This window comes from Protopterus annectens, chromosome 13.part0 (genome assembly GCF_019279795.1).
Source record: "Protopterus annectens isolate FY-2018-M chromosome 13.part0, PAN1.0, whole genome shotgun sequence".
Lineage (NCBI taxonomy): Eukaryota > Metazoa > Chordata > Ceratodontiformes > Protopteridae > Protopterus > Protopterus annectens.
Genome location: NC_056747.1, coordinates 1,258,487,934 through 1,258,560,022, shown reverse-complemented (window position 1 = coordinate 1,258,560,022; position 72,089 = coordinate 1,258,487,934).

Genomic DNA, 72,089 nt, shown 5'->3' with positions numbered 1-72,089 from the left:
GCAGGATAACCCGATTGTAATGACTGCAACAGTGAAACACGATGAACATCTCCAATACAGACGAAATTGGAGCGGTGTACAATATTTTTGGCATGTGCCCAGATTGAAAACCTCTTCCATTTGCTTTAATAAATCTTCCTGGTCGAAGGCTTATGAGAGGGAAATAGAATTATGAACCACCTCCGGCGAAAACTGGTGAAGCCTAACTAATGACAGAAGTGGAGTAGCCAGGCTGTCAACCGAAGGGTCCGAAGAGAGGGATGGAGCTGCCCTGACATGTGAATCAGTAAGTCTGGTTGTGGGTCCAGAATCCAAGGAGCGTCCATGAGATAGGGATGGAGAAAGGGGAACCAAATTTGAATAGGCCAGTGTGGGGCAATCAATCATTTTGCTTCCCAAGGATTGTGCTTTCTGAATAACCTTTGACAGCAAGGGAACGGGAGGGAAGGCATATAGTAGACCGGAGGGCCAATCGTGGACTAGAGCGTCCCTGGGTGACTCTCCCTGAGGGGGGGGTAAGGGTGAAGTAGCTGCTGCATTTGGCATTGAGTGGGCTGGCAAAAAGGTCGCAGCAAGGCAGACCCTACCTGCGGAAGATCTGCTCTGCAACTTGACAGTTCAGGGACCACTCGTGAGGCATCAGAATAGCTCTGCTTAACCTGTCTGCGATCACATTGGACTTCCCGGAATGTGCGTTGCTACCAGAAAACGTTGGGAAGACACTGCCCACTGCCAGACTCGCATGGCCATATGCAAAGGGGATATGACTTCGTTCCTCACTGTTTGTTCAGATACCACACCACTGACATATTGTCTGAGTGGATTGCAATAGTCCAGAGAGGAAGAAAACTCCGAAGTGCTTGCAATGCTAGTAGCACTGCTCTCATCTCCAGGACATTAATATGCAGATGCATCTCGTGCTCTTGCCACGTGCCTTGGACTGTCCTGTCTAGATAATGCCCCCCCCCACCTCATCTGGGAGGCATCCGTCGTCACAGTGGCAACCGGGGGCGAAGGAACGAAGGGCTTTCCCGCATTGAGGATGTCGGTGTGAAGCCACCAACTGAGATCCTGTTTGCACCCGTCTGTGAGTAGAATAGGGTAAGAAAGTGGAAGATGTTGAAGAGACCACTGGGCGAAGAGTAGCCACTGAAGGAGCCGCATATGTAACCTTGCCAGAGGGACTAACAATCGTAGCAGCCATTGTCCCTAACAACTGGAGGGCCCATCTTGCCTTCACTCTTCTCAGAGGGAGCAAGGCGTAAATCTGTTGTTATAGGACTCAGATTCTTTCCTGTGGTAGAAATGCCCACACAAGGATGGTGTCTAATTCGGCGCCTATAAAAGTGACATGCTGCGAGGGGAACAAGGCAGATTTTTCCCAGTTCAAGGTGATGCCCAACTGTTGACATAGGTTGATAGTAGTGTCTTTGGTCTGAAGTAGCAGATGCCTGGTGGTGGCAGTAAGGAGCCAGTCGTCCAGGTATGGAAACACTTGGAATCCCTAATGTCTCAAGTGAGCAGTCACCACTGTCATGCATTTGGTAAACACCCTGGGGGCTGTGGTGAGACCAAAGGGCAGGGCTCGAAACTGAAAGTGACCGGCTCCCAGCTGGAAGTGTAGGTGACTACTTCTGGATGCCCTGTCCATCTTTATGTGGTAGTAAGCATCCTTGAGGTCGATGAAGCACATCCACACTTCCTTTCCCAAGGATGGGAGAATAGACTGCAGCATGACCATTTGGAACTTGAACTTTTGCACATGGGTGTTCAATCGGCTGAGATCCAAAATGGGTCTCAGGTCCCCTGTCCTTTTTGGCACCAAAAAGAATCTGGAGTAAGTCCCTAATCCGATCTGGTCTGAGGGGACATGTTGGATGGCTCCCTTTTCTAGCAGCTTTGAAACTTCTGAAGCTGCGTAATGCCTTTGACTGGGTGGAACATCCAGGATTTTCTTGATTGGAGGGAGATTTGATGAGAAGGCAATGACATATCCTCCGGAAATTATTCGTAGAACCCATTGGTCCTGGGTGATATCTTGCCAGGCCTCCGGGTATAATGAGATTCGACCCCCGACTGGCTCCGGAAACGCACAGTCGGGCCTCCCATCAGGAGCGGTGGTAGGGAGAACCACGAAAGGAATCACGGTCTCCAGAGTTGCGAGGGCCTCCTCTGCCCCTAGGGCGGCGTCTTCCTGAATAACCACCCCCTCCCCTGCCTCTGGAGGGGGGCTCACCTTGTGCACCGGGAAAAAACCTCTGATTTCTTGAACCACATTTTTTCACCCCTCTGGGCCTTGGGATAAGGCCTAGAGGTAAGGGAAAAACGGACTCCTACAGCAGACAGAGTTTTCCCATCTTGCTCGCACCTAGTGAGTGTGTCTTTCACCTTGGTTCCGAAAAAAAGGAACCATCAAACTGGGCGTCGGTGAATGAAGACTTGAAGGCCTCCGCGAAATGACAATGGCGCATCCAGGCCTGCCTCCTAAGAGCAACTCCTGAACTTGCTGCCCTACTTGCTCCCTCAGCTGCGTAGGAAATCAGCCTCATGGAAGAGTTTGCAGTAGAATTGAGGGTAGACATCTGAGCGCTGACGACCTGGGCCACTGCCTCAGAAACGTTACCCGTTAGAGTATCTCCAAGCTCCTTTGGGAGATCTCTCTGGAGCCATGTAAAGTGTAATAAGTAATTCAGTGACTGCAAGGTAAAGGTTGCTGAAGAAAACATACGCTTCCCATACTGGTCCAGAGTCCTAGACTCCTTGTTAGGGGGGATGGACGGTGGAAGAAGTCTCAGCTAATTCCTTCTGGGTGGCAGCTGCCACCACCATGGCATCCACAGGGACTCCCTTGGATAGAAATTCCTTATCAGGAGGGGTAGACAAAAATTTATTGGGTCTCCTGGGGACTGGTTCCACAGAGTCAGGGTTTTCCCACACCCTTCGAGAAACCAAATCCAGAAAGGAGGAGATACCCAGGAGGCGGAGGGCTGAGCACCAAAGGCCTTCTCTTCGGAGGGGGCTTTGGCTGGCCAGTCAATTCCTTGCTTCAAAATCTCTAGGATGCCAGAGAAAGAAACATCCTCAGAGGATGACTTAGGGGACCCCTTTGATTCCTCGAGGTCGGTGTCTGACGAGAGAGACTCATCCTTGGGAATCTATGTGCTTCCTCTTGCACGTTTTCTTTCTGGGTGGCTCCTCAGGCAAAAACCCTTGAGGGGCCCTCAGAAATATGGGGACCACTCATGGGGGTACCCTGAGGCCTTGGGGCTCCGCTGTCCAGAGATAGATGGCGATCAGAGACCTGCACCGATGTTGGGGACAGTGACCAACCCATATGATGCCACTGACTACCTGGCCAGCGCACTCCGCATGGGCTCAAAGGCTGGTCCTCCCGGATCTGAAGAATGACCAGCCTCCGAAGCAGAGACAGGAGTCAGACTTCCCCACGCCGAAGCACTAGGAGGGAGACTAGGAGCAGAGAGGTGTCCCGAAGCCTTTCCCTTGGGTCAGACCAATGAATCCTGAGTCCTTAACCCCGTGGACAGCGCCAACGGGGTCGGAAGGGCTGTCGGAACCGATAAGCCAGGAGGGGCTGTCGGAACCGATAAGCCAGGAGGGGCTGTCGGAACCGATAAGCCAGGAGGGGCTGTCGGAACCGATAAGCCAGGAGGGGCTGTCGGAACCGACCTAGGGACATCACGCGGAGCCGAGCCCTCTGGCTCCGAAGGCTGAGATGTGCTCGGAGGAGGAAGTATCGATGTAGGTTGAGGGACCGGCTCTGGAGCCGACTGGGTCGGAGCCGAAAACAATTTAGCCAGTACCGGTGACTGAAGAAGTCTCTGCACCACTCTATCGACGTCCACATCCAATAACGTCCTGGAGGATTTGGAGGATAGGGAAGGAGGTCGAGACCTCCTCTCCGAAGGAGACCTACGAGGAGGAAGTAGTGGCATAATGCAAGGCAACCGGCTCCGAACAGGCTCCAAGAAAACTGGAGCCAAAGCAGGTTCCATAACCACTGACACTTCCTGTGGCCCCAAGGACAATGGAGCCAAAGATGTCGAAGATTTTGCTATTTTCTTCGGCGGCTCCAAGGATACTGATGGAGCCGGGGATCGCTTTTTTGCCTTGGAAGATTTTACCTTAGAGCTGGAAGCACTCTCCAGACACTCCATGAAGGAAGGTTTCAGAAGTCCCTTCAAAATCAATTTGTTCTTCCTTTCCTGAAGAACACACGGGCGAAAGGCATGACAAAAACTACACGATTCCTGGAGATGAATCGCTACCAGGCAGTACACACAGTGTGTCCATCAGTGATGGACATCTTATAACTGCACTTGGAGCACTTCTTGAAGCCCGAGGGCTTATGCTCCTTAGTATCTTTGGACATAGTTACCACAAATAGCAAGTAACTAACTCAAAATTAGACCAACGGTCAAACAGCCACAAGTGCGGGAACAAGCCAAACAACAAACAGAACACCACAAAGACCTCCAACTCAAACGATCCTTAGACAAAAGTACAAAGGGGGGAGGACTAATTCCTCTAATTTAAACTGTTTTAGTCCAAGGGAAGGAGATAGCACACAAGGAAAGCAAGGGGACAGACTAGGTCCTCTAACTGAAACGGGCCTAGCCTGTTGGAAACAGCTAGTGGGATACCACAGAATAAGCTATGAGAAAAAAAAAAAAAAACTTTTCCACAATACAGTCAAGAACACACACAATAGCTACTAAAATAGCTTTTCTTTGCAAAAAACTTCTCTGATATAAGAAAAGGGTACTTAGCCACAGCCAAGAGTGATACCACGTCCGAACTACACGAGCGGCAAACGAGATCTGGGGATAGAGAGCAGTGCAGCATGGGATACCATCTTAGCCCAGCCAACAGAAAGACTTCGAGCTAAAAAGTATGGCCGAGCGACATTCGGCTCAGAACCTACGGGTAAGAATGTAGGCAAGATTGGACTACATAACATTCAGTGTTTCCAGGTCCTGAGAATGCTGACACCAGAGACTTAAGTACCATTGAAGTTTCCTCATATGCAGTCTTGCATATGAAATTAGTAGAATGCATGAGGCCATGAACCCTAGGGCTTGCAGTATTTTTCTTGCAGATAGCGGTGTTTTGGTGGCCATTAGTTTGAAGTAATTTGACAAATAAACCTGTTTTTCTGTAGTGAGGAATGCCATCTGGGAAGTTGTGTTCAAGCTTGCACCCAGGAATACAATATTTTGGCTGGGCACCAGCTGTGACTTCTTTTCATTGATGGTGTACCCCAGAGAAGTTAGAAGTCTCTTTACAAATGCCAGGAGCTGAAGTAGAAATTCCTGTCTGCCTGAATCAGGCAATCGTCCACGTATGGGTAAATTTGAATATTTCTCTGCCTGCAGTATGCAATGGCTGGAGCCAGGCACTTTGTGAATACCCTAGGCGCAATAGATAATCCACAGGGAAGTGCAGAGAACTGATACATAGAGCCTGCCCTGAAATGTACACATTTCCTGCAAGATTCCCTTATGGGGATGTGCAGATAAGCTTCTTTTAAGTCTATGGTGGCTAGCCAGGTGTCTTTGGCTAGCACAGGAAGAAGCTGTTGCAGAGTTAGCATTTTGAATTTTGGGATCACCAGGAAGGTTTTGAGAATTGACAGATCTAGGATAGGGCACCAAGAGCACTCTCTTCTGGGCACAAGGAAGAGTCTGGAGTAGAAATCCTGTCCCCTTTGCTCTATATGCACAGGTTGAATAGTCCCTAAAAGAGAAAGTACTTGCTTTTGAGCCTCTGCCCACTGGTTTGGCGGAAGGTCTGGCAACCCGCTTGGGGTTGGCAGTAAGTGGGAGTAGAAACTGTATTCCTGGGATACAATGTTTAGGACCCATCGGTCCTGGTTTCCAGACATCCAATTTTTTGCATGCAGGGTGAGTTTTCCTCCTAGGGGTGCAAGTATTTGGGCTTTGCTAGGAAGGAAGATAGACAAGTCATTTGTGAACTTTTTCCATAAGGGGGTGGGCTTACCACAACCTGTTTTAGAGGAGGGAGCACCCCATTGTTTAGATCTCTGCATACCAAGACTGTAGTCTTGGTGGTCTGTTGCCTCTGGGTTTGGACTGAATGCCGGGGGGGACTGGAAAGGACCAGTTTTTAGAAGGCCAATGCCCACTGAATCTAGGTGGCTGCACCTGTAAGAAATCTAACAGTTTGCATAGATTTAGTATTTTCCTCTATCTTTTTAAGAACTACTTCTGTTTTTGTGCCAAACAACCTTTCCTGGTTTAATGGAGCATCTAGTAATTTTGCTTTGACATGATCTGGCATGATTTGCTCCTTCAGCCAAGCATGCCTTCTCAGTACAGACCCAGTGACAGCAGCCCTGCAAGATGTGTCTAAGGCATCAAAACCACACTGCAAAGTATGTTTATTAACTTGATTTTCAGAATGCATTAACTGTTGTAAATCTTTATTTTCTGTACAATCTGGGAGTAACACTTTTGTTTAATTAGTTCCATAATATGCTGCTGGTACTTCAACATGTGAAACTGGCAGTTCAAAGCCCTGATGGCAAGAGCTGCAGAGGTATATACTTTCTTACCCCATCTGTGTAAAGCTCTAGAAACACTGTCCAAAGGGGTAGGGTTTTTGGCTGTAGTAGCCTTAATGCCTTTAGGTCCTTGGGAAATGGTCTCTGGATCCACAGTGAGATTCTTAAAGAGAAATTTGAGTGTGTCAGGTACTCTGTAGTACCTATCAGGCTTTATAGGAGCTGGTGGTAAAGTTTCAGGAGTAAAAATGGATTCCATGAAGACATCATCTACAATGTCCAGGACCGGGGGTATAGCTAGAGGCCTGTGCTGAGGCAAGTCTAAAAATTCTCAGTCTCTCCTTTTGGACTGAGGGTAGTCCTGGCATTCCCAGTGGAAATGCTCTTAGAAGTATGCAAGGTTTGACCAAAAGAAAAGTCCTCTGGAGAGGAGGCAGAGGGAATGGAATCCTCTGCATTTGAATCCTCATAGGTAGATAAGGGTATGGGTCCTGGTAACTGGAGGGATCAGTGTCATCGGATTCGTGGTCTGTAGAATCAGAAGGAAAATCAATTTTGTCTTTTAGGAGTAGTGCAAACTCTGGGCCTGAGAAACTCGGTAGTTTTAGTCAAAAACAAAGCTGTCTATTTAAAGCGCACATCGGAAGGTTGGAATACACCCTCAGAAGCCGGTGCCTGCACAGCAGCTCTGGACCCATCCAAGGTACAGACATCCACAGGTTCCATAGTTGAAGAAAAGTACAGTTTTGTACCTACCATAAATGTAGATGTCCGATAGGTATGCATCTGCAGTCCTAACATATGGGTTGTCCTGCCTCAGGCGGCCCTTCGGTCGGCCGGATTCCAAAGTCTGGGTCTGGCCTCGGCTGATGTCGCACTTTACCCGACGTCATAGCTGCTGTGGTATAAAGGCATCAGCCGACACCATTTTCCTCAGTGTTTCTTGCCCCAGATGCCAGGTGCCCTCTAGGAAGGCTAAATTTGGATAAATGCAAATAATTCCAAACAGTAGAGAGCAAAAAAAAAAAAAAAAAAAAATATATATATATATATATATATATATATATATATATATATATATATATACAAAACAAATACACCATAATAATTTCCCCAGCTAGCTAAAAGAGGGTAGGTACCCTAGGAATACCACAGAGGGAAGGAGGGTGGGTAATCCTGACTGCAGATGCATACCTATCGGACATCTACATTTATGGTAGGTACAAAACTGTACTATGTCCTTCAAGGATGCATCTGCAGTCCTAACATATGGGTAGAATACCATAGCCAAACTGGGGGAGGAGGCACTAGGATAAAGATGGTGTAGTCAAGATCCCTTGCAACACAGCAGTTGCAAAACCTGCTCGGGATCTGGAGTATAAAGGAAGGTTATAATGCTTGGCAAATGTATGCACGGAGCTCCAAGTAGCAGCTTCTAAAATGTCTTTGGTAGCCACTCCTCGTAGGAAAGCTGTAGTGGTGGCTGTAGCTCTTGTGGAATGAGGTCTTATATTTTCAGGAGTTGTCTTTCCATGAAAAGAGTAGCAAAGTCGTATGCAATTTCCTATCCATTTTGAGATTGTCTGTTTTGAAATTGCTTTTCCTTGCATTCCTGTTGCATATGCTACCAGAAGCTGGTCAGTTTTTCTGTTGGTCTTAGTTTTGTCCAGGTAGTAGCGTAATTGTCTGTGCACATCCAAGGTATGTAGCAGTCTTTCCCCCCTGTTCTGTGGGTTGGGGAAGAATGTAGGTAAATGAATCGCTTGGTTCAATGATACTCTGGAGACCACTTTTGGCATAAAGGTAGGGTTGGTTATCAGAGACACTCTATCCTGATGGAAGATAAGAAAGGGCTGCACTGCCATTAATGCCTGTAATGCAGATACACTTCTTGTTGAAGTGATTGCTAGCAGGAAAGCGGTTTTCCAAGACAAGAACTGTAAATCTGCTGTTGCTGCTGGTTCAAAAGGGGGAAGTGTTAACTTTTCCAGCACAAAGTTGAGATCCCATGTAGGTAAAGGTGGTTTCCTTGGAGGCTTTACGTTTTTGATTCCTCTCAAGAACTGTCTGAGTAGAGGATGAGAGAAGACAGGAGGATCCATGTTGTATTCTGCTGAAATTGCTGATGCATGAATCTTAATGGAGGAGTAGGACAGGCCATTGTGGAACAGTTCTGCTAAGTATTCCAGGATGTGTGCTATGTTTGCCAATGAGACATTTTCTCCCTTTGCTGCACTCCAAATGAGGTATCTTTTCCATTTGGCTGAATAAGTTTTCCTTGTGGAGGGTCTGCGAGCCTCCAGGATAATGTCCTTAACCCTCTGAGATAAATCTGGGCTATTTTGTCTTATGCAATATTCCAAGCAGCTAGCTGCAGTGTTTTCAAGTTTGGATGTAGGATCTTGTAGTTGTTCTGTGTTAGAAGCAAGGGACATAGAGGTAGAGGCCATGCGTGTGTCCAAGACATGCTTCTCAGTAGCGGGTACCAATGTTGCCTCGGCCAGTCTGGAGCTATCAGGATTACCCTTGGTTGATCCTCTTTGATCTTCAGTAGGACTTTGTACATCAAAGGAAGAGGTGGGAATGCATGTGCTGTCAGGTTTTTTCAGCTGAAGGAAAGGGAGTCCACCCTCCAAGCAAATGGGTGGTATGCTCTTGTGCAGAATTTCTTCAATTGGTGGTTGTGTGGGGAGGCAAACAGGTCTATCTGTGGTAGTCCCCATTTCTTTGTTATGGTTTTGAAGATATCTGGATGCAGCATCCATTCGTGAGCATCCGTGGTAGTTCTGCTTAAGGTGTCTGCTAGTGAATTTTCTTTTCCTGGTACAAATCTGGCCTGAAGTTGAATGTTGAGATTCAGGGCCACATTCCACAGGTCCATTGCCATCCGGCATAGAGGATATGAGTGTGTACCTCCCTGTTTGTTGATGTACCACATGACTGTGGTATTGTCCGTCCTTATCAGCAATTGACCTTGTTGAAGGAATGGTCGGAATGCCTGGATTGCATGTTTCACTGCAGGCATCTCGTTTAGATTTATGTGTAGATTCAGCTGGCCTTGGGTCCATAGGCCTTGTATGCACTTGTCCACCATGTGTGCCCCCCAGCCTAGGTCTGAGGCATCCGTGGTGATGGTCTGGATTGGATGAGGTTTGTGGAAAGGCAGTCCTCTGTTCAACTGACAGGCCTGAGCCCACCACTGGAATTCTTGCTTCAGGCATGGAATTATTGGAATCTGGGCTTCTAGACTGTGCTTGTGTTGAGACTATACATTCCTTAGGTACCATTGCAACTTTCTCATATGCAGCCTGGCATGCGGAATCAATATTATGCAGGATGCCATGTAACCCAGGGCTTGCAGGACTTTCCTTGCAGTAAGCTGAGTTTGTGTTGTTAATGTCATGAAATATATTGGTAGTTGCTTTTGTTTTTCTTCTGTGAGAAAAGCCATCTGAGTTGATGTGTCCAGTTCTGCACCCAAGAATGTTATCCTTTGGGATGGTACATTTCGTGAATACTCTGGGCGCAGTAGATAAGCCAAAGGGCAATGCTGAGAATTGATAATGCTCTGATCCTGCAAGAAATCTGAGGTGTCTTCTGCAATCTGGTCGTATAGGGACGTGTAGGTATGCCTCCTTGAGATCTAGAGTCACCAGCCAAGACTCCTTGCCCAGCATGGGACGAAGTTGCTGGAGGGTCAGCATTTTGAATTTTGGAACAATGAGGTATGTGTTCAGAGCGGACAAGTCGAGAATAGGTCTCCATTGATTTTCTTTTCTTGGTACAAGGAAAAGCCTGGAGTAAAATCCTTGGCCTTGTTCCATAGGCGGTACCTTTTCTATAGCTCTCATCCTTAGTAAGTTGTTGATTTGTCTTAAGAGCGTCCGTTTTTTGGCTTGGTGGTAGGTTTGGCATTCCTCTCTTTTTTGGTAGTGTGTGGAAGTGAAACCTGTAGCCTTTGTCTATTGTTTGCAAAGTCCATTTGTCTCCTGTAATGTAATGCCAGTTGTGGTAGAATAAAGCTAGTTTTCCGCCCAAGGGTGCTTCCAGTTGTTCCCTGGTAGGCGGAATCAGAACCAAGTCATTGTGTCTGTCCAGTGGAAGTGGTTGTAGTTGAATCTGTGGCAGTACTTCTCTGGTTGGTAGGTTGCCACTGACGTCCCCTGTAGGCACCCCTGGATTGACCTCTGCCTCTTGGGCGTCTATTTCTGCCTCTCTGTGCTCTGGAGGTGTCTGGAAAGGACCAATTCTTCAAAGGCCAATTTCTGCTAAACCTCGGAGGTTGGACCTGTAAGAATTCCTTGACTGTTTGGACAGATTTTGCTTTTTCCTCCACCTTCTTTAGAACCTCCTGAGCAGGGGAGCCAAACAAACTTTGTTTCTCCATAGGAGCATCTAGGAGTTTTGACTTAACATGGTCTGGTAAGGATTGTTCTTTTAACCAGGCATGCCTTCGAATCACTGTTCCAGTCATAGCCAATCTAAAGGAAGCCTCCAGTGCATCATAGCCACATTTTAAGAAATGGTTACTGACCTGCTGAGAGTTATGTACCAAATCCTGAAGGGACTTGCGGTCTATAGGTTCAGGGGAGGACAGTTTTTTATTTAGCTGGTCTAACAAATTCCTGGTACTGAATCATGTGAAACTGGCAGTTTAAGGCCCTGGCTGAAAGAGTAGCAGAAGTATAAACCTTTTTACCCCATCTCTCTAATGCTCTAGATTCCCTTTCAGAGGGGAGAGGATTTTTGGCAGAGGCAGCTGCCACAGCCTTAGGGCCCTGTGAAATGGTTTCAGGATCTGCCACAGGAGCCTTATACAAATGGTAGTGTGTGTCCGGGACCCTGTAATATCTGTCAGGCTTGGCAGGGGCCGGAGGAAGAGAATCAGGAGCAGTACAGGCATCATTATATGCATCATCAACAACTGTTAGTACTGGAGGAATGGCTAAAGGCCTATGCTGTGGTAAGTGTAAGAAAGTCCTTAGCCTTTTCCTTGAATCTGAAAAATCCTGGCCCTGCCATTGAAAGAGTTCCCTCATAGCATGTAAGGTTTCCCCAAAAGAAAATTCTTCAGGAGGAGAGGCAGAAGGAATGGAGTCTTCTGCATCAGAATCCTCATAAGGAGAATATGGGCCTTCCTGAGGGTCTGAGATATCTAAGTCATCCGAGGAATTGTCCGTGGAAACAGGTTCCGGGGGTTCAGTCCTAGGCCTCTTCTCTGGAGGGGGTTGAGGGGCCCTGTCTGGGTGAGGTTGGGATCCCTTGATCAAGGAAATGAGATCCTCAGCCAGGCTGAGCATTTGAGAACTAGAGGTAGGCCTGTGTGAGGGAATTTTAGCAGGTAAGGCCTTAGAAGATTTAGCTGGTTTAGCAATGGCAAAAGCCTTGATAGACATAGATGCAGGGGGTCTAGCAGCCCCACGTGCAGGGGTAGATATGTCTAAAGGAACAGTATCTGACAAATCCTGGGTGCTTGCTTCTGTAGGAGCAATTTCTGTAGCCGATTCAACCATGCTCTGTGAAGCCTCGGCTACCGGAGGCCTGCTTTCGGCCGAAGGAAGAACCGGGGACTCGGTTTCAGCTGAAACCGAGACACTCGCGGTTGGCCTAACCGTGGTTTCAGCCAAAACCGCGGACCGCGAGTGTCGGTCCTTTTCCTTGCGTTTTTTAGCTAATTGTGCTGTCGGAGTCTCCGACGGCATTTTGTAAGCAAAAGCAGGACCAAAAAACTCCTCTGCAAACTCCGACCGACGTCTAAGCATCTGTTGGTTGAAAGCAGCACAGGCTAAACAAGCTGATACGTCGTGGTCCGGGCCTAAACAAGGAAGGCAGTGAGAGTGGAAATCCTTATGAGGTATTTGTTTCCCACAAGTTAAACAATTTACTTTGTCTGACATCGGCTGAGGCAAAAAAGAGTCCCCAACGGGGTACTTAGCTTTTTAGAAGTCTTCGGTAGTAGAAATCTCTGGATCTGACCGACACTTGCGAACAGCTTCTGCTTCGGGCACCGCGCGGCAAGAAAGACTGAGGAAAATGGCATCGGCTGATGCCTTTATACCACAGCAGCTATGACGTCGGGTGAAGCGCGACATCAGCCGAGGCCAGATCCAGACTTTGGAATCCGGCCGACCGAAGGGCTGCCTGAGGCAGGACAACCCATATGTTAGGACTGCAGATGCATCCTTGAAGGACATCATCTCACGGCATACTGGACTCCGAAAGGGTCTCAGCAGTGGCCTGCAAATCTGTAGATGCAGGTATCAAGGGCTGCAAAGGCGCCTCACTGAGCACTGGCAGACTGACAAATAGCTTAACGGAAGCATCGTCGGCAGTTTTGGACCTATGCAATCTGTCTTTATCCTTTCATTTTTCTTTGGAAGATCGGTAGTTGGATGGCTTATCGAAGCCATATCGGAATACAGAGAACAAGAGCGAAAGAATTTAGCAACAAAGATAGCCCGATGACAAATAGTTTGGGTAAGGCACAAAACCTACAGTAAGGAACGTCTTGGTCTGGGCCTAAACAGATGACGCAGTAAGAATGAAAATCTCTGACAGGTATTTGCTTTTCACAGGAAAGACAAAACATTTTCTGACATCGGTTAGAGCAAGACAAAAAGGATCCCAAATGGGGTACTTAAATTTAGAAGACTTCAGGCTTGAAACTCAAAAAATGAAAATTTCAGGAAACGGCCAACCAGAACTTGCGAACTGCTTCTGCTTTGGGCTCTCACGCAGCAAGAAAAGCTGATGTAATGGTATCAGCTGCATGTTTTATACCCATGACGACCTGACGTCATGGAAGAGGCGACAGCATCCGATGCAGAAATCTCAAGACTCTGGTATTTGGGCCGACTGAGGGCTACCTGCAGGCAGATAACCCAAGTGTGATGACTGCAACAGTGAAACACGAAGAACATCCATAATTGTCTGTGTACATATAAGGTATGTAGAATGTACTCTCCTTTGCTAGAATAACTGTAAAAGAACACAGGCAGCTAAATACATTGGCTCAGATTAGATTCAGAAGCAACCTTGGGCAAGAAAGTGGGATTCGTCCTGAGAGAAACTTTGTCCTTGTGAAAAATCATGGAAGGAGTAATAGTAAGAGCTTGCAGTCCTGAAACCCTCAGAGCTGAGGTAATGGCAACCATGAAGGCCGTCTTTAAGACAGGAATTTGAAATCGCAGGAACCAGCAGGCTCAAAAAGACTCCTAGTCAGAGACTGCAAAACCAACGCAAGGTCCCAAGGATGCTTTACAAAGCCTAGTTGAAAAAGTAGACTCACTGTTCTCATGAAAGTTAAAAATTGCCACCAACTGAAGCTTGACGGTACAGAAACCTGCTATTTGGAAAAGGGAGGACAAAAACAAAAGTATGTCAAACAGAAGCAGAAAAGGGATCTAGATTCCTGCTCTTGGCCCAGATAGAGAACCTTTTTCACTTTATACTATAAACCTTTCTAGTGGAAGGTTTCTGGGAGGCTAGAACACGCTTAATGGGAAACACTAGCCTGGACTGCTTCAGAATCACTGGAATTGGAGAAACCATGTGGTCAAATGATCCAAAGGTTTGTGATAGGAAGCTCCTATGGATAGAAATTAGATCGTGGCAGGGATCCAGTACCCAGGGTGGATACTTCAGATGAAACCTGATAAAGGGAAACCACAGTTGATGAAGGCAATGAGGATAAAGAATTTCCTCAGGTGATGCATTTTCTGCAGAACCTTGGAAATTAGAGGAACGGAGGACAGGCACACAAAAAACCTGGAGGCTAATCATGGACTAGAGTATCCCTTGGTGACTCCCCGGAGGGGGGATCAGAGCGAAGTACCTACTGCATTTGTGGTTGGCTGGGGAGGCAAAGAGTAACAAGAAGGCTGACCCAGACAGTCAAAAATCTGCTTCACCTTTGAGGGACCACTCCTCAGGACTCAAGATCTGAGCCTGTCAGCCAACATGATGGAGTCTCTGGGAATACACATTGCAAGAAGGAAGCGCCCGGAAGACATCTCCCATTCCCACACACTGATGGTCTTTCTGCACAATGGGTAAGATAGTGTTCCCCGGCTTGCTGACATACTAGACCACAGCCATGTTGTCTGTCTGAACTGCAATCATCCGAGGGAGGCAGTCCTGAAAGGCTCACGATGATAGAACTTCTCTCATCTCTAGGACGTTTATGTGCACCTTGGTCTCTACAGGGGACCACACGTCTTGGAGGGTCTTCCACTAAAAATGCCCCACCCTTACCAAGAAGCATAAGTGGTCACTGTGGCTTTGGGCGGAGGAAGAGAAAAGGACCCGCCTAGAGTGAGATCCTGAGACTGAAGCCACAAATTGTGACGTCTGCACACAGGCGTCAGCTTTATGGTCATGGACAGGGGATGAAACAGTATCATTGAACTAAGGTCCACTACAACACTCGCATGTGGTACATTACCAGGGTAATGAGATGAATGGCCAAGGCCATGGATCTGAGGGCTTCAAGAACCAAGTGAACATGTGGAAATTCAGTTTTGAAAATCTCAGGAGTTGGCCGACCGGCACTTGCGAACTGCTTTTGCTTTGGGCACCACGTGGCAAGAAAGACTGAAGAAAATGGCGTCAATTGCAACTTTTATGCCCCTGGCACACTGACATCAGGGAAGAGGCAACAGCAACAGACGCCGGACCAAGACTTTGGAACTCGGGCTGACTACGGGTTGCTTGCCAACAGGATAACCCAAGTGTAATGACTGCAACAGTGAAACACGATGAACATCCAAGTGAACATGGGGATGGCAACAGGTCTAAGACCGGAGAGACCTGTTCCCAGATCAAACTGAAACTTGCGCAGAGGTAATGCTGCAATCTCTGAAACTGACTGTAACACAACTAAGAATTCCAACTGTCCTGAGGGGACCAGAATGGATTTTGAAAGGCTGACAGTGATCCCCAACTGATGGAAGAGGGAAAGAACATAATGGTTCGCTTGTAACTGTCTATGCCTTGAAGGTGCCATGAGAAGTCAACTGTCATGGTATGGAAAGACCTGAAGCATCTGCAGCCATAGGTGAGCTGCTAACACTGCCATACATTTGGTAAACACCTGGGGGGGGGGCTGTGGTGAGACCAAAAGGTAGGGCTCTGAACTGGTAAAGATTGCCCCCTAGCTGAAAGTGAAAATGTCATCTTGAAAGCCTGTATCTTGATGTGATAAGTAAGCATCCTGGCACAGGGCTGACTCTAATCAGAGGGTGGAGTAACAGAACAAGCCAGGGACCCTGATGGAATTGAGAAAAGGTGGATACTCTGCTTCGTCAGGATCTGACTACAGGCACCCAGATCCCAAGATTGGAAAGCCAACGGGGTTGGAAAAGGTTTGGAAAAGGAGAATGAGGAACAGGGAAGGGGGAAGCCCCTCTAGCCAGATGGCAGGAGAAGCCAGGACCCCCAACTCTATTTGGGCCTTGAGAAAGCTCATCATCCTTTTCCATGTCTGAGGGTAAGAAACTCCTCAAAGACATTGAGGAGAAAGAGGAGTGAGTAGACTTAAGAGGGAGATCTCACGACTTGCTGCGATATTCCAGGGTTTGGGCTCCAAGGCCTCAGAGCTGAATGGACTGCCTGTCTTGGAAGTAGACTGAGCAGCAACCTCCTCCAAAACTTTAATCTGATCAGACAATCCTGTCGGACCCAAAGGCTGAAACTACAGCGATTGGATTTGACAAACTGATCAGAGGGCATCTGATCCAGACAAGCACTGAATCCGGGAGGCGGCTCCGTGGCGCTCTGATCTGACAGCTGTGGTTTCTTAGAAAGGGTCAACTGTAAGAAAGGGGTCTTCCTCTTTGGATCTGTAGAGGAAGCCTTCATGGAGGAAACAAAGGGTCTCCCCCGAGCCAGACCTTTCAAAAGGAGCTTGTTGCAGCACTCTGCCAATGCCCTGGGGTTAAATGCGGCACAAATGTTTCACTCAACCTCCAGGTGCAAAGCGCCCAAACAATACAAGCACTCCTCGTGAGAGTTGGAATTTGGCACCTTCCAACTGCACGAGAAGCATTTCTTAAAGCCTGAGGGCTTATCAGCCATAACTAAACTAAAAAAAAACTAAGCACAGAAAACACAAACCTTAACAGCCAAACACGAACAGCTAAAGAAAAAAAAGGTGCCAAAAACTTACTAACCCTAATCAAACTAAAAAGGCTAAACCAAGGGCAGTACTAACAAAGGGAATACCACTCTATAAAAAAGTCACTACACACAAACACAAAACTACAAAGAATATAAGCAGAAATCGCTTATCTGCAGAGCCAAAAATCGCATCTGCACAGAAACATGGCAAATGAGATCAGGGGGTTAGAGGGCAACAGGACTTCATGGGAGAGGGAGAAGCTACAGCCTTGGATCCATCTGTAGTATGTTGCCAACTCTGATCCTAGACAGTACAATTGTGTACACTTACCATAAATGTAGATGTTAGAGTGTATTCACTGTTGCAGTCATCACACTTGGGTTATCTGCCTGCAGGTAGCCATCAGTCCGCCCGAATACCAGAGTCTTGGGATTTCTGCATCAGATGCTGTCGCCTCTTCCATGATGTCAGGAGTATAAAATATACAGCAGGCACCATTACATCAGTTTTTCTTGCCTCAAATGTCGGAAGCTATTAAATCCAGTAAAAAGTAAATACCACTGCCATAGAATATGACAATAAAGAAGATAGGTAGAAAGGATAGAGAAAGTTAGGGGGTGGAGGGAGGGAAAAGTACAGTTTTGTACCTACCATAAATGTAGATGTTAGAGTGTCTTCACTGCTGCAGTCATTATACTTGGGTTATCCTGCCGTCAGGCGGTCCCGCAGTCAGCCAGAGTTCCAAAGTCTTGGTCTGGCGTCGGTTGCTGTCGCTTCTTCCCTGACGTCAGTGCGCCAGGGGTATACAAGCTGCAGCAGACGCCATTTTCTTCAGTTTTTCTTGTCCCAGATGTCAAGTGCCCCCAAATAGGTAGGCAATACATATTGCTAATAAAACATACATAAAAAGTAAAACCAAAATCTTCAGTTACCAGCAAATACACCACATAGGTAGTATAGGGTAGAAAAGTGTAGATAAGTCCCAGCTAAGAAAGAGGGGATGGAGGGAGGGTAACCTGGACTGCAGCAGTGAAGACACTCGAACATCTACATTTATGGTAGGTACAAAACTGTACATCGTGTTTCACTGCTGCAGTCATTACACTTGGGTTGAATCCCAAAGCTGAGGTTGGGTGGCTGGTTCTATAGAGGATTTGGGGTGGCTATGAGGCCCTGCAGTGGCAAAGCCAGCTCTGATTTTAGAATAAAGAGGCAAGTGATAATGTTTGGTAAAGGTGTGCACTGAACTCCAAGTTGCAGCTTCCAAGATATCTTTGGTAGGTACTCCTCTAAGGTAGGCAGTTGAAGTGGCTGTTGCCCTGGTGGAATGTGGCCTAATGTTGCTAGGTACAGTTTTCCCATGCTATGTGTAGCAGAAATGTATATACAGTGTCCTGTCTGCTTTGAAATAGCCTTTCCCTGTGATCCTACAGCATATGCTACAAACAACTGCTCAGTTTTCCTGAAAGCTTTGGTTTTGTCCAAGTAGAAACGTAACTGCCTGTGTATGTCCAGTGAATGCAGAAGTCTCTCCCCTTTATTCTGGGGATTTGGATAAAAAAATGGCAAGTGAATAGTTTGGTTAAGAGCCACACTGGATACCTTTGGCATAAATGAAGGGTTTGTTCTTAAAGAAACCCTGTCTTGGTGAAAAATTATGAAAGGCTCCACACTGCCATTAGTGCCTGTAACTCTGGGACTCTTCGTGCTGAGGTTATTGCCAGAAGCAGAGCAGTTTTCCATGACACATTTTAGTTCTGCTGAACTGGCTGGCTCAAAAGGAGGTAGAGTAAGCTTTTCCAAGACAAAATTGAGGTCCCAGGTTGGTGTTAGTGCTCTTCGGGGCGGTCTTATGTTTTTAGCCCCTATGAGGTACTGTTTTAGCAATGGATGAGAGAAAATAGGAGGATCTGTGTTGTAATGAGCCGAGATGGCAGAGGCGTGGATCTTAATGGATGAAAAGGATAGGCCTTTGTCCAGCATCTCAGTTAAGTATTGTAATATCTGAGGAATATTTGAGCCTGGTTCCAGGCACAGAATCTCTTCCACTTTTCTGAGTAGGATTTCCTGGTGCTAGGCCTCCTGGCCTCCAAAATGACATCCATAACAGCTTTAGAGGGAGGTGTTGTCTGCTTGACTAAGGAATCTGCCATGCAGCCAGGTTTAAGGTTTTGAGCTGGCTGTGCAGGATCTGATTGTTTTGTTGCGTGAGAAGATGAGGAATTTGAGGTAAAATCCATGGTGGGCCTTGAGCTAAGTTCTTTAAGATTGGGTACCAGTGCTGGCGTGGCCAGTCTGGGGCAAACAGGATCATTTGTGGCTTTTCTTGCCTGGCTTTTAGGAGTACCTTTGAAAGGAGAGGCAGTGGTGGGAAGGCATAAACTTTTAGGCTTTTCCAGCTGAAAGAGAGAGCATCCACTTTCCATGCTTGTGTGTGGTAAGTCCTTGTGCAGAATTTCTGTAGTTGGCAATTCATTGGGGAGGCAAAAAGATCTATGTCTGGCACCCCCATTCTTTTGTCATCATGCTGAATACTTGTGGATTTAATTTCCACTCGTGAGGATCCATGATGTTTCTGCTTAAGTCATCTGCCAGAGTATTTTTCTTTCCTGGCAGGAACTGTGCTTGCAGATGAACGTGATAGGTTAGAGCTGTGTCCTACAAGGTCATAGCTTGTCTGCCCAGGGGATAAGAATGAGTGCCCCCTTGCTTATGTACCACATAACTGTGGTGTTGTCTGTCTCTATTAATATTTGTCCTGGATGCAGAAGGTCCTTTAAAGTTGTTAGGGCATTTTGTACAGCTAGCATCTCTTTTTGATTGATGTGAAGATGCATTTGGTCTGCGGCCCACTTGCCCTGAATACATTTTCCTGCCATGTGTGCTCCCCAGGCATAATCCGAAGCATCTGTTGTTAGTGTCTGCCTGGCTGTGGGTAGAGTGAATGACTGTCCCTTGTGGTGGCATGCCTGTGCCCACCATCGAAACTCCTGTTGTAGGCAGGGAATAAGTGGTATTGCTGTTTCCAAACTGTGACAGTGTTGAGTCCAAACACTTTTTAGGTACTATTGTAATTTTCTCATATGCAGTCTGGCATATGGTATTAGAAGTATGCAGGACGCCATGAACCCCAAAGCCTGCAGAATTTTTCTTGCAGGGAGTTGGGTTTTTGTTGCCATCAATTGAAAGTACTGAGTCAGTTGTCCTTGCTTGTCTGGCGTGAGATAAGCCATCTGGGCCGTTGTATTTAAGCTGGCACCCAGGAATATTATCTCTTGTGAGGGCACTAATTTTGACTTATTTTCGTTTACTGTGTACCCTAGGCAAATTAGCAATCTTTTTACAAACATCAGATGTTTTAGAAGGATGTCCTTGCTCTCTGCTTGAATAAGGCAGTTGTCCAAGTAGGGATATATTTGAATTCCTTTTTGTCTGCAAAATGCAATTACTGGCGCCAAGCATTTTGTGAAGACCCTGGGCGCAGTAGATAAGCCAAAGGGCAGTGCAGAGAATTGGTAATGCATTGAGCCAGCTATGAATCTGAGGTATCTTCTGCAATTTTTGTCTGATAGGGACCTGCAGGTATGCCTCTGAGGTCCAAGGTAACAAGCCAAGCCTTCTTGCCCAGCATGGGAAGAAGCTGCTGTAGTGTCAACATTTTGAATTTCGGAATATCCAGGTAAGTATTTAGAGTAGAAAGGTCCAGTATAGGTCTCCAGGCTTTGTCCTTTCTGGGGACCAGGAAAAGTCTTGAGTAAAATCCTTGTCCTTGTTGTGGCACATTTTGATTAGCTCTCATGTCCATGAGGGCTGTAATTTGTTTTTGTGCCTCTGCCCATTGATTTTGTGGCAGGTCTGGCATTCCTTTTGGCTTTGGTAGAGTGTGAAAGTGGAACCTGTAACCTTGAGACACAATATTCAGAACCCATTCGTCTTGGGTGATATGCCAATTTTGTGAAAAAAGTGCTAGTTCCCCCCTAAGGGAGCTGCCAAAAGGTAAGTGCTTGGCATTTGAAGGGGAAGTCATTGGAACTGTTTCCTATAAGGTTGTGACTTGTATTCCCCTCCTTTTGGGGTTGAAGCACCCCACTGTCGTGGTCTGTAAGAGCCTTGGGGCTGAGATCTGCCTCTTGGGCGTCTGTATCTGCCTCTTTGTGGTCTGACACTGGAAAGGACCAATTTTTTGAAGGCCAATTTCTGCTAAATCGAGCCAGCTGTACCTGTAAGAAATCCTTCACTGTTTGCATAGATTTTTGCCTTATCCTCCATTTTCTTTAATACCTCTTCTGCCTTACCACCAAATAAAATATCCTGCTGTAAAGGAGCATCCAATAATTTTGCCTTAACAAGCATGCCTTCGAATCACAGATCCTGTAACTGCTGCTCTACAAGCCTCTAATGAATCAAAACCACATTGCAGAGTATGTTTTCCACTTGTTCAGCTGCATGCAATAAATCCTGCATTTCCTTGTAGTCAGGATGTTCTGAGCTTGTAAGCATTTTCTGTTTTAACAGAGACATTAAATATTGTTGGTATTTAAGCATGTGAAACTGACAATTTAAAGCCCTTACTGCTAAAGTTGCAGAAGTGTAAACTTTCTTCCCCCATCTGTCTAATGCTCTAGAATCCCTGTCAGAGGGAACTGGATTTTTACGTGGAAGCCTTTTACCCCTTTGGGACCCTGGGAAATAGTTTCTCAGGGACTCTGTAGTACCTGTCTGGCTTGACTGGAGCAGGGGGCAAAGAATCAAACTGGATTCAGAGAACACATCATCCACAATATCTAACACTGGCGGAATAGCAAGGGGCCTGTACTGAGGCAATAAAAGAAAGTCTCTGAGCCTTTTCTTGGATTCTGAATAATCCTGGCCGTCCCAGTGGAAATGTTCCCTCATGGTATGTAAAGTTTCCCCAAAAGAATAATCCTCAGGAGGAGAGGCTGAAGGGATTGATTCTTCAGCATCAGAGTCCTCATAGGGGGATAAAGGGTATCCCTGGTCTGAAGAGGAATCAGAAGAAATGGAAACCTTGTCAGAGGAATCACATTCTGTATTCTGCCTAGGCCTTTTATCATGAGGGGGATGGGAACCCCTGATCAGAGTAATTAGGTCTTTGGCCATTTTGAGCATCTGTTTTTTAGGCATGGAGGCCTGTCCAGGTGAATGCTGTACTTGCTTCTGTCTTTAATGGAGTTTTAGACTTGGTTGTTGTTTTGATGGTAAGCTGTGAAGGTCTGAAAACGCCCTCAGAAGCCGATGCCTGCTCAGCGGCTCCAGACCCATCTGAGGGGTTTAGTTTCCGTAGGCCCAAAACCTTGAGTTTCCAGAGGCCTAGACATCTCCATGTGGGAGCCAGAGGCGGCCTGTGGCTCTGAGGTAGCGGGTGTTAGGGGCTGCAAAAGCACCTCACTGAGAACCGGCGACTGGCCTAGAAGAGGCTTCGTCAGTTTTGGACCTCGGATGCCTGTTCTCATCCTTGTCTTTGCGTTTTTTGTGTATTCCGGTCATCGGTTGTTCCCACGGCATGGTATAATTAAACCTTCGGCCAAAGTAATGGCGAGCAAAGTCAAACAGACATTTAATAGTGCGCTTGTTAAATGTAGCACAAAACCAACAACTAGTGATATTGTGGTCTGTGCCTAGGCATGGAACACAGTAGGAATGAACATCCTTCTGAGGTATTTGCTTCCCACAAGAAATACAATTATTAACTTTTACTGACATCGGTCTGAGGCAAGAAAAAGTTTCCCCAATGGGGTACTTAGCTTTATTGAAGACTTCGGTTCTGAAATTCGAATTCAAAATCTCAGGAGTCGGCCGACTGGCACTTGCAAACTGCTTTTGCTTCGGGCACCGTGCGGCAAGAAAGACTGAAGAAAATGGCATCAGCTGCATCTTATATACCCCTGGCGCACTGACGTCAGGGAAGAAGTGACAGCAACCAACGCCGGACCATTTGGAACTCTGGCCGACTGCGGGACCGCCTGAGGGCAGGATAACCAAGTGTAATGACTGCAGCAGTGAAACACAATGAACATCCAGGATTGCAACAGTGAATACACGAACATCTACATTTATGGTAAGTGTACACAACTGTACTATGTTCTTCGTGTTCCACTGTTGCACTCATTACACTTGGGTTGATTCCCAAAGCTGAGGAAGGGAGGTGGCAGTCAAGAAGTGTTAGACTGTCTAGCAGGCCTTGTAAGACTGCTGTAGCAAACCCAGCTCTGGATTTAGAAAAAAAATAGGTAGGTGGCAATGCCTGGTGAAGGTGTGTACAGAACTCCAGGTTGCAGCTTCCAGGATGTCCCTGGTAGGGACTCCCCTGAAAAATGCTGTAGAGATTGAGGCAGCCCTATTGGAATGTGTTCTGATCCCCTGTGGGGTAGGTTTTCCATGGTGCTTGTAGCAGAAGTGGATGTAGTGTGCTATCCATTTGGAAATGGTTTGCTTTGAAATGGCCTTGCCATCTGCCCCTGTAGTAAAACTGACTAGCAGATGGTCAGATTATCTGAAGGGTTTAGTCCCTTCCAGGTAGAACCTGAGCTATCTGTGCACGTCCAAGAAGTGCAGGATCCTTTCCCCTTTATTCTGAGGATTATGGGAAAAAGGTTGGCAAATGGATGGATTGGTTTAAAGCCACACTGGATACAACCTTAAGCATAAATGATGGGTTAGTCCTGAGGGAAACCCTGTCAGCATGAAAAATAATGAAGGGTTCCACAGCCATTAGTGCCTGTAACTCAAGACAATCTTCTTGCTGAAGTGATGGCTAGAAGTAAGGTTGTTTTCCAAGAGAGGAATTTTAACTTTGCTGAAGCAGTACGTTCAAAAGGGGGAAGCATGAGCTTCACCAGTACAAAGTTAAGGTCCCAGGCCAGGGTGGGAGCTCTCCTAGGGGGCCTTAAATTGCTAGCTCCTCTCAGTAACTGTTTGATGAGAGGGTGAGAAAAAGAGAGGTGGCTCAGTATTATGAGCTGGGATGGCAGCGGCATGAATCTTAATGGATGAGAAGGATAGGCCTCTGTTGAGCAGGAATGCTAGGTGATCAAGGATTAGAGGTAAGGTGGGCATAGCTGTGTCCTTTCCTTGAGACCAACTCCAACAACAATATCTTTTCCACTTTTCAGCATAGGATTTTCTAGTGCTAGGCCTTCTGGCTTCAAGGATGGCATCCAGCACCTGTTTGCTGGTGGTGTATTCAGGGGATAAGCAAGGTGTAGGGTTTGCAGCTGTGGATGCAAAATCTGTCCCTCCTGCTGAGACAGCAAAGAAGGGGTCTGATGTAGGTGCCAGGGTGGCACTGCTGTCAGACTGCATAGGAGTGAGTAACAGTGCTGGTGTGGTGAGTCTGGGGCAATAAGGATTGTCCTTGTCATGTCTGATCTTGGTAGTACTTGAGAGGAGGGGCAGTGGAGGAAAGGCATAAATTGAGAGGTTTTCCCATGTAAATGATATGGCATCCACCTTCCAGGCTCTGCTGTGAGGATTCCTGGTGCAAAATCTGCTCAGTTGGTGGTTTGGGGGGAGGCAGAGGTCCACCTCTGGTGTCCCCCACCTCTGGATTACAAGTCTGAATGAGTTGGGTTCCAGTTTCCACTTGTCTGGGTCCAGTAGATTTCTGCTAAAATCGTCTGCCAGTGAATTTTGTTTGCCTGGCAGGAATTGAGCTTGCAGGTGCACTTGGTTGCTCAAGGCTGTGTTCCACAGGGCCATGGCTAACCTGCAGAGTGGGTAGGAATGAGTTCTCCCCTGCTTGTTTATGTACCACATAAAGTGCAGTTGTGTACACTTGCCATACATGCGAGTGTATTCACTGTTGCAGTCATCACATTTGGGTTATCTATCTGCAGGTAGCCCCTAGTCAGCCTGAATACCAGAGTCTTGGTATTTGTGCTTCGGATGCTGTCAGGTCATCAAGGGTATAAAACATGCAGCCGACACCATTACATCAGTTTTTCTTGCTTCAGATGTCAGGAGCCCTCACAATAGGAAGCAATTACATGGTGTGGAATACCACCAGTAGAAAGTAAATACCAATGTTATAAGATATGGCCAAACAAAGAAGAATAGGTAGAAGTATAGAGATGTCAGGGAGCTGGAGGGATGGTAAACCAGGACTATAACAGTGAAAACACTCGAACATCTACATTTATGTTAAGTGTACACAACTGTACTATGTTCTTCATGTTTCACTGTTGCAGTCATCACATTTGGGTTGATTCCCAAAGCTGAGGATGGGTGGAGGCAGTCAAGAAGCATTAGGGCTGGTAGGCAGGCCCTGTAAGACTGCTGTGGCAAACCCAGCTTTGGATTTAGAAAAGACAGTGGTAATGCTTGGTGAAAGTATGTACCGAGCTCCAGGTTGCAGCTTCCAGGATGTCCCTGGTTGGGACTCCCCTGAGAAATGCTGTAGAGGTTGATGTAGCCCTAGTGGAATGTATTCTGATCCCCTGTGGGGTAAGGTTTCCCATGGTGTTTGTAGCAGAAATGAAAGCAGTGTGCTATCCCATTTAGAAATGGTTTGCTTTGAAATGGCCTTGCCCTCTTGCCCCTGTAGCAAAGCTGACTAGCAGCTGGTCAGATTTTCTTAAAGGTTTAGTCCTGTCCAGATAGAACCTAAGCTGGCTGTGCACGTCCAGGGAGTGCAGGATCCTTTCTCCTTTATTCTGAGGATTAGGGAAAAAGGTTGGCAAATGAATGGATTGGTTTAAAGCCACACTAGATACCACCTTGGGCATAAATGATGGGTTAGTCCTGAGGGACACCCTGTCCGCATGGAAGTTAGGGTTCCACGGCCATAAGGGCCTGCAATTCAGACACTCTTCTTGCTGAAGTGATGGCTAGACGTAAAGCTGTATTCCAGGAGAGGAATTTCACCTCTGCTGAAGCAACAGGTTCAAAGGGTGAAGAGTGAGTTTTTCCAATACAAAGTTAAGGTCCCAGGCTGGAGTGGGAGCTCTCCTGGAGGGGGGGGGGGTCTTAAATTTTTGGCTCCTCTTAGGAACTGTTTTGATGAGAGAAGAGGGGTGGCTCAGTATTTTGAGCTGAGATGGTAGAGGCATGAATCTTAACTGAAGATAAGGATAGGCCTTTGTGGAGCATTTATGTTAAGTAATCTAGGATATGAGGTAAGCTGGGCACAGTTGTGCCCATTCCTTGAAAATGTCTCCAACAACAGTATATTTTCCACTTTTCTGAATATAATTTCTAGTACTAGGCCTCCTTGCCTCAAGGATGACATCCAGCACCTTTTTACTGAGGGTTGCTGGTGAGGAGTTCAGGGATGAACCAGGCTGCTAGGTTCAGGATTTGTAGCAGAGGATGCAAAATCTGGCCCTCCTGCTGGGACAGCTGGAAAGGGATCTGAGGCAGGTACCATGGTGGCAGTACTGTCAGACTGCGCAAGAGCAGGTACCAGTGCTGGCGTGGCCAGTCTGGTGCAATCAGGATTGTCCTTGTCTTGTCCTGTTGGATCTTTAGTAGAACCTTTGAGAGGAGGGGGAAAGGCATAGATTGAGAGGTTTTCCCATGTAAAGGACAGAGCATCCACTTTACATGCTTGGCTGTGGGGAGTTCTGGTGCAATATTTGCTCAATTGATAGTTCTGAGGGGAAGCAAAGAGGTCCACCTCTGGTGCCCCCCACCTGTGGAGCAAAAGCTTGAATGATTTGGCTACCAGTTACCACTCGTGTGGGTCCATTAGATTACTCAAGTCTGCCAGTGAATTTAGTCTGCCTGAAAGTAATTGAGCTTGCAGGTGCACTCGATTGCTCAAGGCTGTGTCCCACAGAGCCATGGCTAACCTGCAGAGTGGGTAGGATGGGTTTCCACCTGCTTATGTACCACATAACCGTGGTGTTGTCTGTGTATCAGTAGTTGACCTGGAAGAATAAGGCATTTGAAGGCTGTCAGAGCATTCTGTACAGCTAACATTTCTTTTTGATTGACATGCAGGTGCATTTGTTTTGGCCTCCATTTGCCTTGAATACCTTGTCCTGTCATGTGAGCCCCCCATACATAGTCTGATGAGTCTGTTGTTAGGGTTTGGGTGGCAGGGGTTTGAGTGAAAGGGAGTCCTTTGTTGTGGTAGCAGGCCTCTGCCCACCAAAGGAACTCTGCCCTTAGGCAAGGAATGATAGGAATCATTGTTTCCAGGTCCTGAAAATGTTGACACCAGAGACTTTTTAAGTACCGTTGAAGTTTCCTCATATGCAGTCTTGCATATGGAATTAGTAAAATGCAAGAGGCCATGAACCCTATAGATTGAAGTAGTTTGTCAAATACATTTTTTTTGGGAGTGAGGAATGCCATCTGGGAAGTTGTGTTCAAGCTTGCTCTCAGAAGTACAATTTGTTGGCTGGGTACCTGATGTGATTTCTTCTCGTTGATGGTGTACCCCAGTGAAGTTAGTTTATTTACAAATGTCAGGTGCTGGAGTAGCAATTCCTGACTGTCCGCCTGAATCAGGCAATTGCCCAAGTATGGGTAAATCTGAAATTTTCTCTGCCTGCAATATGAAATGGCTGGAGCTTGGCATTTTGTGAGCACCCTGGGCACATTAGATAAGCCAAAGGGAAGTGCAGAGAATTGATACTGCATAGAGCCTGTTCTGAAATGTAGATATTTCCTGCAAGATTCCCTTATGGGGATGTGCAGATAAGCTTCTTTTAAGTCTAGGGTGGCTAGCCAGGAGTCCTTGGCTAGCACAGGAAGCAGCTGTTGGAGAGTAAGCATTTTGAATCTTGGAGCCACCAGGAAGGTGCTGAGAATAGATAAATCCAGGATAGGGCGCCAAGAGTTTTCTTTTCTGGGTACCAATAACATTCTGGAGTAAAAACCTTACCCTCTTTGCTCTGCTGGGACAGGTTGAATAGCCTTGATACTGAGAAGAGAAAGTACTTGTTTTTGGGCCTCTGCCCACTGGTTTGGGGGGAGGTCTGGCCATCCTCTTGGGGTTGGTAATGAGTGGAAGTAGAATCTTATCCCTGGGATACAATGTTCAAAACCCATCTGACCTGGGTGATGTATTTCCAGTTTTTTGCATGGACAGCAAGTTTTCCTCCTAAGGGTGCAAGTACTTGGGCAAGGCTTGGCAGAGTTAAGGATAAGTCATTGCAAGATTTTACCATAGGATGGTGGCTTAATACTCCGTTTTAGAGGTGGGAGCACGCCATTGCTTAGATCTGTGCATACCCTGAGACTGTAATCTTGGTGGTCTGCTGCCCCTGGGTTTGTACTGGAAAGGACCAGTTTTTTGAAGGCCAATGTCTACTGAATCTAGATGGCTGAACCTGTAGGAAAGCTAACAGTTTGCATAGATTTAGCTTTTTCCTCCATCTTTTTGAGGACGACTTCTGCTTTATTGCCAAACAGGCGTTCTTGGTTTAAGAGTGCATCTAGTAATTTTGCTTTGACATGGTCTGGCAAGATTTGTTCCTTAAGCCAAGCATGCCTTCTAAGAACGGACCCAGTGACAACAGCCCTGAAAGATGCTTCTTAGGTATCAAAACCACATTGCAAAGTATGTTTTCCAACTTGGTTAGCAGAATGCATTAACTCTTGTAAATCTTTAAGCTCCGCACAATCAGGAATCATAGGTAGGTACTAGGCTATCGGCCCTGGGGCCTATACAAGCCCAGCCAAAAAGGTACCCTGGGCTTTTGCCACCCAAGAAAATTATTTTCCTGTGCCACTGTTGAACAGAGTCACAGACGTGATCCCCGGGGTGAATTTCCTATTTCCCATCCAATCATCAAGATTTTTCTTGAAGACTGCTAATGAGGAGCTTTGTTTGATATAGACAGGTAGTTTATTCCAGAGTATGGGAAGTCTCTGGGACAGGAATCTATCCCTCTGGCATGTTCTGTTTAATGTGGTGACAAGGTTTAGGTCCCTAGAGCATGTAAGCTCGGAGGGACTGGGATTTCTTTAAGTGGAGCATGTCCAACAGCTCTGGGTTCGACATAGCTTTGTATGTTAGGCAGAGATCACCTCTGAGTAGGCGATATGCGACTGAGCAAAGCTGGAGTTTTTTTAGACTGTCTGCGTACGGCATCTGTTTGAGGCCAGTAATCTTCTTTGTGAGGTATTTCTGCGGCCTTTCCAGTTGTTGCAGATGTCTTGAGAGGTACATACCAAAAGGGACACTGTACTCTACAATGGGTCTGATGAGTAGAGGGGAACAATGACCTCTTTTTCTGGATGAGAAACCTTTTTTGATGGTGTGCCATGTAGAAGGATTTCCTAACTACTGTGGCGATGTGATTATCAAAGGAGATACTACTGTCCACCTGTGTCCCAAGGTCTCTTATCACACTTTCAGTGTTAAGTATACTACCGCCTATGTTGTAGTTCATGGGTACAGAGTTTTTACCAAAGGGGATGAAATGCACTTTTTGGCATGGAGCTTGAGGTCATGGCTTTGACACCAGGCATCTGTCTCAGTGAGGCCCTTTTGTAGGATGTCCACATCGTTAGGAGTTTCGATTATGGCTCCTAGTTTGCAGTCATCTGTGAACTTCATTAGCCAAAGACCTTCTGTGTTAGCCTGTACTTCAGAGAAGTCGATACTAAACAGGAAAGGACCCAGGACTGAACCCTGTGGTACTCCACTTGTCACTGGTCTGAAGTCAGATTTGGAGTCTGCTACTTTCACAGTGTGGGTTTTGTCAGTGAGCCAGTTGGCAACCCATCTTGTGACATAGGGAATTATACCTAGTTTAGTGAGTTTATCTATAATTCCAGAGTGGGGGATGGTGTCAAAAGCCTTGGCAAGATCTAGATAGGCTGTGTGAATCAACATAATTTTCTGTTTAATTAGCTCCATATGTTGCTGATACTTTAACATATGAAACTGGCAATTTAAGGCCCTGATGGCAAGAGTAGCAGAGGTGTATACCTTCTTACCCCATCTGTCTAAAGCCCTAAAGTCCCTGTCTGAAGGGGTAGGGTTTTTGGCTGTTGCAACCTTAATGCCTTTAGGTCCCTGGGAAATGGTCTCTGGATCCGCAGTAGGATTCTTAAAAAGAATTTTGTGGGAATCAGGTATTCTGTAGTACCGGTCAGGTTTCCTGGGAGCTGGAGGCAAAGTATCAGGGGTAAGGCTAGATATCAAGAAGACCTCTACAATTTCCAGAACAGGAGGTATAGCTAGAGGCCTGTGCTGAGTCAAGTTTAAAAATTCTCTGAGTCTCTTTTTGGACTGTGGGTAATCCTGCCACTCCCAGCAGAAATGCTCTCCAAGGGTATGCAGGGTTTCAAAGGAAACACCTTCTGGTGGGGAAGCAGAGGAAATGGAATCCTCCGCATCAGAATCTTCATAGGTAGATAAGGGTATGCCCTGGTAATCAGAAGGATCACAGTCAACAGACTCATGATCTGAAGAATCAGAAGGAAAATCAGTTCTTGGTCTTTTTGAGGGGGAAGGCTGGCTTCCCCTAATTAAAGTAATGAGCTTCAGCCATTCTAAGTATTTGTTTCTGAGGCATGTGGGCCTGAAAATTCGCTTTGGTTGTCGGTTTCCTAGGCATATTGTGAACTCTGGGCCGGAGACATTCGGTATTTTTGGTTTTAAACAAAGTAGTCTGTTTAATATGAAAATCGGAAGGCTTGAATACACCCTCAGAAGCCGGTGACTGCACAGCGGCTCCGGACCCATCCAAGGTAAAGACATCTGCAGGTTCCATAACCCTCTCGCTGCATACCGGACTCCGAATGGGTCTCAGTAGAGGCCTGCGAATCTGTAGAAACGGGTATCAGGGGCTGTGAAGGCACCTCACTGAGTACCGGCCTATCCGGTCTGTCTCTATCCTTACGTTTTTTCGAAGGATCGGTAGTTGGATGGCTTAATGAAGCAATTTCGGAATACAGAGAACGAGAGCGAAAGAATTTAGTGACAAAGACAGCCCGACAGTGAATAGTTTGTGTGTTTAACAAGGCACAAAACAGACAGCGAGGAATGTCGTGGGCTACGTCTAAACAGATGACGCAATAAGAATGAAAATCTCTGAGGTATTTGATTTCTACAGGCAAGACGGTTAACTTTTTCTGACATCTGTTAGAGCAAGAAAAAAGGATCCCCAATGGGGTACTTATCTTTTAAGACTTCAGGTCTGAAACTTGAAAAAAAAAAAGTTATGTACTCACCATAATGTTCCATCTGAGTAGTTGTACTACATTTGTCTTCAACATATGGGAATATGGATCCCAGCTGGCAAAGATTACTAGCATCAGCTCTGAGCTCCAGACTCCTCCCCTCACCCATAATACACCTCCACTGCCTTCCATCTCCAGATAGAGTATGCAGAACTTATATACTTAGAACCCGACCTAAACATACTTGTGACCTATACTACAGCCCGTAGGCTGAAAATGCGCCAAGGTCCAGGGGAAGGAGGGAGGGACAGTTGAAGACAAATGAAATACAACTACTCAGATGGAACATTATGTTGAGTACATAACTTCTTTATCTGAAGTAGTTTACTTCATTTGGTCTTCAACCTGTGGGACAGAGTCCCCAGCTACTAAACTTCTGGGAGGCCCTCAAGGAAGGATATTCCAGAGCACCAGGGAGTCAAAGGATGCTCTCCTTCTAGATGTCAAATCCAATTTGTAATGGAAAATAAATGTATGAGATGAGGACCAAGTAGCTGCAGAGCAAACGTCATCCAAAGACAGCCAAGACCAGAAAGCTGCAGACGTAGCCATGGAGCTAGTTGAATGAACTTTAACCTGACCTGCAGGAGACATGCCTTTGTCCTTATAGACCTGCAGGATGCAAGAAGAAATCCATCTAGCTACACTGACCTTGGAACTAGGTTTGCCCAAAGAGAGTCTAAAGAACGAAACAATTAATCAGATTTACGAAAATGTTTTGTCCTGTGTAAATAGAATCGTAACTGGCTATGAACAACCGTGTAGTTTGTATTCCATCCTGTTGGTAAAATTGGAAAAGAACACGGGCAAATTTGAAGTCTGATACTGACTGGTGACACCACCTTAGGAAGAAAAGATGGGTTGGTTAGAAGGGAAACTATCATGTATGGAAATTTTATGAACAAGGCCTGCAATTCCGAAACCCCTCTAGCAAAGGTAATAGCCACCAGAAAAACTGTTTTCCATGACAGAAATTTTAGATCTGCAGTTGCAGCAGGCTCAAAAGGCAGAGTGACCAGAGCTTGGAGAACCATAGTAAGGTCCCAAAGGGAGACAGGATCTTTGACCGGGGGGCGTAGCAAAAAAGTGCCTTTAATAAAGGCTTTACACAGTCTAGAAGATGGCAAGGATGCAGAATTCTCACCCGCATGAAAATGAGAAATGGCAGCCAACTGAACTTTGACAGTAGAAGAACTAGCTCCATGCTGCAAAATATCAGCTAGAAAATCAAAAACGGTGGAAATAGGAGCCGTAAAAGGATCCAAACCTCTCTGAATCAGGCAATTGTCCAAATATGGGAAAATCTGAATATTTATCTGTCTGCAAAATGCAAAGGCTGGAGCTAGGCACTTTGTGAATACCCTGGGTGCAGTAGATAAGCCAAAGGGAAGTGCAGAGAACAGATAGTGCATGGAGCCTGCCCTGAAGTGTTGGTGATTTCTGCAAGACTCCCTTATTGGGATGTACAAATAGCTTCATTTAAGTCTAGGGTTGTCAGGCAGGCATCCTTGGCTAGCATAGGAAGCTGCTGCTGAAGAGTTAGCATTTTCAATTTTGGAACCACCAGAAAGGTGTTGAGGATAGACAAGACCAGGATAGGACGCCAGGAGTTTTCTTTTCTGGGAACCAGGAACAGTCTTGAATAGAAACCTTGTCCCCTTTGTTCTGCTGGGACACGTTGAATAGCCTTGATGCTGAGGAGAGAAAAAGTACAGTTTTGTACACTTACCATAAATGTAGATGTTCGGTTGTATTCACTGTTGCAGTCATTACATTTGGGTTATCTGCTTGCAGATAGCCCTCAGTCGGCCTGATTATCAAAGTCTTGGGTCCTGCATCAGTTGCGGTCTCATCTTCCATGACGTCAGGGGTATAAAGCATGCAGCCGATGCCATTACATCAGTTTTTCTTGCCCCAGATGTCAGGAGCCCGCCTAATGGGAAGCAATTATATAAAAGGTTACACCTCCAACAAAAAAGCAAATACACCATAAAGCTCAAAGTATATTAAAGAAGAGCGGTATAGTCAATAGAAGTCAGGGGGCTGAAGGGAGGGTAACCAGGACTGCAGCAGTGAATACACTAACATCTACATTTATGGTAAGTGTACACAACTGTACTATGTTCGTGTTTCACTGTTGCAGTCAATACATTTGGGTAGATTCCCAAAGCTAAGGAAGGGGAGGAGGCAATTAGATAGTATTAGGACCAGCTATTAGGCCCTACAAGACTGCAGTGGATTTAGAAAAAATTGGCAAGTGGTAATGCTTGGTGAAGGTATGTACAGCACTCCAGGTAGCAGCTTCTAGGATGTCCCTGGTAGGAACACCTCTGAGAAAGGCTGTAGAAGTAGATGCAGCCCTGGTGGAATAGGGTTGTATCCCCTTGTGGGGCAGGTTTTCCATGGTGCTTACAGCAGAAGTGAATGCAATGGCCTATCCACTTAGAAATTGTTTGCTTTGAAATGGTCTTCCCCTCTGCCACTACAGCAAATGCAACCAGCAGCTGTTCGGATTTCCTGAGAGGCTTTGTCCTGTCCAAGTAAAAATCTAAGTTGTTTGTGCATGTCCAAGGAGTGCAGTATTTGTTCCCCTTTGTTCTGTGGATTAGAAAAGGTTGGCAAGTGAATGGACTGATTAAGGGCCACACTGGATGCCACCTTGGGCATAAAGGAAGGATTGGTCCTGAGGGACACCCTGTTCACATGAAAGATGAAAGGCTCCACTGCCATGAGGGCCTGTAGTTCACCCTTCTTGCTGAAGTGATGGCTAGAAGGAAGGCTGTTTCCCAAGAAAGGAATTTCAACTCTGCAGGTGCAGCTGGCTCAAAGGGAGGTAGAGTGAGCTTTTCCAATACAAAGTTAAGGTCCCCAGGCTGGAGTATGGGCTCTCCTGGGTGGTCTTAAGTTTTTGGCCCCTCTGAGGAATTGCTTCAGTAGAGGATGAGAGAAGAGGGGTGGCTCCGTATTATAATGTGCTGAAATGGCTGAGGCATGAATTTTAATGGAAGAGAAGGAAAGGCCCGTGTGAAGCATGTCAGTTAAGTATCGAATAATATGCGGTAAATTGGGCACTGTTGTGCCCATCCCCTAGGTTTGGCTGCAGGAACAGAATCTTTTCCACTTTTCAGCATAGGATTTTCTAGTACTAGGCCTCCTTGCCTCCAGAATGACATCTGTCACTTGCTTACTGAGGGATGGTAATGGACAGCTCAGGCAATTAGCCAGGCTGCAAGGTTCAGGGTTTGAAGCTGGGGGTGCAGAATCTGGCCCTCCTGCTGGGACAGCAGGGGAAGGGGTCTGAGGCAGGTGCCATGATTCTAGCAGTGACACCCTGCGCAGGAGGGGGTACCAGTGTTGGCGTGGCCAGTCTGGTGCAATGAGTATTGTCCTTGATTTGTCTGGTTTGATCTTTAGTAGAACTTTGGAGAGGAGAGGCAGAGGGGGAAAAGCATAAACTGATGCCCTGTCCTTCACCTGGAAAAACTTGAGGGGAGGCAAACAGGTCCATCTCTGGGCTCCCCCATTTGATCTTTGGTTCCAGTTTCCACTCATGTGGGTCCATGAGATTTCTGCTTAGGTCGTCTGCCAGTGTATTTAGCTTGCCTGGAAGAAAGCGAGCTTGTAGGTGCACTTGGTAGCTCAAGACTGTGCTCCACAGAGCCATGGCTAGTCTGGAGAGAAGGTATGAGTGGTTCCCCCCTGCTTGTTTATGTACCACATAACAGTGGTTCCTGTCAGTCTTTACCAATAACTGTCCTGGAAGAATGTGGTCCTTGAAGGCTGTCAGAGAATAATGCACAACTAACATTTTTTTGATTGATACGCAGGTGCATTTGACTCTGGTTCCATTTGCCCTGAATGCACTGCCCTGCCAAGCGAGCCCCCATGCATAGTCTGATGTGTCTGTTAGGGTTTGGGTGGCAGGGGGTAGAGTGAATGGCAGTCCCTTGTTGGGGTGGCAGGCCTCTGTCCAACAAAGGAACTCTGTCTTTATACAAGGAATGATAGGAATCATTGATTCTAGGTCCTGAGAATGTTGACACCATAGACTTTTTTAGATACCATTGTAGTTTCCTCATATGCAGTCTTGCATATGGAATTAGTAGAATGCAAGAGGTCATGAACCCCAGGGCTTGCAGTATTTTCCTTGCAGATAGTAGCTGGGTCTTTGAGCCAGTAGTTTGAAGTAGGCTGTCAAACCAACTTTCTTCTGGCGTGAGGTAGGCCATCTGGGAAGTTGTATTCAAGCTTGCTCGCAGGAATACAATTTTTTTGGCAGGGTACTAGGTGTGATTTATTTTCGTTTATGGTGTACCCCAGTGAAGTTAGCAGTTTCTTTACAAACACCAGATGATTTAATTTGTCCTGGCTTTCTGCCTGAATTAGACAATCGTCCAGGTATGGGTATATTTGAATATTTCTTTGCCTGCATAATGCAATGACTGGAGCTAGGCACTTTGTGAATACTCTGGACGGAGTAGAAAAGCCAAAAGGCAGTGCAGAGAACAGATAGTCCAAGTAGCCTGCTCTGAAGCATAGGTATTTTCTGCAAGATTCCCTTATTGGGATGTGCAGGTAAGCTTCCTTTAAATCCAATGTTGCCAGACATTTTTGCCTAGCATGGGAAGCAGCTGATAAAGAGTTAGCATTCTGAATTTTGGGATTACCAAAAAGGTGTTTAGGATAGACAGGTCAAGGATAGGACGCCAAGAATCGTCTTTTCTGGGTACCAGGAAAAGTGTTGAGTAAAAACCTTGCTTTTATTCCTCTTCTGGGACAGGCTGAATAGCCCTGATATGTAGGAGAGAGAGAACCTGCTTTTGAGCCTCTGCCCACTGATTTGGGGGTAGGGTCAGGCCAAACCTTTGGGATTGGTAAGGAGTGGAAGTGGAATCTGTATCCTTGAGAAACTATATTAAAAACCCATTTGTCTTGGGTAATGAGTTCCCAGTTTTTTGCATGCAGTGCAATCTTTCCCCCTAAAGGAATAGTCAGTTGAGCACTGCTTGGAAGGATTAAGGTTAAGTCATTGTGACAGTTTATCATGGGGAGGGGGGTGTCTTACTACTTCCAGCTTTGGAAGTGGGATCCCCCCACTGCTTAGGCCTGTGAGTACTTTGAAACTGAAGCCTGGGTGGTCTGCCAGTCCTTGGTTTGGACTGGAGGCCTGGAAGAGACAGGAAAGGACCAATTCTTAGGACAGTGCCTACTAAATCTGGGAGGCTGTACTTGCAGGAAATCTAACAGTTTGCATAGATTTAGCTTTTTTCCTCCATCTATTTAAGTACTTCTGCTTTGTTACCAAACGTGGTCTTGGTTTAAGGGAGCATCCAGTAATTTAGCTTTAACATGACCTGGCAAAGTTTGCTCCTTAAGCCAAGCATGCCTTCTAAGTACAGACCCAGTGACAGCAACCCTGCAAGATGTCTCTAATGAATCAAAACCACATTGCAAAGTATGTTTACCAACTTGTTCAGTAGAATGCATTAAATCCTGTAATTCTTTATTTTCAGTACAGTCAGGAATCAACATCATTTTCTGTTTAAGTAATCCAATAATATGCTGTTGATACTTTAACATATGAAACTGGAAGTTTAAGGCCCTAATGGCCAAAGTAGCATAAGTGTATACCTTCTTACCCATCTGTCCCGGGCCCTGGAATCTCTATCACAGGGGGTAGGGTTTTTGACAGTAGCCGTAATGCCTTTGGGTCCCTGTGAAATGGTCTGTGGATCTGCTGTAGGATTCTTAAAGAGGAACTTGTGAGAGTCAGGTACTCTAATACCCGTCAGGTTTGCTGGGAGCTGGAGGTAAATTGTCTGGGGCCAGGCTAGATTCAAAGAAGACATCATCTACAATGTCCAGTACTGGAGGGATAGCTAAAGGCTTGTGTTCAGGTAGGAGTACAAATTCCCTAAGCCTCTTTTTGGAGTTGAATAATCCTGGCTTTCCCAGCAGAAATGCTCCCTAAGAGTATGCAAAAGTTCACCAAAAGAGAAGTGTTCTGGAGGGGAAGCAGAGGGAATGGAGTCCTCTGCATCAGAATCCTCATATGTAGATAAGGGCAAATCCTGGTCATCAGAAGAAACAGAAAATTCAGAATTCTGATCAGAAGAATCAGAAGGAAAATCAGTTCTAGGTCTCTTAGAGGGAGAAGGGTGGCTTCCCCTGATTAGAGTAATAACGTCTTCAGCAACTCTTATTTGTTTTTTAGGCATAGGTGCCTGACCATGCGGTCTGAGTCAGTTTTCTAGGCATGGATCGAGTTTTAGGCCTTGAAGAAGATGGCATCAGATTAATATGCAAGTCAGTAGGCCTGAATATACCCTCAGAAGCAGGTGCCTGCACAGCGGCTCTGGACCCATCCAAGGTAGAGACATCTACAGGTTCCATAGTCGAAGCATCTCGTGGCATACCGGACTCCAAATGGGTATCAGTAGAGGCCTGCGAATCTGAAGTAGCAGGTACCAGGGGCTGCAAAAGCACCTCAGAGTATCAGCGAACTGGCGACTAGCTTAACGGAAGTGTCATCAGCAGCTTTGGACCTATGCGGTCTGTCTCTGTCTTTATCATTACATTTTTAAGAAATGTTGGTAGTCTGGTGACTTACCAAAGCTGTTTCTGGATAACTGTACAGAGTACCAAAATAGCTAGATGCAAAAATGAACCGATGACTAATACAGGATTAAATAAGGCACAAAACCGACAGCGAGGGACATCGTGGTCTGGGCCTAAGCAAGGAATGCAGTACGAAAGAAAATCTTTGAGGTATTTGCTTTCCACAAGAAATTCAATTGTTAACTTTTACTGACATCGGTTTAGAACAAGAAAAAGGAACCCCAACGGGGTACTTAGCTTTGTTGAAGACTTTGGATCTGAAACTCAAACGAAAATTTCAGGAGTCAGCCAACCAGCACTTGTGAACTGCTGCTGCTTCAGGCACCTCATGGCAAGAATGATGTAATGGCGTCGGCTGCATGCTTTAAAATCCTGATTACCTGCCATCATGGAAGATGAGACAGCAACTAACGCACGACCCAAGACTTTGATAATCAGGCCGACTGAGGGCTACCTGCAAGCAGATAACCCAAATGTAATGACTGCAACAGTGAAACACTTGTTTTTGAGCCTCTACCCACTGGGTTAGGGGGAGGTCTGGCTATCCACTTGGGGATGGGAGAGTGTGGAAGTGGAATCTGAATCATAGGGAAATTATGTTTAAAACCCATTTGTCTTGGATAATGAATTACCAGTTTTGTGCATGCAGGGCAAGCTTTCCTCCTAAAGGTGGAAACAGTTGAGCAAGGCTTGGAAGAGTTAAGGATAAGTCATTTTGCAATTTTTCCATAGGGGGGTGGCTTACTACTCCCTGCTTTGGAAGTGGGAGCCCACCACTGCTTAGATCTGTGCATAGCCCGAGACTGAAGTCTTGGTGGTCTGCTGCTCCTGGGTTTGGACCAAGAAGGCCTGGAAGGGACTGGAAAGGACCAGTTCTTTGAAGGCCAGTGCCTACTGAATCTAGGTGGCCTAAGACAACGCCAAGAGCTCTCTTTTCTGGGCACCAGGAAAGTACAGTTGTGTACACTTACCATAAACGTAGATGTTTGAGTATATTCACTGTTGCAGTCATTACATTTGGGTAATCTGCTGACAGGTTACCCTCAGTCGGCCTGAAATCCAAAGTATTGGGTCCTGCGTCGGTTTCTGTCTCCTCTTCCACGACGTCAGGTCGTCAGGGGTATAAAAGATGCAGCTGACACCATTTTCTTTAGTTTTTCTTGTCCCAGATGTCAGGTGCCCCCCAAAAGGTAGCAAATATATATATATATATATATATATATATATACACACACACACACACACACACACATATACATACATGCATCAATATAAACTTTATCTTCATCTACAAGCAAATACAACACACAGGTTGTAGAAGGTAGAGAAGGAAGAATGACAGGGGGATGGCAGGAGGGTAACCTGGACTGCAACAGTGAATACACTCTAACATCTAAATTTATGGTAAGTGTACACAACTGTAATATGTTCTTCGTGTTTCACTGTTGCAGTCATTACATTTGGGTAGAATCCCAAAGCTATGGTTGGGGGGCTGGAGCTAAACAGCATTAGGAGCGACTACAAGGCCCTGCAGAAGTGCAGTTGCAAAGCCTGCCCTGGATTTAGAGTAGAGTGGTAAGTGATGGTGCTTTGTAAAAGTGTGCACTGAACTCCAGGTTGCAGCCTCTAAAATGTCTTTGGTTGGTACTCCTCTGAGGAAGGCTGCTGCTCTGGTTGAATGTGGCCCAATGCCCTTAGACACTGATTTGCCATGTTGTGAATAGCAGAGACGAATGCAGTGGCCTATCCACTTTGAAATAGTCTGCTTTGAGATAGCCTTTCCTTGTGATCCTGCAGCTATATGCCGCTAGTAATTGCTCAGTCTTTCTGAAAGCTTTGGTTCTGTCCAAGTAGAAGCACAGCTGTCTGTGTATGTCCAAAGAATGCAGACGTCTCACCCTTATTCTGTGAGTTTGGGTAAAAGGTAGGCAAATGAATAGTTTGGTTAAGGGCCACACTGGACACTACCCTTAGGCATAAATGTCGGGTGTGTCCTCAGAGAAACCCTATCTGGATGGAAAATGAAAAGGTTCCACAGCCATGAGTGCCTGTAGCTCTGAGACTCATCTTGCAGAGGTTATTGCTAGGAGCAGAGCTGTTTTCCATGATAAAAATTTTATATCAGCTGTAGAGGGTGACTCAAAAGGAGGCAGGGTGAGTTTTTCCAAAACATAATTGACGTCCCATGCAGGTATTGGTGATCTCCCTGGAGGCCTTAAGTTTTTGGCTCCTCTGGGGTACTGCCTTAATAAAGGATGAGAAAAAATGGGTGTCTCTGTATTGTAATGAGCTGAAATGGCAGAGGCATGAATCTTAATTGATGAAAAGGATAGGCCTTTGTCCAGCATCTCGGTTAAATATAGCAAAATCTGAGGAATATTTGGTAGTTGTGTCAATCCCTTGTGCATGGTTCCAAGCACAGAATCTTTTCCATTTTTCAGCATAAGATTTTCTGGTACTAGGCCTTCCGGCCTCCAAAATAACATCCATCACCGCTTTAAAGAGAGGTACGTTTTGAATGACTACATTATCCGTCATGCTGCCAGATTTAAGGTTTTGAGTTGGCTGTGCAGGATCTGATGGTTGTGTTGGGACAATAAGTGAGGAAGTTGAGGTAATGTCCATGCTGGGTATTGAGACAAGCTCCTTAGGATTGGGTATCAGTGCTGGCGGGGCCAGTCTGGGGCAATCAGTATTATTTTTGGCTTCTCTTGTCTGACTTTTAGGAGTACCTTGGGGGGGGAGAGGCAGAAGAGGAAAGGCATATACTGCTAAGTTTTTCCATCTGAAAGAGCATCCACTTTCCATGCTTGCTTGTGATAAGTCCTTGTGCAGAATCTCTGTAGTTGGCAGTTGTGAGGGGAGGCAAATAGATCTATGTCCGGGCATCCCCAATTCCTTGTTATCACGCTGAAGACTTGCGGATGCAATTTCCACTCGTGGGGATACATGAGGTTTCTGCTTAGTTCGTCTGCCAGACTATATCTTTCCTGGCAGGAATTGTGCCTGCAGATGTACTTGGTAAGTCAATGCTGTGTCCCACAAATTCATGGCTAGTCTGCATAGGGGTTAGAAATGAGTGCCTCCCTGCTTGTTTATGTACCACATGACAGTAGTATTGTCCATCTTTATCAGTTGTTGTCCCGGATGAAGTAGATCCTTGAAGGCTGTCAGGGCATTCTGAACAGCTAGCATCTCTTTTTGTTTGATATGTAGATGCATTTGGCTTGCGGACCATGTGCCCTGAATACATCTTCCTGTCATGTGGGCCCCCCAGGCATAATCTGATGCATCTGTTGTTAATATCTGCCTGGCTGTGGGTAAAGCGAATGGCTGCCCCTTGTTGTGGGGACAGGCCTTTGCCCACCATCAAAACTCCTGTTGCAGGCAGGGCATGAGGGTAATTATTGTTTCCAGGCTGTGGCAATGTTGAGTCCAAACACTTTTTAGATACCACTGAAGTTTCCTCATATGCAGTCTGGCATATGGAATTAGCAGAATGCAGGATGCCATGAAGCCCAAAGCCTGCAGACTTTTTCTTGCAGATAACTGTCTTTGTTGCCAACATTTTGAAATAAGTAGTCAGTTGCCTTTGTCTGGCATGAGATAAGCCATCTGGGCAGTTGTATTTAAGCTTGCACCCAGGAATATTATCTCTTGAGAGGGTACTAGTTTTGATTTAGTTTTGTTTACTGTGTACCCTAGGCATGTTAGTAATCTTTTTACAAATGCCAGATGCTGTAGTAGAATGTCCTTGTTCTCTGCTTGAATAAGGCAGTCCGTCCAAGTAAGGATATATTTGTATTCCTCTGTCTGCAAAATGCAATTACTAGAGCCAGGCATTTTGTGAAGACCCTGGGCGCAGTAGATAAGCCAAAGGGCAGTGCACAGAATTGGTAGTGCATTGAGCCAGCTATGAATCTGAGATATCTTCTGCCTGATTGTCTGACTGGGATATGCAGGTATGCCTCTTTTAGGTCTAAAGTCACAAGCCAAGCCTTCTTGCCCAGCATGGGCAGAAGCTGCTGCAGTCAACATTTTGAATCTTGGAATATCCAGGTATGTGTTTAGAATAGACAGCTCCAGTATTGGTCTCCAGGCTTTGTAATTTCTGGGCACTAAGAACAGTCGAGTAAAATCCTTGTCCCCGCCTCTTGCTGTGGTACTTGTTGAATGGCCCTCATGTCCATGAGGGATGACACTTGCTTTTGTCCTTCTGCCCATTGATTTTTTGGCAGGCCTGCCAAACCGTTTGCCCTTGACAGGGTGTGAAAGTGAAACTTGTAGCCTTGTGACACTATATCCAAGACCCATTTGTCCTGGGTTATTACGTACCAATTTTGAGAAAAAGTGTTATTTTCCCCCTTAAGGTGCTGCCAGAAGGTAAGTGCTTGGTGCAGGCAGGGGGAAGTCATTGGGACTGTTTCCTGTATGGCTGTGATTTGTCTTCTCCGCTTTTGGAGGTAGAAGCACCCCATTGTTTAGACCTGTATGAGCCTTGGGGCTGGGAGCTGCCTCTAGGGCGTCTGTATCTGCCTCTCTGTGGCCTGACACTGGAAAGGACCAATTCTTTGCAGGCCAGTGCCTGATAAATCTTGAAGGCTGTACCTGTAAGAAAGCCTTGACTGTTTGCATAGATTTAGCTTTGTCCTCCATTTTCTTCAACACCTCTTCTGCTTTAACACCAAACAAGGTATCATGCTGTAATGGAGCATCTAATAATTTTGCTTTAACATGATCAGGCAGATTCTGTTCCTTTACCCAAGCATGCCTCCTAATGACAAAACCTGTAACAGCGTCCCTGCAGGAGGCCTCCAGAGAATCAAAACCACATTGCAAAGTATGCTTTCCCAACTGTTCAGCTGCATGCAATAAATCCTGTGTTTCTTTGTTTTCTGCACATTCAGAATCTATCAACATTTTCTGTTTAAGCAGTGACATAATATATTGCTGATATTTAAGCACATGAAACTGACAATTTAAAGCCCTTATAGCCAAGGTACCAGAAGTGTAAATCTTTATATCCCCATCTGTCCAGTGCCCTAGAATCCCTGTCAGAGGGGGTAGGGTTTTTTACAGTAGAAGCCTTGACCCCTTTGGGACCCTGAGAGAGTGTTTCTGGGTCAGCAGCAGGGTTCTTAAAAAGAAATGTATGTGAATCAGGAACCCTGTAGTATTCTCTGTCTGGCTTATCAGGAGCTGGAGGTAGAGATTCAGGAGTCAGACTGGGACTTTGAAAATACATCATCTACAATGTCTAACACAGGTGGAATAGCAAGGGGCCTGTGCTGAGGTAGTAAAAGGAAGTCTCTGAACCTTTTCTTAGACTCTGAATAATCTTGGCTCTCCCAGTGGAAATGCTCCCTCATGGTATGCAGAGTTTCCCCAAAAGAATAATCCTCAGGAGAGGCTGAAGGGACAGATTCTTCAGCATCAGAATCCTCATAAGGAGGAAGAGAGTATTCCTGATCAGAAGAGGAATCAGAAGAAATGGAAACCTGATCTGAAGATTGATATTGTCTCTTGCCTAGGCCTCATCAGGAGGGAGATGGGAACCCCTGATCAAAGTAATTAGGTCTTCAGCCATTTTGAGCACCTGTTTTTTAGGCATGGAGGCCTGTCCATGGGGCTGTTGTACTTGTTGCTTTGTCTTTAGAGGTGCTTTAGTCTTTGCTTTTGAAGCTGAAGTTGTTTTAACATATAACTGTGTAGGCCTGAAAACACCCTCAGAAGCAGACGCCCGCTCAGTGGCTCCGGACCCATCTGAGGAAATAGTCTCCGAGGTTCCAATACCTTGAGTTTCCAGCGGCCTAGTCAGCTCCACACAGGAGTCGGAAGTGGTCTGCGGCTCTAAAGTAGCGGGCATCAGGGGCTGTGAAAGCACCTCACTGCGAACTGGCGACTGGCTTAGAAGAAGCCTAGTCAGTTTTGGACCTCGGATGCCTGTCCTTTTCTTTGCATTTCTTTTGAATTGCGGTAGTCGGATGGCTATCCGACGACATTGTGGAATTAAATCTTCTGCCAAAATAGTGAAATGCAAAATCGTACCGACACTTAGTGCGTTGGATAAATCTAGCCCAAAATCGACAATTAGCAATGTTGTGATCAGGGCCTAGGCAAGGAATACAGTAAGAATGGAAGTCCTTATGAGGTATTTGCTTCCCAGAAGAAATACAATTAACTTTTTATGACATCAGTCTGGAGCAAGAAAAAAGTTTCCCCAATGAGGTACTTAGCTTTTAATGAAGACTTTGGATTTGAAATTCAAACACGAAAATCTCAGGAGTCGGCCGGCACTTGCGAACTGCTTTTGCATTGGGCACCGTGCGGCAAGAAAGACTGGAGAAAATGGCGTCGGCTGCATCTTTTATACCCCTGGCGCACTGACGTCAGGGAGGAGGCGACAGCAACCTATGCCGGACCTAGACTTTGGAATTCAGGCCGACTGCAGGTAGCCTGCCAGCAGGATAACCCAATTGTAATGACTGCAACAGTGAAACATGAACATCTCCAAGTAGCAGCCTCTAGAATGTCTTTGGTTGGTACTCCCCTGAGAAAGGCTGCTGAAGTAGCTGCAGCTCTGGTGGAATGAGACCTAATGCCCTTGGGCACAGGTTTACCATGGTGTAAGTAGCAGAAACGGATGCAGTGGCTTATCCACTTTGAAATTGTCTGCTTTGAAATAGCCTTGCCTTCTGATCCTGCAGCATATGTCACTAGTAATTGCTCAGTTTTTCTTAGAGCTTTAGTCCTGCTCAAGTAGAATCTTAGCTGTCTGTGTACATCCAAGGAATGCAGAATTCCCTCGCCCTTGTTCTGCGGATTTGGATAAAAGGTTGGCAGATGAATCGTTTGCTTAAGAGCCACACTGGAAACCACCTTAGGCATAAAGGTAGGATTTGTCTCCAGAGACATCGTCTGGGTAAAATACGATAAAAGGCTCTATAGCCATGAGGGCCTGTAGCTCTGAAACTCTTCTTGCTGAAGTAATTGCTACTAGCAGAGCTGTTTTCCACGATAAGAACTTTACATCAGTGGTAGCAGCTGGTTCAAATGGAGGCAGGGTGAGCTTTTCCAACACATAATTGAGGTCCCATGCAGGCAATGGTGATCTAGGAGGCCTTAAATTTTTGGCTCCTCTAAGATACTGCTTTAGTAAAGGATGAGAAAAGACTGGTGGCTCTATATTGTTATGGGCCGAAATGGTAGAGGCATGGATTTTAATTGATGAGAAAGATAGGCCTTTGTCAAGCATCTCAGTTAAGTATTGCAATATCTGAGGAATATTTGGTTATGCTGTATCAGTTCCTTGTGCTTGATTCCAAGCACAGAATCTCTTCCATTTGTCAGCATAAGATTTTCTACTACTAGGCCTTCTGGCTTCCAAAATGACATCCATCACAGCTTTACTTTGAGGTGGTGTTTGTATGACTACAAGATTAGCCATGCTGCCAGTAGTTGATTGTGGAGGATCCGATTGTTTTGCTGGGACAGTAGTTGTGGTCTTTGAGGCAAGGTCCAAGCTGGGTACTGAGACAAGTTCCTTAGGATTGGGTACCAGTATTGGTGGGGCCAGTCCAGGGCAATTAGTATCATCTTTGGCTTCTCTTGTCTGACTTTTAGGAGGACCTTGGGGAGAAGAGGCAGAGGAGGAAAGGCATAAACTGATAGGTTTTTCCAACTGAAGGATACGGCGTCCACTTTCCATGCTTGTCTGTGATAAGTTATTGTGCAGAATCTTTTCAATTGATAATTTTGAGAAGAGGCAAATAGATCTATGTCTGGGCTCCCCCATTTCTCTATCATGCTGAAGACTTGTGGATTTAGTTTCCACTTGTGAGGGTCCATAAGGTTCCTGCTTAAATCGTCTGCCAGTGTTTTGTTTTCCTGTCAGGAATTGAGCTTGAAGATGTATTTGGTAGGTCAAAGCTGTGTCCCACAGTGCCATGGCTAAACTGCAAAGGGGGTGTGAGTGTGCGCCCCCTTGCTTGTTTATATACCACATGACTGTGATGTTGTCCGTCTTTATCAGTAGTTGTCCTGGGTGAAGTAAGTCCTTGAAGGCTGTTAGAGCATTTTGAACAGCTAGCATCTCTTTCTGGTTGATATGTAGATGCATTTGTTTTGGTGTCCATATGCCCTGAATGCATCTTCCTGCATGTGGGCCCTCCAGGCATAATCTGATGCGTCTGTTAAGGTTTGGCTGGCAGGGGGTAGAGTGAAGGGCCATCCCATGTTTTGGTGACATCCATTTGCCCACCATAGAAACTCCTGTTGCAGGCAGGGAATGAGAGAAATCATTGTTTCCAGACTGAGAAGGTGGACACCATAAACTTTTTAGGTACCATTGAAGTTTCCTCATATGCAGTCTTTGATATGGAATCAGTAGGATGCAGGATGCCATGAAGCCCAGAGCCTGCAGAATTTGTCTTGCAAAAGACTGGGTTTTTGTTGCCATCAGTTTGAAGTTAAGTAGTCAGTTGCCTTTGCTTGCCTGGCATGAGGTAAGCCATCTGGGCAGATGTATTCAAGCTTGCACCCACGAATGTTATCTTTTGAGAGAGAGTACCAGTTGTGATTTATTTTTGTTTATTGTGTACCCTAGGCATGTTAGAAGCCTTTTCACAAACGCCAGGTGTCTAAGAGGAGTGTCCTTGTTCTCTGCATGAATGAGACAGTCATCCAAGTAAGAATATATTTGTATACTTTTGTCTGCAAAATGCAATTACAGGTGCCAGGCAATTTGTAAAGACCCTGGGAGCAGTAGATAAGCCAAAGGGCAGTGCAGAGAATTGGTAATGCATTAAGCCAGCCTTGAATCCGAGGTATCTTTTGCACAATTGTCTTATTGGGACATGCAGGTATGCCTCTTTTAGGTTTAAAATCACCAGCCAAGCATTCTTGCCCAGCATGGGCAGAAGCTGCTGCAAAGTCAGCATTTTGAATTTTGGAATGTCCAGGTATGTGTTCAAAATCGATAAATCCAGTATTGGCCGCCAGGCCTGGTCTTTTCTGGGTACCAAGAACAGTAGAGTAAAATCCTTGTCCTTTTTCCTGTTCTGGTACTGTCTGAATGGCCGCCATATCCATGAGGGACGTAACCTGTTTCTGTGTCTCTGCCCATTGATTTTTTGGCAGATCTGGCCAATCATCTGCCATTGGCAGTGTGGAAATGGAATCTGTATCCCTGTGATATGTTTAGTACCCACTTGTCATAGGTTATTAACTGCCAATTTTGAGCAAGTGTTAATTTTCCCCCTATGGGTGCTGCCAAAAGATAAGTGCTTGGTGTAGGCAGAGGGAAGTCATTGGGATTGCTTTCTGTAGGTTTGCACTTTATCTCCTCCAGATTTGGAGGTGGAAGCGCCCCATTGCTTTGACCTGTATGAATCTTGCGCCTGGTATCTGGAACCCTTAGGGCATCTGGATTTGCCCCTTTGAGCTCTGACACAGGAAAGGACCAAATTTTGTAGGCCAGTGTCTACTGAATCTTGGCGGCTGCACTTGTAAGAAGCCTTTAATAGTTTGCATAGACTTAGCTTTGTCTTCCATTTTCTTTAAAACCTCTTCTGCCTTAATACCAAACAGAGAATCATGCTGTAAAGGTGCATCTAGCAATTTAGCTTTAACATGATCAGGCAAATTTTGTTCCTTTAACCAGGCATGCCTCCTAATCACAGATCCAGTAACTGTGGCCCTGTAGGAGACCTCTAAGGAATCAAAACCACATTGAAAAGTAGGCTTTCCAACTTGTTCAGTTGCATGCAATAATTCCTGCAATTCTTTATTTTCTGCACATTCTAAAAGCAACATAATTTTCTGTTTCAGCAAATCCATAACATGTTGTTGGTACTTAAGCATATAAAATTGACAGTTTAAGGCCCTGATTGCCAAGGTTGCAGATGTAAAAATCTTTTTTCCCCATCTGTCCAGTGCCCTTGAATCTCTGTCAGAGGGGATAGGAATTTTTTGCTGTTGAGGCCTTAACTCCCTTTGGACCCTGTGAAATAGTTTCAGGATCAGCAGCAGGGTTTCTAATTAAAAATTCGTATCAGGGACCCTGTAATATCAGTCAGGCTTACTGGGAGCAGGAGGTAATGAGTCAGGGGTAAAGCTGGACTCCGAAAATACATCATCCACAATGTCTAAAACAGGAGGAATGGGTAAAGGCCTTTGCTGAGGGAGAAGGAAATCCCTGAGCCTCTTTTTTGATTCTGAGAAGTCTTGACTGTTCCCAGTGAAAATGCTTCCTCAAAGTATGCAAGGTTTCTCCAAATGAATAATCCTCAGGAGGAGGTGGAGATGGAATAGACTCCTCAGCATCAGAATCCTCATAGGGAGGTATAGATAATTCCTGATCAGAAGAGGAATCTGAAGAAATAGAAACCTGATCTGAAGATTCATAATCAGTGTCTTGCCTAGGCCTCTTATCTGGAGGGGGATGGGTATCCCGGGTATTAAGGTCTTCAGCCATTTTGATCATCTGTTTTTTAGGCATAGAGGCCTGCGCACGTGGCTCATGCGTCATTTTTTTAGTTTTAGAAGTTGCTTTTGTCTTTGGTTTTGCAGCTGTCATCGGTTTGATATACAAATGTTGAGGTCTGAATACACCCTCAGAAGCCGGTGTCTGCTCAGCGGCTCCAGACCCATCTGAGGGAGATACATCCCTCAGTTCAATACCTTGAGTATCTTGCGGCATTGCTGAACTCCACATGGGTGTCGGTAGAGGTCTGCGACTAAGGTATCAGGGGCTGTGAAAGCGCCTCAGAGTACCCGCGACTGGCTTAGGAGAAGCTTTGTCGTCGGTTTTGGATCTCTACTGCCTTTCTCTGTCCTTTTCTTTGTGTTTATGTACTCCGGTAGTCGGATTGCTATCAGATGATATTTCTGGGTAGTTAAATGTTTCCAAAATACTTTGATGCAAAAATATACCGATGCTTAATAGTGCGTTGGTTAAATCTAGCACAAAACCGACAGGCACGTTGTGATCAGGGCCTAGGCACGGAATACAGTATAAATGGAAATCCTTATGCAGTATTTGCTTCCAAGTAATACAATTAACTTTTTCTGACATCGGGTAAAAAGCAAGAAAAAATTTTCCCAAATGGGGTACTTGGCTTTAGTGAAGACTTAGGTTCTGAAACTCAAACTTGAATATTTCGGTAGTCGGCCGAACGGCACTTGCGAAATGCTTCTGCTTCGTGCACCGTGTAGCAAGAAAGACTAACCCAAATGTAATGACTGCAACAGTGAAACACAAAGATGATCAGCCTGGAGTAGAAACCCTGCCCCCTTTGTTCTACTGAACAGGTTAAATAGGCCTAATACTGAGAAGGGAAAGCACCTGTTTTTGAGCCTCTGCCCACTGATTTGGAGGAAGGTCTGGCAACCCACTTGAGGATGGCAGTGAGTGGAAGTAGAATCTGTATCCCTGGGATACAATGTTTAGAACCCATTTGTCCTGAGTAATGGACATCCAGTTTTTTTGCATGGAGGGCGAGTTTCCCTCCTAGGGGTGCAAGTACTTGGGCATGGCTGGGAAGGATAATTGAAAAGTCATTGTGAACTTTTTCCATAAGGTGGTGGCTTACCACTCCCTGATTTAGAGGTGGGAAAGTACAGTTTTGTACCTACCATAAATGTAGATGTCCGAACTGGATAGCATCTGCAGTCATAACAACTGGGTTGTCCTGTCGTCAGGCAGCCCTTCGGTCGGCCGGATTCCAAAGTCTGGGTCCGGCTTCGGCTGATGTCGCACTTCACCCGACGTCATCTCTGCTGGTCTTCGGGTATAAAGGCATCAGCCGACGCCATTTTCCTCAGTGTTTCTTGCCCCAGATGCCAGTTGCCCTCTTGGAAGGCTAAATTTTGGATAAATGCCAATGTTTCCAAAAAGATAGAAGGCAAACAAGAAATAAGCATGTATGTACATATATACAAACAAATACACCATAAGAGACTCCCCCCACCAGCTAGCTATTAGGGGGGTAAATACCCTAGGAGTACCACAGAGGGGAAGGAGGGAGGGTAATCCTGACTGCAGATGCTATCCAGTTCGGACATCTACATTTATGGTAGGTACAAAACTGTACTATGTCCTTCATGGATGCATCTGCAGTCATAACAACTGGGTAGAATACCATAGCCAACTAGGGGAGGAGGATGAAGAAATTATGGTGTGGTAAGGATCCCTTGCAGTACAGCAGTGGCAAACCCTGCTCGGGATCTGGAATACAGAGGTAAATTATAATGCTTGGCAAATGTATGCACGGAGGTCCAAGTAGCCGCCTCAATAATGTCCTTGGTTGCCACTCCTCGTAAGAAGGCTGTGGTAGTGGCTGTTGCCCTTGTGGAATGAGGTCTTATGTTCTGTGGAACTGGTTTTCCATGGAAGGAGTAACAGGATCGTATGCAATTTCCTATCCATTTTGAGATTGTCTGTTTGGAAATTGCTTTTCCTTCTCTTCCTGTTGCATAGGCTACAAAAAGCTGGTCAGTTTTTCTGTTACTTTTGGTTCTGTCCAGGTAGTAGCGTAGCTGTCTATGTACATCCAAGGTATGCAGCATTCTTTCCCCTCTGTTTTGTGGGTTGGGGAAGAAGGTAGGTAGGTGGATTGCCTGGTTTAAAGACACTCTGGATACCACCTTTGGCATAAATGTAGGATTAGTTCTCATGGACACTCTATCTTGGTGGAAGATTAGGAAGGGTTGTACTGCCATTAGGGCCTGAAGTTCAGAAACCCTCCTTGCTGAGGTTATTGCCAGTAGGAAAGCAGTTTTCCATGATAGATGCTGTAGGTCTGCTGTTGCTGCTGGTTCAAAAGGCGGGAGTGTCAACTTTTCTAGCACAAAGTTCAAGTCCCAAGCTGGCAGTGGTGGTTTCCTAGGAGGTTTTACATTCTTGATCCCTCTGAGGAACTGCCTGAGTAGAGGATGTGAGAAGACCGTGGATCAAAGCTGTATTCTGCTGAAATAGCTGATGCATGTATCTTGATGGAGGAATAGGACAGGCCTGTATGTAGAAGCTCTGCCAAATACTCCAGAATGTTAGCAATATCTATATTCGACACGTCTTTTCCTCTTTCAGCACTCCAAATGACAAACCTTTTCCATTTTCCTGCATAGTTTCTTCTTGTTGAAGGTCTGCGGGCTTCAAGGATAATGTCTTTAACCCTTTGGGAAAGATCTGGATTAGTTGCTGCTATGTGATGTTCCATGCAGTCAGTTGCAACGTTTTTAGGTTTGGATGCATGATGCTGTAGTTGTTCTGAGTTAACATCAAAGGCATCAGGGGTATTGCCCACATTTTGTCCAGAGACATGCTCCTCAGCAATGGGTACCAGTGTTGTCTTGGCCAGTTCGGAGCTATCAGGATTATCCTTGGACGTTCCTCCTTGATTTTTAGTAATACCTTGTGTATCAAGGGAAGAGGTGGGAATGCATATGCTGTCAGACCTTTCCAGCTGAAGGAGAGCGAATCCACCTTCCATGCAAGCGGGTGGAATGTCCTTGTGCAGAATTTTTTGAGCTGGTGATTGAGAGGAGGCGAATAGATCTGTCTGTGGCATTCCCCATTTCTTTGTGATGGTCTTGAAGATGTCCGGGTGTAGCATCCATTCGTGAGCATCCGAGGTGGTTCTGCTTAATATGTCTGCTAGAGTGTTCTCCTTTCCCGGTACAAACATTGCCTGTAACTGGATGTTGTAGCTGAGTGCCAGGTTCCAAAGGTCCAAAGTCATTCTGCATAGGGGGTATGAATGAGTGCCTCCCTGTTTGTTGATGTACCACATGACTGTGGTGTTGTCTGTCCTTATCATCAAATGGCCTTCTTTGAGAAATGGGCTGAATTTTTGGATTGCCAGCTTTACTGCCAGCATTTCTTTTTGGTTGATGTGCAGGTGTAGCTGGTCCTGAGTCCACAATCCCTGTACACATTTGTCCAGCATGTGAGCCCCCCATCCTAGGTCTGAGGCGTCTGTTGTGATGGTTTGGCTTGCTCGAAGGTTGTGAAAGGGTAGACCTGGATTTGTCAACTCCTGTTTTAGGCATGGGATTAGTGGTATTTCTGCTTCTAGGCTGTGCCTGTGTTGGGACCATAAATTCTTTAGGTACCACTGTAGTTTTCTCATATGCAGTCTGGCATGTGGGACCAAGATTATGCATGATGCCATGAAGCCCAAGGCCTGCAGAACTTTTCTTGCTGTTAGCTTGTTCTGTTTTGTTAGTGCCAAGAAGTAAAGAGGGAGTTCTTTTTGTTTTTCTGCAGTTAGGAATGCCATTTGTTTTACTGTGTCCAATTCCGCGCCCAAGAATGTCCTTGTTTGGGATGGTATCAGTCTTGACTTTTGAAAATTGACTGTGTATCCCAGGGCTTGTAGCAAGTAAATGACCCTTTGCAAATCTGTTGTCAGCTTGCTTTTGTTGTCCGCTTGTAGCAGGCAGTCGTCCAGGTATGGATAAATTTGGATTCCCTGTAGTCTGCAGTGGGCGATTACTGATGCCAGGCATTTTGTGAATACTCTGGGCACAGTAGATAAGCCAAAGGGCAATGCTGAGAATTGATAATGCTCTGATCCTGCAAGAAATCTGAGGTATCTTCTGCAATTTGGTCGAATGGGGACGTGCAGGTATGCCTCCTTGAGATCTAGAGTTACCAGCCAACACTCCTTGCCCAGCATGGGAAGAAGTTGCTGTAGGGTCAGCATTTTGAATTTTGGGACAATGATGTATGTGTTTAAGATGGACAGGTCGAGAATAGGTCTCCAAGTTTTTTCTTTTCTTGGAACTAAGAATAGTCTGGAGTAGAATCCTTTGCCTTGTTCTGTTATTGGTACTCTTTCCACAGCTCTCATCTTTGTTAATTGCATTATCTGCTGTAGAGCTTCTAGTTTTTGATTTGGAGGCAGGTTTGGCATTCCTCTTTTGACTGGTAAAGTGTGGAAGTGGAACCGGTAACCTTGGTCTATGGTTTGTAAAATCCACTTGTCTTTTGTGACATAGTGCCAATTTTTCGAAAATAAGGCTAATTTTCCGCCTAATGGTGTTGCTATTTGTTCCCTGGTAGGCGGAGTTAGAGTCAAGTCATTGTGATTGTCCTGTTGCAGTGGTAGTGGCTGTGTCTGTGCCTCTGTTATTACCTTGCCACTGTCGTCCTCTGTAGGCACAACCTCTGGATTGATTTCTGCCCCTGGCACGCCTATTCCTGCCCCTTTGGGAACTTGTGGAGTCAGGAAAGGACCAATTTTTGGCAGGCCAGTTCCTGCTAAACCTTGGCGGCTGAACCTGTAAGAAATCTTTCACCGTTTGTACAGATTTTGCCTTTTCTTCCATTTTCTTCATTACCTGCTGGGCAGGTGTACCAAACAAACTGGCCTTATCCATAGGAGCATCTAATAACTTAGCTTTAACATGATCCGGTAAGGCCTGTTCCTTCAACCATGCATGTCTTCTTATCACTGTGCCAGTCATGGCTGATCTAAATGAAGCCTCCAGTGCATCATAGCCACATTTTAAAGAATGGTTACTAACCTGTTGTATGTTATTTACCATTTCTAATACATATTTCTTATCTATAGAGTCATCAGAGGATAGCTTTTTAGTTAACTGATCAAGCATAAACTCTTGGTATTGTATCATGTGAAACTGACAGTTTAAAGCTCTAGCTGAGAGAGTAGCAGAGGTGTAAACTTTTTTGCCCCATCTGTCTAAAGACCTGGATTCCCTTTCAGAAGGAATAGGATTTTTTGCTGTGGTCGAGACTACTGCCTTAGGCCCCTGGGATATGGTTTCGGGTCTGCCAGTGGGGCCTTGTATAGGTGGTGATGAGTGTCTGGCACCCTGTAAAATCTATCTGGTTTGGCAGGGGCTGGAGGTAAGGAATCAGGTGCAGTGCAGACATCATTAAATGCATCGTCCACAACAGAAAGGACAGGAGGTATAGCTAAGGGCCTATGTTGTGGTAAGTGCAGAAAAGTCCTAAGTGTTTTTCTGGAATCTGAGAAATCCTGTTGTTGCCATTGGAATTGTTCTCTCATGGCATGTAAGGTTTCCCCAAAGGAGAATTCCTCTGGTGGAGAGGCAGCTGGAATGGATTCTTCAGCATCGGAGTCTTCATAATTGGAGAAAGGAGCCTCTGGCTGGTCTGTAATATCTGAGTCATCCGCAGAATCATCAGAGGAGACAGGCTCGGGGGGCTCTGCTGTAGGTCTCTTTTCTGGGGGTTGCGAGGCCCTGTCTGGGTGAGATTGAGATCCCCTAATTAAGGATATTAAATCTTGTGCCAGAGTAAGCATTTGTGAACTAGAAGTGGGCCTGGTTGAGGGGGGTTTAACAGGCACTGATGTAGTAGATTTGGCTGCTTTAGCCCTGGCAAAGGCCTTAATAGACATGGCTGCAGGAGGCCTAGCAGCACCACGTGCTGGGGTAGAAACATCCAAAGGGATGGTGTCTGATAAGTCACTAGTAACCACAGTTGTAGGTATAATTTCTGAGGCTGTTTCAAGTAAAGTGGCAGAAACCTCAGTAGTAGGCATTGATTCGGCTGTATTTTGATCAGTTTTCTCGGTTTCGGCGGAAACCGAGACACTCGCGGTTTGCTTAACCGTGGTCTCGGCTGAAACCGCGGACAGCGAGTGTCGGTCTTTTTCTTTGCGTTTTTTAACAATTTGGGTAGTCGGAGGATCAGACGGCATAATGTACGCAAAATCAGAGCCGAAAAACTGTTCAGCAAACTCCGACCGACGCCTAAGCGTTTGTCGGTTGAAGGAAGCACAGGCCGAACAGGCTGCTACGTCGTGGTCTGGGCCTAAACAAGGCAAACAGTAAGAGTGGAAATCTTTATGAGGTATTTGTTTCCCACAAGTTAAACAGTTATTGACTTTTTCTGACATCGGCTGAGGCAAGGAGGAGTCCCCAACGGGGTACTTAGCTTTTAGAAGTCTTCGAAGTAGTATTCGGTAGTAGTAATCTCTGGATCTGACCGACCGGCACTTGCGAACAGCTTCTGCTTCGGGCGCCACGCGGCAAGAAAGACTGAGGAAAATGGCGTCGGCTGATGCCTTTATACCCGAAGACCAGCAGAGATGACGTCGGGTGAAGTGCGGCATCAGCCGAAGCCGGACCCAGACTTTGGAATCCGGCCGACCGAAGGGCTGCCTGACAACAGGACAACCCAGTTGTTATGACTGCAGATGCATCCATGAAGGACATCACTCCATTGTTTACATCTTTGCATACCCTGAGACTGTAGTCTTGGTGGTATGTTTTTACTGGATTTGGACTGAGGGACTGGAAAGGACCAGTTTTTAGAAGGCCAGTCCCTACTGAATCGAGGTGGCTGCACCTGTAAGAAATTTGACAGTTTGCATAGATTTAGCTTTTGCTTCCATCTTTTTAAGAACTTCTGCTTTTGTGCCAAACGATCCTGATTTAATGGAGCATCTAGTAATTTTGCTTTGACGTGGTCTGGCAAGATTTGTTCCTTCAGCCAAGCATGCCTTCACAGTACAGACCCAGTAACAGCAGCCCTGAAAGATGGTTCTAAGGCATCAAAACCCACACTGCAAAGTATGTTTACTAACTTGGCTTGCAGCATGCATTAACTCTTGTAAATCTTACTTTTCTGCACAATCTGGAATTAACACCATTTTTTGTTTTATTAATTCCACAATATGTTGCTGGCACTTCAACAGGTGAAACTGGCAATTCAAAGCCCTGATGACAAGAGTAGCAGAGGTATATATCTTTTTGCCCCATCTGTCCAAAGCTCTAAAATCCCTGTCTGAAGGGGTAGGGTTTTTGGCTGTAGTAGCCTTAATGCCTTTAGGTCCCTGGGAAATGGTCTCTTGATCCGCAGTAGGATTCTTAAGAGAAATTTATGAGTCAGGTACTCTGTAGTACCAGTCAGGTTTCCTAGGAGCTGGTGGCAAAGTGTTAGGAGTAAGATTGGATTCCATGAAGACATCTACAATATCCAGGACAGGGGGTATAGCTAGAGGCCGGTGCTGAGGCAAATCTAAAAATTGTGAGTCTCTTTTTGGACTGTTCTGGTATTCCCAACAGAAATGCTCTCAAGGTATGCAAGGTTTCACCATAAGAAAAATCCTCTGGAGGGGAGGCAGAGGAAATGAAATCCTCTGCATCAGAATCCTCAAGGATTAAGGGCATGTCCTGGTAATCAGAAGGGTCAGTCTCATCGAACTCCTGGTCTGTAGAATCAGAAGGAAATTCAATTCTTTCTTTCTTTTAGCAGGGGAAAGGCTGTCTTCCCCTAATTAGAGTAATAAGGTCTTCAGCCATTCTAAGCATTTGTTTTTGTGGCATGGGAGGCTTGAGTATGCGCTTTGGTCGTCAGCTTTCTAAGCATAGTGCGAACTCTGGGCCTGAGAAACTCTCTAGTTTTTACTAAAAACGAAGTTGTAGATTTAATACGAACATCGGTAGGTCAAAATACACCCTCAGAAGCCGGTGCCTGCACAGCCATTTCGGAATATGGAGAACGAGAGCGAAAGAATTGTGGCAAAGATAGCCAGACAAATAGTTCGGCCGTTAAACAAGGCACAAAACCGACAGTGAGGGACGTTGTGATCTGGGCCTAAACAGATGACACAGTAAGAATGGAAATCACTGAGTATTTGCTTCCCACAGACAAGACAATTGTTAACATTTTCTGACAGAGCAAGAAAAAAGGACCCCCAACGGGGTTAGTTGGCTTTAGAAGACTTCAAGTTTGAAACTCAAAAACACAAACTTCAGGTAGCGGCTGAACAGCACTTGCAAACTACAGCTGCTTTGGGCTCCTTCATGGCAAGAAAGACTGATGTAATGGCATCGGCTGCATGTTTCATACCCCTGACGAGCGGACGTTATGGAAGAGGCGACAGCATCCGACACAGAAATCCCAAGACTCTGATATTCAGGCCGACTGAGGGCTACCTGCAGGCAGATAACCCAAGTGTGATGACTGCAACAGTGAAACACGAAGAACTTCCTATGGTGATGAATGACGACCTGGATAACATTGGATCTACTGATCTAAAATTATAAACCAATATTAATACTACCTCCCCTTTCAAACGTTCTAAAAAATCTAGTCACATTCAGCTTCTTAACCACTCAACAAAATTTCCTAATACACACCATGGCTTCAGATGCAAATGCAATACATCTACTGCCCTGCTATGGGAATTCAAGCTATCTAATCTCTGCTCCATTTTTTTAAATCTAAACCTTATGACACTCAACTACCATTCTCCACAGCAAACTTCCCTAAGACTGCCAGAATCCTTACTATACTGGTCCATAGTTATTAAATTGGACAGGTTGTCAAATGACAATTATTTTTCCTCTTCCCTTCCAGTTTCTGTCATGTCCCCCAGGACCCATACCAGGCCCCTCTGTTAAACATTTATCAATGACCTACATACAACTGACAGACATGCCACCATAAAGAATAGTTGTGTAAAATCTTACCATAAATGTCCTCTACCATGTTGCAATATTCACACTGTGGGATTTCTAGCCCTCAGGCGACCCAACGTCAGCTCCTATACAAAAGCTTAAGCCTGGCTGCCGTAGGTGCATGGGACATCACACGTAGGGCCATAAACCATGGAGTATAAATGGTGATGGCTCACACAGACCTCAGAATCTGAAGCGCAGTGAAGAGACTAAGGGCAAGGAGAAGCAAAAGCAAATGTCCCTACAGGGCTGAGGAGATGCATTAGAGAAGATAAAATATCAGGGGGATTGAGGGAGGGAAAGGAACACTGCAACATGGAAGAGAAAGACATCTATGGCGATAAGATTTTATACAACTATTCTATGTCCTATTCCCATGTTGCAGTATTTATACTGTGGAGAATACCACAGCTAGGAGGAATGTTAGGTGGCAGAGGTGGAAGATTCTGGGAATTCTTGCAGGATTGCCCTAACAAATCCTGGCACTAGAGACCTGGTCCAGTTTGTAGTGCTTAATGAAGGTATGGACTATGGACCAGGTGGCCGACTCCATGATGGAAGCTGTGTCTAGGCCTTTCATATAGGCCTTTGAGGTAGTAATGCCTCTGGTTGAATGCACTCGCACTACTTGAGGCCATGGCTTGTGATGAGAGTAGCAAAATAGGATGGATTTTCTGATCCAGGAGATTGTCTGGAGACTGCCTTACCCAAGGACCTGGGATGAAAGGAAATAAACAGTTGGTCAGATTTTCTGAAAGACTTGGTTTTGTCCAAGTAGAATTTCAGTTGCCTATGTATATCTAGGGATTGGAGAATCCTCTGTGGAGTTGGTAGGGGAGAGGAAGAAGGTGAGTAGGTGAATAGACTGGTTTTAAGGATAGTTCGTTAACTACTTTGGGCATAAAGGAGGTGGTAGTGCATAGGGTAACCCTGTCATTGTGAAAGGTGGTGTGAGGGCAAGCCATCAGGGCCTGTAATTCAGACACTTCAAGCAGAAGCAATGGCCACTAATAGGATGGTTTTCCATGTGCACATTTGAAGAGATGCGGTACTGGTGTGATCAAAAGGGGGTAGGGTAAGCTTTTCCAGCACAACGTTGAGGTCCCAGGGAGGAGGGATGGGTTTTATTGGTGGTCTGATGTGCAAGACCCATCTTAGAAAAAGTTTTACATTTAGTCTGGAAAGAGGTGGCTGTAAATGCTGGATGCAGAAATGGCTGAAAGATGGACTTTGACAAAACAGTAAGCTAGTCCCTCCTTAAAGAGTCGGAAGGCGTAGTTCAGGATCTTGGGGGGGGGGGGGATCTGACAGAAGTGGGTCCTTGTTTCTCAGAGAACACCATTTCGGGAATCTCTGCCATTTAGACAAGTAGTTTTTTTTCTAGTAGTTGGTTTCCTGGCCTCCCTTAGGACTGAAAGCACATCTTCTGAGAAGTGCCGTCTAAAAGGTATCAAAAATTGATCACGCACAGTGTTAATTGCAAAGGACAGTTGTGGGGTGCAGGAGAGAACCCTGTAGCTGAGTTAATAGGTTCACCTTGTGGGGTAACTTGTGGTGACTGCCCTTCGCTAGTGAAAACAGAAGGGTAACCTGTTACCTTGGCCAATAGGGAGTCACCAGCAAGATTTTTGGTTGCTCCTTCTTGATTTCCAGGAGTTTTTGAACTACAGGGAAGGTGTACAGATACATTCCCTTACATGGAAAACTGAAGGCATCCACTCTCAAAGTTAGTGGGGGGGCTGTAATTTGTTTGGTCTCCTCAGAGTAGGCTCCACAGAATCTGGAGCTGACCAAGCCTTTCGAGCTACTACAGACATGAGTGGATCGAAAGGAGGAGATACGCAGGAGGTGGAAGGTCGGGAACCAAATGCGTCCAGGTATACAGACTCTTCCTAGGTAAGGGCTAGGAAAGTCCAGTCCTCCCTCTGAGCATTTCAAGGATGTCCGAAAAGGAAACCTCCTCAGAGGGGGACCCTTCCAATTCATCCATGTCTGCATCTGAAGTGACAGACTCAGGGGAGTCTATGTGCTTCCTCTTGCACTTCTTCCGGGGAGGCTCTTCTGAAGCCTCCCCTGATCACTCGGAAGAAAAGGGATCACTCAATGGGGTGACCTGGGGCATAGGTTCCCTACGCTTGGGGTCTGGAGGAGTAGATGTTGGAACAGACACCACACATGGGGAGGAGCAGATGGAGCTGGCAGCAGAGCTGTTTCAGGGGACAGCACACTACACATGACCTCGAAGGCGTCCCGACCTCTAGGAAGAGAAAGCTCCGGCTACGAAGAAACAGGAGTCTTTCTCCACATCGAGGGTGACTGCTCCGAGGCCGATGTTGGAGCAGATCTCACCTGCACCAGAGCTCCGAGGGGGAGAACGGGGTCGGACAAGGGTCTGATGCCACTCTCCCCCTCAGAGCCAACGAGAGAGGCTCGGCGCCCAGATCCCTCAATAGAAGGTATAATCGAGGTAATCTGAGCAGACGTCTGAACCGGAGAGATGATGATCTGCGCTGACGGTTCTACTACCTATGGATCCATGGTCTCTGGCTCCGCACTAAATGTAGTTGGAGGAACAGAAATAGAGGCAGTTGGGAGCAGATAGCTGTTGAGGTGGGCTGGACAGAATTTTTGCCAGTGCCTGTGACTTAAGCAACCTACTTATTACTCTCTCCACATCATGATCCGATAATCTAGATAGAGAGGAGTGGGTAGAATAATGGTTACGTTCACTCTAACAAAGATGACTGAGGTGCCAAGTGGATGGACTCAAAGGACTAAGACCACAGTCTCTTATGGCTCCGAGACGGCTCCGAAATAGCAGATGGAGTTGTCTTGTCAGTGCCAGCCGGCACCGACATACCTGGTTGGTCCAGTAAAGGAGTTGGCTCCTAAGGTGGAGCATACGGCTTGACAGACTTAAGGGATTTCACTGGCCGAGTACTTTTAGCTGGAGAATCCTGAGGCTTCAATAATCCCCGAAGGATTCATTTGTTTTTGTGCTCCTGCAGGACCCTTGGACTAAAGGTGTGACGCAGACAACAGGAGTCCTGCAGGTGAACAGCGCCCAAACAATATACACTAGTGCCCCCCATCTGTCAGACATTTTCTGACAGCATGAGTCTCACTTTTTGAAGCCAGATACCTTGGTATCTTTAGACATTATAGTCACAACAACAATAAAAAGCTATACTAGAAAATTTTTTTTTGTTTTTTTTTTTTTACAGTTAAGGAACAGAAAGGAAAGCCTCTAATTTTAAACGGCTATCCTGGGGGGGGGGGGGGGGGGACTCAATTTAAACAAGTTCAAGGGAAACAGAAGGCCTGCGAGTTATGGAGCGATGGCCAACAAAGCTAAAATACACAAGAAAGCAATAAGGGATAAAGGAATATATCTAGACAAAAAAATTGACAAATACTTGACAAAATTTCAAGAATAAACGAAAATATATTAATACAAAAAAACTATACTACGCTTGAGCCAGTAACAAAGCAACCTCGCAGCTGAAGCGGCAAATGAGATCTGGGTAGCTGACGCTGGGCATGCTTGGATAAGGGGTAGCCTCGAGCCAGTAAATAGCTCTTGAGCTATAGAAGATGGCAGAGTCTGTGCCGAAGATCGGCTCCGAACCCAAACAGCAAGAACGAACGCGAGATGGACAACTTAGCATCTATACATTTATTGACATTGAGCTTGAGCCCATGGCTCTGGCACCACGCATCTGTTTCTGTAAGGCCCTTTTGTAGAATATCCACATCATTTGGGGATTCAATAATGGCTCCCAATTTGCAGTCATCCGCAAACTTGTTAGCCAGAGTTCCTTAGTGTTGGCCTGTACTTCAGAGAAGTAGATGCCAAACAAGAGCAGTCACAAGCCTGAACCCTGAGGTACTCCACTTGTCTGGAGCTGGATTTGGAGTCGGCTACTTTTACAGTGTGGGTTCTGTCAGTAAGCCAGTTGGCAACCCGAGCGACGTAGGGATTAATGCCCAGCTTAGTACGTTTATGTACGATTCCAGAGTGGGGGATGGTGTCGAAGGCCTTGGCGAGGTAAAGATAGGCTGTGTGGACCACCTTACCCTTGTCCATGACTTTGGAGACATCAGGTTCAGGAGACAAGATCGGCCCTTCACGAATCCAAACTGCGTGGGGTCCAGTGTTTGAAGGTTGCCAATGTCTGTTTATAAGTTTCATGATAACACGTTCCATGGCCTTGCAGATCAGGCTAGTCAGACTGGTGGGACAGTAGTTCCCAGGATCCAAAGTGGATCCCCCCTTTGTGGAGTGGGATAAATGTAGCTGTGTGCCACTCAGTGGGCACAAAGCCAGAGGTAAGGCTATGATTAAACATGACACTTGGGTGAGGTGCCAGCTCATTTTGTAGTTCATGTAGTACACGGCCTGGGATGCTGTATTTTTCCCATGGATGCTGTATTCTTGGCTTTGGAGAGTGCATTTTTTACCTGTATGGCCATTACCGGAATTTGGAAATCTTTCGTATTGAGATGGGACCTTGGGGGGGGGGGGTGAAGTTTGCACTGACTCCATCTGCCAGGATATTGGCAATATCCTTGGGATCAGTACATTTAATGCCATTCTGTTACACCTCAGAGCAGATTTGAGCATTGCCACTTAGATTATTGACATAGCTACAGAAAGCCTTGTGGTTGTCTTTGGAATCTTTGGCAATTTTATTTTCGTAAATAGCTTTAGAGGATTTTATGAGGGATCTCAGCTTCTAAGTGAGGCTGGTAAGGGAGTTTTTTTGCATCCTGGGTTTCTCCTCTTTTCTGCAACAGTTTCTTCCTTTTGTTGTAAAGTTTGTTTATGGCAAGGGACCACCAAATTGGGTTCCTTTTTTTTTTTTTTTTTGGAGGAGAGCTTCTTGGTTCTACTGGGGATGGCATGATTCATGCACGAGTGAAGGTGCTTGTACAGTGCCTTAGTGTAGGATTCAGTAGTCAACTTTTCAGTTCCCATCTGCATGGGTGTCATGAGGCTTGTCACTTCTGACTTGAGTAGCATGAAGTTGGCTTTGGAGAAGATTTTTACGGAGGTTTCCATACTGGGGTGGGTGGGATGTGGATGTCAAGGGTGATTAGCTTATGGTCAGACCTGACCGAGGGGGTGACCATAGGTGTGGAGCACCCATTTCCCATGTTGGTAATGACCAGGTCTAGGACACTGGAACCCATGGTGGGACTAAGGATTAGTTGGATCCAGGGCGCTGGAATTACCATTGGGCAAAGGTGTTGGCACACACGTAGTTTTCCTAGTTAATGGCAGGGTAGTTGAAATAACCCAATATTAGGGTGTTTGGTTGTATCTTAATATTTTCCAGTAGGTGTAGTGAGAATCTTGGGGCATGGTGGGGGATCTGTAGCAGGCAACAATTTGGACTGCAGTCTTACCTAGTTAGTGTTAGTTGCACCAGGAGAATTTCAGAAGCTTTGTGTTGTGCAACTAGCCTGTTGTGAATATCCTTGGTGAATATGAACACTCCTCCACCTTTAGTGTTTCAGTCCTGCTTTGGTGGCCGAAGTGTAGTATAAGTTGTAGCCTGATATTGCAGGGATGCTCTCTGGAGCCTTGAACCATGTCTCAGTTACTGCACAGATATCAATGTTCTCCATTTTTAGGAGTGCCTCGAGTGTGTGCATTTTGAGGTTTAGACTTCTAGCATTGAGCAGCATTACCTTCAGATTTTGCATGCTTGTACCTGTTATGGTGGTGGTTTTGTCCTTTGAACTTTGCCTAAAAAAGGCACTATGCTTAGCCAGTAACCTGAATCCCAGGGGCGACAAGTGCAGACCCATCTATGGCAAAGCACCATCTGTCGATCATGTCATCCCAGGCAGATAATGGATCCCCTCTGAATGACACCAGAATCTTAGCCAATTGCTGAAGTCAATCATTTTGTCCTTATACCATGGTATCATTCTGGGCAAAGGCAGGATGCTACTCAGAGCTAGGGTCATACCTGCCTGGGCCACATGATCAGAGAGCTCTTCCATGTCTCTTCATAGAGTCCAGGGAGGTACATCAAGTCATTCACTCCAACATGAACAAGGGACAGTCATATTTGTACTTGTGGAGTGATTTGAGTGCATGCGTTGTGTGGCGGATCCTGGCACCAGACAGGCAGCGGACTAAATTTCTCCTTGTTCAGTCCGGTGAGTGGGACATCAGTGTGCCTGTGTACCTGGGCACTGGGGACACTAGCAAGTGCTTAATGTCCTGCAGTTCCTTACAAGTTTTTAAACAGTTCTGCAGCATTTTTGACAAGTAGAAGGTTATCCAGAGGATCATCCATGATCTTGGCTTTAAAATCATCTGGCAGAGGTAATCTGAGCCAGGAATATCTGCACAATGCTGGTACTGTGGCAGATCTGGCAGTTGCTTCTGCTGCATCATAGCTGCAGCAGATAGAGTGTGGCTACTTGGGTGGCCAAGGACAACTTTGAGGACATGTCATTTTTGGCTGGACAGTCGGGGAAGCCAACAATGCGGTGCATCAGAAACCAAGTCTAGGACATATCCAACAGAAAAGAAGAAAAGTACAGTTTTGTACCTACCATAAATGTAGATGTTCGAGGATTCCATTGCTGCAGTCCTGACTATTGGGTATAGTCCGCGTCCAGTCGGCCCGAATACCAGAGTATAAGGCTGACGTCGGTCAGGGCGCATTAGACTGACGTCAGTACGTCAGGGTACTAATGCGCATGACCGACGCCATATCCTCAGTCTTTTCTTGCCCCAGATGTCAGAAGACCCTAAAAAGACAAGTCCCAAAAAAAAAACCAGCACCAAAAACATGTACAATATATACAACAATATATACAAAAATATAAGCATGTAACTCACCTACACAACCACCCCTAAATACAGAGGGGAAGGAGGGAGGGTAAATTGGACTGCAGCAATGGAATCCTCGAACATCTACATTTATGGTAGGTACAAAACTGTACTATGTTCTTCGTCTTCCATTGCTGCAGTCCTGACTATTGGGTAGAATCCCAAAGCAGAGGTAAGGGAGGCTGGCAAATCATAAAGAAGTAGGAGCTGACAACATGCCTTGCAAAACAGCTGTGGCAAAACCAGCCCTAGACTTAGAGTAGATAGGAAGGTGATAATGCTTAGAGAAAGTATGCACTGAACTCCAAGTAGCTGCTTCCAAAATATCCTTAGTTGCCACCCCCCTTAGAAATGCTGTTGAAGTGGCAGTAGCCCTAGTGGAATGAGGCCTAATCCCAGCTGGAATCTCCTTGCCATGATGGGAATAACAAAATGCAATGCAAAAGCCAATCCACCTAGAAATAGTTTGTTTTGACACAGGCTTGCCCTGTGAACTCAAAGCAAAAGAAACAAACAACTGCTGGGACTGCCTAAAATCCTTAGTTCTGCTTAAATAATAACGCAATTGCCTGTGTACATCTAAAGTGTGCAAAATCTTTTCCCCTTTATTTTGAGGGTCTGCATAAAACGTAGGCAAATGAATAGTTTGGTTTAAAGCCACACTAGAAACCACCTTAGGCATAAAGGAAGGATTAGTTCGTAATGATACCCTATCCTTATGGAAAATCAAAAAGGGCTCTACTGCCATAAGGGCCTGCAACTCAGACACCCTTCTTGCAGAAGTAATAGCCAACAGAAAAGCAGTCTTCCATGACAAGTATTTCAATTCAGCAGTAGCTGCAGGCTCAAAAGGTTGTAGAGTAAGTTTTTCCAACACAAAATTGAGATCCCAAGCAGGAGTAGGAGCTCTACGTGGGGTCTTATATTCTTTGCCCCTCTAAGAAACTGCTTGAACAAAGGATGCGAAAACAAAGGTGGGTCACAATCATAGTGAGCTGAAATTGCTGCAGCATGAATCTTAATGGAAGAGAAGGACAAACCTTTGTCCAATAACTCAGTAAGATATTGAAGAGCCACACTCAAATTAGGCTCAGAAATCTCCAAATTCTTTGCTGTACTCCAAAATAAAAATCTCTTCCATTTTTCTGCGTACACTCTCCTTGTACTAGGTCTTCTAGCTTCCATAATCACATTTAAAACTTGTTGAGGAAGTTGAGACCTGTTGTGTTTCAACACAGAATATGCCAGGCTGTTAGATGAAGAGAATGAAGCTTGACATTGAGCAGATGACCGTCCTTCTGAGATAACAGATGAGGAATCAGAGGTAAAGGCCATGGAGGCTTCTGTACCAGACTCCGTAGTAGTGGGTACCAGTGTTGCCGAGGCCAATCTGGAGCTATCAAAATCATCCTCGGCCTGTCTTGTCTGACCTTTAATAATACCTTTGGAAGAAGAGGCAGAGGTGGAAAGGCATACACATGAAGGTTTTTCCAACTGAAAGACAGCGCATCCACTTTCCAAGCTGTGTGATGAAACCCCTTTGTGCAATACTTTGGCAGCTGGTGGTTTAGTGGAGAAGCGAACAGATCTATGTCTGGAGTTCCCCATGACACTGTCAGTTTCTGAAATACATGAAGATCCAGTTTCCACTCGTGGGGATCCATGATTTGTCTGCTTAACACATCTGCTAAGGAGTTCTGTGCTCCTGGCAGAAACCTTGCCTGAAGAGTTAGTTGCAAGCTTAGCGCAGTCTCCCATAAAATCATTGCTTGCCTGCATAGAGGATAAGAATGTGTTCCCCCTTGCTTGTTGATGTACCACATGACAGTTGTGTTGTCTGTTAGAATCAACACCTGCCCTGGAAGAAGTAACTCCTTGAAAGCCATTAATGCAAACTGGACTGCTAACATCTCCTTCATGTTGATATGTAGATGCTGTAGTCTGGCAGGCCACTTGTCTTGTATCCACTTTCCATTTAGATGAGCTCCCCAAGCAAGGTCCGAGGCATCTGTCGTTAAGATCTGACTTGCCTCTGGCCGGGTCACAGAGAGTCCCTTGTTTAGGTGACATTCCTGAGCCCACCACAAGAATTCTTTTGAAGGCAAGGTATTATTTGAATGACAGTGTCCAAATCCTGGCAGTGCTGTGTCCATACATTTTGAGATACCACTGTAGCTTCCTCATATGCAGTTTGGCATTGGGAAGCACCAGAATACAAGATGCCATGAACCCTAATGCTTGAAGGACTGTCCTTGCAGTCAGCACGGACTGATGAGATAGTTGATGGAAGTAAAGTGACAGACTCTTTTGTTTGTCCGGGGTTAAAAAGGCCATCTGGGCTGCTGTATTCAGTCTCACACCCAGAAAGCACATGTCCTGAGAGGGTACTAGACTGGACTTTATTTCGTTCACAGAATACCCTAGGCATCTTAGCACTGCTATAACATATTCCAGATGCTGTAGAAGGTCTTCCTTTTCTTGAGCCAGAATCAGGCAGTCGTCTAAATAAGGATAGATTTGAATTCCTTGAAGCCTGAAGTAAGCTATCACTGGAGCCAGAACCTTTGTGAATACTCTGGGCGCAGTAGATAAGCCAAAGGGCAATGCAGAGAACTGATAATGAGAATTTCCAGCTCGAAACCGCAGATACTTCCTGCAACTTAGCCTTATAGGCACATGAAGGTAAGCTTCCTTGAGATCTAAAGTTACCATCCAGTGATCTTTGCCCAGCAGAGGTAAAAGCTGTTGTAACGTCAACATCTTGAACTTGGGAATGTCCAAAAACGTGTTGAGGAGAGATAAATCCAAAATTGGTCTCCACGTGTTCCCCTTCTTTGGTACAAGGAACAGGCGAGAATAAAATCCTAGGCCCCTTTCTGATACAGGGACTGGCTGAATGGCCCCTATCTGAAGTAACTGAGAAACTTGCTTGTGAGCCTCTTTTCTTTGTGGAGGAGGAACGTCTGGCATGCCTTTGAAAGGGGGCATTGTATGGAAATAAAATCTGTAACCTTGGTGAATGATATCCAACACCCATTTGTCTTGAGTAATTAAATCCCAATTTTCTTTGAAAAGAGACAGTCTTCCTCCCAAAGGAGCTGCCAGACGGGAATCTGCTGGCAGCTGAAGAGACAGGTCATTGGGTCTGTTTACGAAAGGACTGACCCCTGCCCTCACCAGAAGTCTGAGCAGGTGAACTCCCTTGTCTAGGCCTAAAAGAACCTTGAGCCCTGCCCCTACCACGTCTAGACCTACCCCTAGACTGGGAATCATAAGCAGGGTATGTCCACCCCTTAGCAGGCCAATTTCTACTAAACTTTGGTGGCTGCACCTGTAAAAAATCTTTAACAGTTTGCATAGACTTAGCCTTGTCCTCCATTTTCTTTAAAACTGCTTCCACAGGCGATCCAAACAACACATCAGACTGTAAAGGAGCATCCAAAATCCTTGTCTTAACATGCTCAGCTAAATTCTGATCCTTCAACCAGGCATGCCTGCGAAGAACAGAACTGGTAGCAGCCACCCTCGAGGAGGCCTGTACAGCATCAAAACCACATTGCAAAGAATGCTTACCCACTTGTTCAGACACATGAACCAAATCCAGCAACTCGTTACACTCAATACCTTCCGCCAAAGCATCCACCTTAGATTTCAATTGTGAAAGGAGATAATTCTGATATTTTAGCATGTGAAACTGACAATTCAATGCTCTCATGGCTAGAGTGGAAGAAGTATACACTTTCTTTCCCCACCTATCCAAAGCCCTTGCCTCTATCAGTGGGAACAGGATTTTTAACCACAGAAGCCTTAACACCTTTAGGCCCTTGAGAAATTGTTTCTGGGTCCGCCCTAGGACTCTTAAACAAATATTTATGAGCTTCGGGCACCCTATAATACCTATCAGGCTTAACAGGAGCAGGAGGCAAAGAGTCAGGGTTCAGGGAAGCCTCTCCAAAAACATCTTCCACCACATTCAACACAGGAGGAATAGCTAAAGGCCTATGCTGGGGTAAAAACAAGAATTCCCTAAGCCTTTTCCTGGAATCAGAGTAATCCTGGCCTTCCCATTTAAAGTGCTCCCTCATGGAATGCAGAGTCTCTGAAAATGAAACATCCTCAGGCGGAGAAGCTGTAGGAGTGGAATCATCCACATCAGAATCAGAATAAGTAGGATACTCCTGCATATCTTCCACAGAAGAATCTGAAGCCTCTGAACACTGTTCAAAACTATCAAACTCCGGTTCCACCCTAGGCCTCTTATCCGGCGGGGGCATAGAACCTCTAATCATAGTAATCAAATCCTCTGCCATTTTAAGCATATGTTTCTTAGGTACAGAACCCGAAATGCTAGGAGAAGCCCCCACTGAAGCTGAACTAGGCCTACCTCTCAAAGAAGTTTTGGCAACAGAAGGAGAGGCTCTAACTACCTTGGGAAGAGAGGGAAGAACAGTCACCTGAGAAGCCCCCTCAGCCTGGCCTACCTCCTGAGAGGGCACATCCTGTAAAAGTATAGTTTCAGCCTGGGACTCCATGGAAACTCCTGGCAAAACCTCCGGCTCCACTGAGCCTTCTAAAGAACCGGCGTCCGGGACTGCCGGTTCATCAACCCTAGGCTTCACTGTTTTATCCTTGCGCTTCTTGAGGAAGCGGCCGGAGCATCCGGCGGCATTTTATAATTGCAACGCTTCCCAAACACTAACCTGGCACAATCTAACCTCCTCTTAATAGTGCGTTTGTTAAACCTAGCACAAGAGCGGCAACCAACAACGTCGTGCTCAGGCCCTAAACAAGGTATACACAAGGTATGATAATCCCTATGAGGTATCTGTTTCCCACAAGAAATACAGTTATTCACTTTTTCTGACATCCGGTAAAATACTGAGGCAAGAAAAACCAAAATGTTCCCCAACGGGTACTTAGCCAACTCTGTTTCGGTCTGAAACTCCGGTTTCGGAAATATTTCAGAACGCCAACCTGCACTCGCAAAACTGCTTCTGCATCGGACCATGCGGCAAAAAAGACTGAGGATATGGCGTCGGTCATGCGCATTAGTACCCTGACGTACTGACGTCAGTCTAATGCGCCCTGACCGACGTCAGCCTTATACTCTGGTATTCGGGCCGACTGGACGCGGACTATACCCAATAGTCAGGACTGCAGCAATGGAAGACGAAGAACATCTGCAGGTACTCAACAATCGAAGCCAACCAGTTGCTGGTATAATAAAACAGCTTTATTGTAAAAAGTAAGCGCTTTCACATCTGCTAAGGATGCTTCATCAGACTTTAACAGACACATAACTTTCAAACTGTTTAAATACACACCCTGTGGTTCATTGAACCAATGACATTAGACAAACAGTTATGATTTTCATCCAACACTATAAGTTGAAAGCATATGTTCATAAGACAATAACACACACACACACACATATATATATACATATATATATATACACACACACACACACACAATAAAAATGTTACATCCATTAGATATAAAACCACTGTCAAAAATTTTTTTTTATTGGAAGAATAAAACATTAATAACTCCATTACCAGATAAAACATACTACTATTCTATAAAAACTACTCCACTACTAGTGCCTTAAGGGGCGGTCAATAAGGAATGGTTTTAAACTAACCCTATCGTTCAGCCCATGTCCTGAATCTGCTTGTAATTTAATTATCCATTTCCCTTCTCTCTCTGTAAAACAAACAGTGTTCCTTATTGACCGCCCCTTAAGGCGCTAGCAGTGATGAGTAGTTTTTATAAAATAGTATGTTTTATCTGGTAATGGATTTATTAATGTTTTAATGTTTTATTCTTCAGATAAAAATTAATTTTTTGACAGTGGTTTTATATCTAATGGATGTAACATTGTTTTTATTGTGTGTGTGTGTGTATATATGTGTATATACATATATGTTTTTGTCTTATGAACATATGCTTTCAACTTATAGTGTTGGATGAAAATCATGATGTTTGTCTGATCTCAATAGTTCAATGAACCACAGGGTGTGTATTTAAACAGTTTGAAAGTTATGTGTCTGTTAAAGTCTGATGAAGCATCCTTAGCAGATGTGAAAGCGCTTACTTTTTACAATAAAGCTGTTTTATTATACCAGCAACTGGTTGGCTTTGTTATGGAGTACCTGCAGTTTCTTCTTTTCTGTTGGATTTGTTGACTTGGATACAACAGGTACCTTACCCTTAGAGGACTTTGTTTTCAGAAGTCTAGGACATAGTTCACCATGCGAGTTTGGTAGTTTATTGCTCTGAAAGCTAGAGTAGAGGAGGGGTACACCTTTTTCCATTCGGACCATGGTTTTGCTATCAGATGGCAGTAGGGGAGCAGAAGGCAATTGGCTAAATTGTCTGGTGATACTGCAATAACTGCAGGGTCGGCAAGGGTGGCTTTATTACGAACCTGTAGTCATCAGGGACTTTGTAAAACCTATCTGGCATTTTAGGAGCAGGATGTTGAGAGTCTGGGTTCTAGGAAAAAGAAGTGAAGGCATCCTAGAAAGTTGGGAGTACTGGAGGAATGGCAAGATGAGGGGGAGTCAAGCTGTAGGAGTTCAAAGCATCTCTTCTGGGTTTCAGAGACTAAAGTATCGCCATTTGATATACTCTCATTTTTGAAATAGTCTCCCCACAAGTCCCCTTCAGGTGAGTAATAGTTTATGGGAGAGGCAATCAGAGACACAGGAGACAGATTCCTCAGAGGAGGAACTGGTCTGCGTCTTCATGAGTAACGGCTTGCTGAGTAGAGGTTAAAGGCAGGAGGTGGAAGAAGCCGGCCTAGGACTCAGCACAGGGATTCTAGTGGGAGTAGGGCCTGTAGGCCTAAGTGCCATAAAAGCCTGCATCAAAGAAGAGCTGAAGGATTCCCAGTCTGGGGTTGCTTGAGGAGTCGGGCTCAAGTATTTTGTTTCCTTTTAGTAGGAGTGTGCATCTGGGTAGGTAGGGAAACAGAGGTCTGCACTGGAGTAGAAGTCCCGGTTGGCCAGACAAGCGATGGCTCCCCCTCGACGTCTTATGACAGATATATGAATCAACTCCGGTGATGTGCTATCCATGGCTACTGGCACTGCCTCTTCCAGAGGTGCCGTCAGAACCGGAGTAATCGGGTGTCCTTCGGTCTCTAGAACAGTAGTCAGCATAACATCCGAAGGCAGAGTGGTGGCTGGGAGAAGGCCTGCAAACCTTGGCCTTCTTCCGAAGTTGTTCGGCTTGGGCGGCTAAAGTACAGTTTTGTACCTACCATAAATGTAGATGTTCGAGTGCTAATACAGATGCAGTAATCACAGATGGGTTCTCTGCCGTCAGGCGGGTCCTCGGTCGGCCGAATTCCAAAGTCTAGGTCTGGCGTCGGTTGTTGTCACTTTCTTTCCTGATGTCAGTGCGACAGGGGTATACAAGACACAGCCGACACCATTTTCTTCAGTCTTTCTTGCCCCAGATGTCAGGTGCCCCAGAAGGAAGGCAATACATAAATTATATATATATATATATATATATATATATATATATATATATATATATATATAAATATATATATTCATGCAATGCAATATAATCAAAAATCAGTAGTTGCAAGCAACTATACCATAGAAGGATAACCCAGTCAGGTTGTATGAGGAGGGGTTAGCCCCTAGGCCTTTACCAAGAGGGGAAGGAGGGAGGGTAACCTGTACTGCAGCTGTATTAGCACTCGAACATCTACATTTATGGTAGGTACAAAATTGTACTATGTTCATCGTGCATACAGCTGCAGTAATCACAGATGGATAGAATCCCAAAGCTATGCACAGGGTGGTAGGCACTAGGTGAAACTGGGATGAGCCAGAATGCCCTGCAACACAGCAGTGGCAAAGCCTGCTCTAGTTTTGGAGTATAAAGGCAGGTGGCAGTGTTTGGTGAAGGTATGCACAGAACTCCAAGTGGCTGCCTCCAAAATATCTTTGGTAGGAACTCCTCTTGAGGAAGGCTGTAGAGGTAGCTGTGGCCCTGGTGGAGTGGGATCTGATGCCTGTAGGGACAGATTTTCCATGAAAGAAGTAACAAAACCGTATGCAGTGGCCTATCCATTTTGAAATTGTCTGCTTGGTAACTGGCTTCCCTTGAGCTCCTACAGCATAGGACACAAAAAGTTGTTCTGATTTCCTGACAGGCTTTGTTCTGTCCAAATAATAACGTAGCTGTCTATGGATGTCTACGGAGTGTAGCAGTCTTTCCCCTTTATTTTGAGGATTGGGGTAAAAGGTAAGTAAGTGTATGGCTTGATTTAAAGCTACCCTGGATACCACTTTAGGCATAAATGACAGGTTGGTTCGAAG